The sequence below is a fragment of the Rhamphochromis sp. 'chilingali' genome, assembly GCF_963969265.1.
Source record: "Rhamphochromis sp. 'chilingali' genome assembly, chromosome: 5".
Taxonomy (NCBI): Eukaryota; Metazoa; Chordata; class Actinopteri; order Cichliformes; family Cichlidae; genus Rhamphochromis; species Rhamphochromis sp. 'chilingali'.
In genome coordinates this window covers 22,340,052-22,410,302 of record NC_137932.1, presented here as the reverse complement: position 1 = coordinate 22,410,302, position 70,251 = coordinate 22,340,052, and the positions used below count along the sequence as shown (strand labels likewise).

The 70,251-nt window shown below is 39.2% G+C and overlaps 3 protein-coding genes across 3 annotated transcripts; 1 reads left to right on the top strand and 2 right to left on the bottom strand.

The window, feature by feature from the left end:
- Positions 1 to 5,359: 5,359 nt before the first annotated feature.
- trim54 (tripartite motif containing 54) lies at positions 5,360 to 23,122 on the bottom strand. Its single transcript, XM_080882061.1, has 8 exons — positions 22,435 to 23,122; positions 21,058 to 21,236; positions 18,070 to 18,244; positions 15,240 to 15,335; positions 14,228 to 14,461; positions 8,966 to 8,988; positions 6,743 to 6,867; positions 5,360 to 6,554 (listed from the first exon to the last, which is right to left on the bottom strand). The coding sequence occupies exons 1-8, from the start codon at positions 22,624 to 22,626 to the stop codon at positions 6,487 to 6,489; spliced, it is 1,092 nt and encodes a 363-aa protein (XP_080738187.1). The 5' UTR covers positions 22,627 to 23,122; the 3' UTR covers positions 5,360 to 6,486.
- Positions 23,123 to 25,198: 2,076 nt separating this feature from the next.
- dnajc5ga (DnaJ (Hsp40) homolog, subfamily C, member 5 gamma a) lies at positions 25,199 to 50,826 on the bottom strand. The gene is made up of 7 exons (XM_080883313.1): positions 50,647 to 50,826; positions 38,884 to 39,011; positions 35,230 to 35,443; positions 33,835 to 33,991; positions 31,932 to 32,110; positions 31,028 to 31,071; positions 25,199 to 30,217 (listed from the first exon to the last, which is right to left on the bottom strand). The coding sequence occupies exons 2-5, from the start codon at positions 39,000 to 39,002 to the stop codon at positions 31,935 to 31,937; spliced, it is 666 nt and encodes a 221-aa protein (XP_080739439.1). The 5' UTR covers positions 39,003 to 39,011; positions 50,647 to 50,826; the 3' UTR covers positions 25,199 to 30,217; positions 31,028 to 31,071; positions 31,932 to 31,934.
- A 2,255-nt stretch (positions 50,827 to 53,081) lies between these two features.
- On the top strand, positions 53,082 to 59,134 carry LOC308397099 (uncharacterized protein). Its single transcript, XM_080882819.1, has 8 exons — positions 53,082 to 53,178; positions 53,373 to 53,711; positions 53,821 to 54,099; positions 56,512 to 56,598; positions 56,685 to 56,713; positions 56,867 to 56,923; positions 58,529 to 58,591; positions 58,775 to 59,134. The coding sequence occupies exons 1-8, from the start codon at positions 53,118 to 53,120 to the stop codon at positions 58,889 to 58,891; spliced, it is 1,032 nt and encodes a 343-aa protein (XP_080738945.1). The 5' UTR covers positions 53,082 to 53,117; the 3' UTR covers positions 58,892 to 59,134.
- The last annotated feature ends 11,117 nt before the right edge of the window (positions 59,135 to 70,251 follow it).

Sequence of the window (70,251 nt, the reverse complement as noted above, 5' to 3'; positions counted from 1 at the left end):
TGGTTCAGCAAATATCTATTTATTCTAAATGAATCCATATAACACAGACCTGTTAAAATGTACAGTAAATTATATTGACAATTATTAATAATAATGTGATTCGAACAAAGTGATGATCTACAGTGTGTGTTGTGGTATTTAGATACAGAAATAGAAAAAGGTCCGTGTCTACCTTAAGTTGGACTGTCTGATTGTCCTGACCACAAAAACCATCAGGTTTGACCCAGAAATGCCAATCACGGACCAGCCAATGAGAGGAAAACAGATCAATAATGTATTTTTGACCAAAGCCTTAAAAATTGAAAATATTGTTACAAAAAAAATCAATGCATTGGTTGGTGTAGGAGAAGCATGATCATTAATCTCTCAGAGCTGACTCACTGTGACCTGGCTTGAACCAGTGAAGGAGGGCTGACGGATGCTGACGTCAAAACCTGCAGTCAAGGTAAGAAAATGTAAAATCATGGAATAACTTTTGCCACCAGCTTTGAAAGTTCTCCTTCCAGTCACCACCATCCTTTTGCATCTCATGGTTCAGTCAATTCACTCTACAACAAAAGCACCAACAAAAAAAACAAAAAACTGTGGCTTTGTTCAAAATTTCTAGCATTCATCACACAACATGAAAACAAATCCACATCTACAAGTCTTTCTCCAAACATGAAAGTGTTCCCATGATAATCAGCCATGCTATTATAATCCCAAGTTGTGTTTAAGTCAGTGTGTGGCTAATTGTTATTATTTTTAATTGTGTTTGTGTGTTTTTGTAACTTGATTATACCTTTGTTTAATCATTTGACTGTCATCACTTTGACGTTTGTTGTCATTGCACAATTATACTTTGTACAATGGCACACTGACATTCTGGTCCTGTCCCACATTGGTGCTAAAAGAAAGACAAGCAAATCACAACAATACTATATACAATATAAAATGTAAAATATGTCCAATAGACATAGTATGCATAGTCGAGAGACACATTTGTGTCTTTGGTTTTCTTTTCTTTTTTTGTTTAGAAAGGTTTGAGTCTGCCCGGCACTCCCACAGGCATCCCAGCTGTCAAAGGGTGAGAGGCTGGGTACACCTTGAACAGGTTGACAGTCTATCACAGGGCTAATTAACTTCTACTTCTTCTTTTGGCTGTTTCCTTTAGAGATCGCCACAGTGGATCATCTGCCTCCATCTCAGCCTTTCCTTACCACCCCCCTCTGTCACACCAGCCTGTCCTCCTTCATTACATCCTTTAGTCTTCACTGTGCTCTTCCTCTTTTCCTCTTGCTTGGCAGCTCCATATTTGACATCCTTTGTCAAATAAAGTATATTCACACTACCCTCCTCTGTAATATATCTACTTAACCTTGCCCCTCAAACTTTGACTTCAAACTGCTAAACCTGAGCTGTTCACTCAGTTTTAATCCTGTCCATCCCGGTCACTCCCAGTGAAACTCTTATCCTTTTCAGCTTTGCCCCCTGCAGCTCAGTCGCCTGTCAGTGACACTGTCTCCAAAAAAATTACTTCAGCAGGTCTCACTACCATCTTGAAAACCTTCTCTTACGCTCTTGCTGGTATCCTTCTGTCATAAATCACCGCTGACACTCATCATCCCAAATATTCTCGGCAGATGGCCGCCCCTCCCTGAGCCTGGTTCTGCCGGATTCTTCCTGTTAAAAGGGAGTTTTTCCTTCCCACTGTCACCAAAGTGCTTGCTCATAGGGGTCATATGATTGTTGTGTTATTCTCTGTATGTATTATTGTAGGGTCACCATTTACTCTAGTTTAATTAGTTTAAATACAATATAAAGTGCCTTGAGGCCATTGTTGTTGTGATTTGGTGCTGTATAAATAAAATCGAATCTCCACCCACTCCATCCTGCACTTCATCTTTTTCTTTGGATGTGTGACTCCATGTGTTTGCATCTGCGACAGATTTATTCTGTCTCATTTCTACTGATATTCATTCCTCCACTCTTCAGAGCACACCTCCACCTCTCCAGGCTTTCTTCAACCTGCTTTTTACTCTACAGATCATAAAATCATCTGCAAACATCATCGTCCACTCCAGCCTGCCCTCAACTATCAAACTGTCCATCACCATCGTAAACAGGAAGGGGCTCTGAGTCAATCCGTAATGTAATCCTCACCTTCACCTTGAAGCCTGTCATCTGTCATTCCTACAGCACACATCACCACTGTCCTCAGACATATCCTGCACCACCCTCAAATCCTTCTCTGTAACTTCAAAAATGCTAAAAAAAAAGAAAGAAAAAAAAGTGATAATAAAACAATAACTCTACTTGGAACTATAAACATCTTTGCATGGTCCAACAGCAATCCATTTGATAAATGTTGAGATATTTTGATCTAAACCAAAGTGGTGAATCAACCAACATTCCCACCCATGGAGCGAATGTCTTTAATCATCCTGGCTCTGAGGCTTTTTATGTTAAATTTGTGCGATTGTTGGACCAGTTTCAGCCACGGATTAATACACATTTGGTGTTCTAGTGGGTATTTCCGGCAGCATTGCTCATTGATGCCTTTTTAATAGCTTTTGGAATGCCACAGAAGAATTAGATCTCTCAGAATTGGGATGCACAAAGAGTATTTGTCTTTAGGAAAATCAATTCTTTGTTGGTTTTGTTTCATATTTACCAGTGACGATATAAATGATCATTCATTCTTTAACTAAAAGCAGCAGATAAAGCATCCCTGCTTATACCCTGCCATTTACATATTTAAAAACAGTTCGTTCCAGATATTAACAAAATCATCTATTGCTGTATTTCCAGGTTTAGGACATACAGACACACATTTGATCCCACTGACTTTAATCTCTACGTTATTTTCTCTTAAAATTTACCTAACATGTTAAAAGCTGTACTGCAGCTTTTGGAAAGATTTAATCCTGAAGAAAACACATGGAAAAGACTTTTTTCCCTTTCCCACCCACAGCACAGAACACAGTGCTAAATCCACTGGATGCATTTCCTGTGAGTTACACACACACAGATATATTTACACACAATGCATTGGCTTCTTCTGCTAAACAAAATGATGTGGGAGGCAAGATATGTGGCCAAGTCAGTCCTCCCTGCATCTGCTGCTGCAGGAGGAAACACAGAGGTACATAAATGTGTGATTTCATGTGGTCTTTTATGTCCGAGGATTATGGAAAACATCTATTTGCATCTCTGTGGGTTTTTTCCCTCCCTCAGGACTGCAGGGACCTCAAGTACAGAACAAGAGACAAATATCATGAGATCAGTGTCACCATCCCACGTCTGAACAATCACCAGTGACTCTCCAACTGCTCGGCCTCATGTTCCTGTACTCCACGCATACGCAGCACGGATGGAGGAGGACGCTGTTGTTGATTGCAGCCTTTTGACTGAATCAGCATAAACACACTGATGAGGGGAATCCTTCACGCTGCTTTACGTAAGTGGTCTTGTTAGAGATGTTTTCACACATCCTCTCTGTACAGCAACAAGAACCTCCACAAACAGCCTCTGACACATTTGCACTAATTCAGTCAGAAGCGATCAGACATGTTTTTCTTTTCTTTCCTTTTGCATTTGTAGAAATTTTCAGAGTTTCTGCACTTTTAACCTCAAACCACCAAGATTTCATACAGGAATTCTTTCTCACTGACTCTGTTTGTGCTAACTGCAACTTTACTGTTTCCTTCATCTACGGCAGGTATGAAACAATGTTTTTCTGTTCAGTAGTTATAGTTTTAATGCAAAAACTAGTTAATCTAATTTGTCACATTGGGCATTAAGTGTCTGCCACATTTAATTCTTCTAGTCTTGCTCCGTTTTTCATAGTTGTCTCCTTAATCTGGCCATTGCAAATTTACAGTCTGCCGCTGAAACCAACAATAAGCTTCTTTTAAACTCTGATAAAATTAAGGTCACCGCGTCACGTAAATTATTCAGCCTACAGTTCATATTCAAACGTTTTGATGTTATAAAACTGAAACTATTAACTGTTAGAAATATGTTTAGGATTCTGGTTGGATAGCAGACTCACAAAAAAAGGAACCAATCAGGTTTCCTTTCTGCTATGACGAAGATCGTTGTGAGATGAAGAGTGGACTTGATTTAAAACAAAGACACATAATGATTTTTAGCAGAGGTTTCTATATTAGACAATAACCTATAACAATTATACACTACCAGTCACAATTCTGGACACACCTCATTTAATGGTTTTTCTTTATTTTAATGACTATTTACATTGTACATTCTCACAGAAGACACCAAAACTATAAATGAGCACATATGGAATTGTGTAGTAAACAAAAATGTGGGAAATAACTCAAAATATGTTTTATATTTTTGATTCTGTAATTACTGCTTTGCACACTTTTGGCATTCTTTCAATAAGCTTCATGAGGTAATCACCTGAAATGGTTTTCCAACAGTCTTGGAGGAGTTCCCAGAGCTGCTGAGCACGTGTTGGCCCTTTTGCCTCTGTGGTCCATCTCATCCCAAACCATCTCGACTGGGTTTAGGTCAGGTGACCGTGGAGCCTAGGACATCTGACACAGCACTCCATCACTCCCCTTCTTGGTCAAACAGCCCTTACACAGCCTGGAGGTGTGTTTGGGGTCATTGTCCTGTTGAAAAATAAATGAGGGTCCACTAAACACAAACCAGATGGAATGGCATGTCACTGCAGGATGCTGTGGTAGCACACCACCTCCTCCATGCTTCACGGTGGGAACCTGTAGAGCAAGGCCAAGGGTTTGCAGCGCTGTCAAAGCCAAGAGTGACTACTTTGAGAAATCTAAAATGTAAGAGTTGGGGGAGGTAATCAATTTTTTCTTAATTAATTCGTAATTCTTCATAATTCCAAATATCTTGCTTCATGTAATTGATATTGTAATTGATTCTACAATCTAGAAAGTAGTAAAAACAAAGAAAAACCATCAAAAGAGAAGGCGTGTCCAAACTTTTGACTGGTAGTGAATATTATAATAGTAATAATATCTTCAACAGTCAGTGCCTCTTGTCAGTTTCTGTAAAAGGTCAATACTTTTGGTCAGAATTGTGGATTCTGAATGTTATCAAAAAGCATCATGACCTGGGAATATTACCAGAACAACCCGAGTGTTGGTGTTGAGATGAGCTTTGAGATGATGTCATTTGTTTAATATGTGAACTTTGCCACCAAACATATTCACTGACAATGAAGCAACATGAGGAAAAAATGCAGTTACATTACTAATGTCCTTCTACAAGCAGGACCACCACTCGGCAGTGATCTTAACACGTCTGGAAAATTGAAGCATTTTCTAAAATAGTTTACATTTTATTGTTGAATACGATTTAAAAACTACATGTATGGGTTCAGCAGTCAAATCCAGTCAAATCAAAGATAAGAAACATGAAAACAGTTTAATGACTTTGCCACAAAATACAGATTTAAAACACTCCCTCTGATTTTAATTCAGGATTCTCTGCATAATGTCGGTCTCTTGAAATATCCATACTTCACCAATGCGCAAGTAATTTGCAAAAATCCGACAGCAAAACAAATGTGTTTCAGCACCTGAGACTAAAGCAGGGATGGGAACAATATTGAGATCCTCATCCCAATTTCAAAGCAAATTAGTCTGTGAGTGAAAAGCATGCTGGGTTAATCCTGCTTGTCCCACGACGCTGCTGCAAAAAGGAGATGCTTAATCTCAAGAGTTTCACTTCCTGATTAAAAAAGTTAAACCAAAAAGCATCAAAAATGAGCTTCCTCTGTTTTCACAGCCACCAGTAAACACGAGCATTAGTACAACTATGGTTTAAAATTCTCGTCATGGCATGTGTGAATATGGGTTTTCTTCTTTGTTTCTTTTTTATTTTATGCATATTTCTGTAAATATGGTGCAAAATGTCCAATTTTTGGCATTTTGCATCATAGGCTCACCTCTGGTAACATTTTCATGCCGTTTGTTGACTTTTTTGAGTAACTCCTGGTAACAAACAGACAAACCAATCACGTAGCCTCCTCAGCAGAAGTACAAACACCCCCTTTCTTTATCATACAATTATTACAATATATAAACATTGTTATAGCTTCTCTAGGGAACTTTTTTTTGTTTGTTTGTTTCAAACACATTCCCTATTTATTGTGGAAAGGTGTATAATGAACATTTGTCACATTTCCCAAATTTAGTATTAAATAAACTATTAAAATTGGTCCTTGGAGCTAAAACTCATAAATACATTCTGTCCTCTAATTGTGAAAATGTGATTATATTTCTGCAAACTTTGTTCTTCTACGACTGATGGGCAAGAACTAGAAGTGGAATAACTACTGTGAGGAATCTGACACTTTCGATACCAAAGTCGCACACACTCTCCAGCCTTGGCCAAACAAAACTCCAGTTTATCGATTGCAGAGGCTGTTCGGTCAGTATCTCTGACAACTTTTAAAAATCTCCACTGAAGTCAGTCAAAACTGATCAGCTTCTTTGCTCTTCGGTCTTAAAATCTGGAGCCAAAGTCCAAATCTTCCTCAACTTCTTCAAAATCTTCTTCATCAGCCGCCACACCTGAAACACACACAAACATGTTGAAGTCACCTCATATACCAGTAAGAGTGACGTCAGACTCATCTTATTTGTGCTGAAACTTCAGTGTGGTTTTTAATGTGCTCAGGTCAATGATTTTAGTCCGTGTGAGGATTTTGTTTTGTTTTCCAACTATTTAAAATGTGTATATAACCACGTTAACTACATACCGCAGCAGAAGCTGATGTTTCTCAGTGTGTCGGCGAGGTCATCGATATCGATGATGAAATGGCTCATGCTCTCATAACCGAGCTCTGGAAGCTCCAACTTCGAGGCTCTCGCCATCGCCGCCATTCTGTAAACAAACGCAGAGACTTCATGTTAAAAGCTGTACTGCTTTTAACTTCATTAAAGCTGTACTGTACCGAACATTTCAGCTGCAAAAGTTTGTTCCCCTTTAAAAAGAAATACAAAAACCTGAACTCTCATGTAAAGAGATGCATTGCATAAGACTAAACTGCTACGTCTGCAATAAAAGTGAAGCATTGTACTTTGTGTTAATTTATTTTCAAAAGCCAAACCCAATAAAACATTTAAAATGTCACTTTACTGTAAGCCTGAGTTTTAACATGGAAAATTGCAGAAAGCAAGAAAGTGAATTTATGAGTTTATTGCAGATAAAAAGTAGCTGCACATTTTTAAGAAATTGATCATAACGGTCATAAATTAAATGAATTATTCTTACTTGAAGTGTAAATTCCACACGAGTAAAACGACAACAAAACAGTAAAGAACATAAAAGGCTTCTGCATTTAGCACAAAATAAAATTTCATTTTGAAGCATTTTAAACTCAAATCAAACTCGAGCAATACATACTTCTTCATGAAAATCAGAATCAGAACACTTAACAATCCCTCAGACTTGCTGCTTGTAATAACAGAGTCTATCAGCGCTGGCAAACTATAGATATTCTCACCTTTTATATCCAGGTCAATATTAAAAATAAGACATGCTCAGTCGTGTTAAACTCATTTTTCTTTAGTTGCTTCTAATCTGCAGCCAGTGTTGGATCAATAAAACCAGCGCTAAGTATTTAATCAGGCAGACTTCCATCTCAGAGACTGATGGAGATTTCAAGTAAAAGGCCAAATGTGACTCGATCTATCAGCAAAGCAAACGCACGCTGACCTCCAGGTATCCCCGCGTGGCTGCTCGCTGACTGCAGCATTGTTTGGTGTTTTGATCTCGTGGCCCCAGCAGGGTCTTCTGCTCCACAAGTAATTAGTATGAAAGGGCCAAACATCTGACAGAGAGGGAACGACTGTTGGGGAAGGTTAAGACAGTACAAAATCTACATTGTATATATAAATCAATTAATTTTGTATCAATCACTATAAATAGATTTTTGAAGTGAGCCGTCTCTGTGTTCTGCTCATTTTTGCTCTTTTTATTGGTCGTTCTTGTTGTGCTTTGCAAAAGCAAACTTTTTTTCCAGGGGAGATGTCTTTGAGAAGCACGTGTACGCAAACATTTCAGCTACAAAAGTTTGTTTTCCTTTTTTAAAAAAAGGAGCATGTTCACCTCAAGCATGTGTGACAGACATGAAGCAGTGTGGAGAACTTTATGCCGCCTATAACATCGTTCAGCCTGGTGGTGGTTCAGTGATGTTTTGGGGAAGAATATCCATGGAGGGATGCACAGACCTCTACAGGCTAAGCAACGGCACTTAGGTATCGGGATGAAATCCTTGGACCCGTTGTCAGACCCTACACTAGTGCAGTGGCAGAAGCATACAGTTGGTTCCTGGAGGATGATGGAAGTGACACTGTGCCCCATGTTGACCTAAACCCAATAGAACACATCTGGGACATGCATCAGTCCATCCAGTGGTGCCAGGATGCACCACAGACTGTCCAGGACCTCAACGATGCCCTGGTGCAGATCTAGGAGGAGATCCTCCAGGACACCATCCGTGGTCTCAATAGGTGCATGCCTTGACGCTGCTATGGAGGTATACAGGCATATGGGGGCTTACAAACTACCACCTTGAGTTTCTGCAATGGAATTTCGGCAACACTGACTTTTTTCACTTTGATTTTCAAGATGTCTTTGGATTCAGCCCTCTGTAGATTGATGAATTTTTACTCCTATCAAACAACGCGGCATCCTTTCATTCCTAACACATTACTCGGTCCATATCAGCGTGGATTGTTGAGCGATTTAATGTTGGAGGTCATATCAGTGAAATGATTGAACACCTTAAGGTTGGAAAGCTTTCCCAAACCTATGGAAATGTATTTGTGAGACACTTTTTACAGGACTCCATCTAGACTGAAGATGGCTGGGTTAAAAATTAAGGTTAGATCAACTTCTCAGAGTAAAAAGTAAAATATTTGACATGCAGGATGGAAAGGTCACATTCACAATCAGAGCTTCATCCACGAGCACTTACTTTTCCAGTATGGCTTCAGCGCTCTGGTATTGGAGAAAAGTAGAAAAGAGGAAAGAGAAAGTTAATTACATTGTGCTTCAGTCATCTCTGCCAACAACATCTGTCACAAGTATTTGTCATAGACGTCACCGTGCTAAATGAAAACATGGATTTTTTAACACTGACAGCTGCCAGAATGGCCTGATGGTGTTTACTACCTGCTTCCACTTGCTCTATCTTCTTTAACACCTGTTCTGGCATAAAACAGCGACACCTGAGGCTCAGACTTTCTCTCTCCTACAAACGCACCGGCAGACAAACACATTTTCCTCCGTGGAGACGCAGTGACGCAGACATCAGCAGTAAAGATGCCGAATTTAGTAACAACCTAAAATCGGGTCAGGGACACGTGGGTCATCCAACTGTCGGCTCTCAGGTTTTATGAACTTATTTCAGGTTTTAATCAGTCCTCAAAGTGTGCCATAAAACCTTTTCTCTATAGAAGAGCCTGAATATCTGTAGTGATAATAATACTTGGAGCTTATGAAAACACATTTATGTCAGTCCATCTACATTTTACAACATCGTATTTAATCATGTGTGCTCTGTCCAAAGTGAAAGGCGTGAATATGATCTTTATTACTGACTTTTTTCAGGTGGTAAAAACTGATTCAGGCAGCTGACTGAGAAAGTTGTAGCTGGATTAATTCTGACACAATCTGCATAAATCTAGATTAGTGGAACTGATGTGTTGTAATGGTAAAATATTCACAAACAGGCAAAGTAGCCTGTTCTTTTAGTCCAGCTGAAAACACCATCGTTGAAATTTTAGGGCTTCTGTTTGGTTTGAAATACTCATTTGACCACTGCCCCTTGGCTGGGTTCTTGAAAAATGCCAACCTGTTGTGCTTTTACCCGTTCTGCCAGAATTATTCATCATGGATGGGATGTTTCTGTCGTCTATCTGGATCTAGATAAGGGACAGACCTCCCTCTCTCTGGCTATGTCCATCAGCTCTTCTGGGAGGGAAACCATAGTATTCCCAAGCAAGCTGAGACAATCTCTCCAGTGTGTTATGGGTCTGCCCCAGGGTCTTCCTCCAGGACTTGCTCAAAACACCTTATTTAGGAGGCATCAACGAGGCGTACTATCAGATTTTTAAACCACATCATCAGGTTATTTCTGATGTAACGAGTAGCATCTCCAGCCTGAGCTACTTACGCTATATTTAAGAGGTACGAACCTCCCACTGAGTTCTCACCTAAAGATGAGGTCAACTGACTACATGAATACACTGAATGAACCAGGATTTCCATGATTGGATTATCTCTTCCCTGATGGCATGGCTGTATTTCAAGATGATTCCAGAATTCATTTGGCTCAGATTTTAAAAGGATGATTCGGGGTGCATGAGGCATCATTCTCACATATGGACCATTAAGAATCTTTGGCACATGTTGGAGAAGACTTTACGCATCATCAGTACAAGATGTTGGTTAAAAATTAACACCACTGTGGACGGAAAATGAAAAACGCTGTAACCATGCCTTAATATATCGAAACAATACCTTGGTGACTGCGAGCTGTCATCAAAGCTAAAGTTGATCCAAAAAATGCTAAAGTGTGACTTTTTGGTTGGCCGGGCAGGGACACAGTGCATCAGGAAGCACATCCAATGTTAACATCTGCAAAACCCAAATATGGAGCTAGCTTAAAGTGTATATTATTTATTGTGTACGTATACTGTTATAATAATGAATGATCATATTGAACATACTAAAGTTTCAAATAACGAGGTAACTGTATGTAAGCGTTGGCTTCAGACTACTCTAAAAACCCACTTTCAGACAGTTTTATTTGTACTCCTGGCTCTGTATGATGTCACTGAGAGAGGATACTCGTAATGTGGTCACACAGTTACCCCACTCACCCGCTGTTCAAACCGTCAGTTTACGAGGGACAGCCAATCTGAAGAAAGTTGGCTTGAACCGAGAGAAGTGGCTGCTCTACATATAGTTAAGGGTATGTTACCCTTACAGTACCTGTTAGACGTCTAGACATATTTCTGATTATTTCATAAGCAAAGATGTGTTTAATCCTTGAGTTACTAACATAAAATCCACTAAAAGAATAGTTTGTGGTGGACCACTAGAGGGCTCCACTCACACCCAGTGTATAGGAAGTGTGTTCCTGTGTTTTTGCTTCTTCTTTTTTTGGTTATAAGAAAAACTGATTGAAAAGAATGTTCCATCACCAGTATTTTCATTTCATTTCTATTGTTGAAAACCCAAAATTGAAAAAGTTGACAAATTTCAGTTGTACCTGTTTATTCTGACCATGAAAAGAAGACTGCATTGAACACTGTGGGTAAAATGGCTCCTTCCATACAGAAGGTAATACTTATTTAACAGGTAAGACCCAGTCTGCAAAAAGTGCATCAATTGAAATATCCTCAGATCATGTTTTAGAACGAGGACGAACTGAGTGTTTGCATGCAATGCCAGTATAAATAAAAAAGTCACACTTTTTTATCTAAAGTGTGACTCATGTATAGCTCTAGGTCATTGTTGATGTTCTTCAGCTGTTGTTGTTAAATTTGGTCCACTTACACAAGGGCACGTCACGAAGGATGACAAGTTCAAAGATGCTTCGTGAGTAATTTTGAGATTCCTCAACATGAGTTAAACTCGTCTCCTGCGGTGACTCCATGGTGTTTATTTTCATTATCACCATCACACCGTGCTGCTGCTCCGTCAGCCCGGTTCTTATTAATTTGAGCTACAGCTGAAGTAGTAATTTTTAAGAACACCTACAGATACACAGTGATTAAAACAGCAGGAAAACAAATCAGTTAATTTAATTTATTCTTGCTGAGCATCCCCGTGCTCAGGCCGGGCTAGTTATTGTGTGTTTTCTACATAATTAAGTGTGTTTTAAAAGTCCATACATTGAATATGGAATACATCAAAATGTATGAGCGTGTGATTGATTGGTGGATCAATGCGGTGTACTTGAGGGGCTGACCTGCTTCTCATTATCTCTACACGAGTGTGAATTAATCACGGGAGCGTCAGACGTGATGTTTGCCTTTAAGCTATTCAGGACCGGAGGAGACTCATGTGTCCTTGGGGGTGTTGTTGAAGCAGAGCGCCCGATGGAGAGGCGTCCCGCTGGGCTCGCTCCTCCACTTTCCCTCCTCGCCCTGCGGCTGTATACATAAAGCTCTTGATCATCAGTGAGCATGGATTATCCTGTCTAATGAGAGCTGAGCCTGGGAAAATATCGATGAGTAGAGGGAAAGCGGAGGAGCACGTGAAGAGTGCGGTGAGACTGTTAAATAAATAACAAAATAAACTGTTGATTTAAACATCCGTCTGTGGTGCTGTTGTGTCATCGGTTGCTTTAACATAATTAAAAGAGGGCCAGGTGTCATCGAGCAGCGAGTTATTTAAGGAAGCCTGGAGGCTGATGTGGAAAAATGAATTAAGCTGTCAGCTAAAAACAGGAATTAGAATTTAAATATAAAAATAAAACGTTTATATTCAGTCTTTCTTGATGGTAAATAACACGCTGACCATCTTTCAGGCATACTTTAGCACATTATGCAGTGAGTTTTTGAGTTTTTTTTCCCATTTCCGGTAATTATGTGTTCTTGTATTTACTGTAATTATGTGAACAAATCCGAGAAACGTATTTAAAGAAAAGGCATTAAAAGGGCAGCCGAGTGGTTGGAAAACAAATGACCAGTAATTACCTGTTGGCTAAATTTAAAGGCTTTAATGATGGGCTAAAAGTAATAAAGGGTTTGCTGGTGCTAATCAATAAAATAGATGTTTGAAATAGATCTCTGAAGTAGCAGATAACATGTTGACTTAGCTATAAATATTGGATGAATCGTCAATATAAATAGATTAGGATGGAAAAGCTCAAAGTAATTAACGAACACTTCAGATAGTTAGACACAGACATCTGAAAGTGATAAACAGCAAAGAGTAATGATAGTGGGGTTGCTGGTAATGGAACAGCTAAAAAATAATGGTTTAAAAAGAAGCTAAATGTAGTACAGGTTTGACTCTAAATGGGACAAAAAAAATTGCAGTAATGATTTTAGTACATTAAAATTGGAGTGTATAAATTTATAGTAAAAATTTAGTAAATTGTAAAAATTTTCATCATGAACTAGATACCAGCATAGCGTGCAAACTGGACCAGCAGCCAACCTTCATGGAGAGGCATTCGACTCAATCCACTTTGCTATTCTCAAAAAAGTAATTAAATAAATGCAATACATATTTACAAGCATATATGTATAGCGCGCTAGTATAATCATAGAGAAATGTATCCAAAACCAAAGGCAATGGAGGCAAGTGAACTCACCACACACTAGAACAACACATTTCTAATTGTTTTGCAAATTTTCAAGGAGCATAAAGCTTTAAAACTAGTCTGACAAGCCGATAAATGACCTTTTATTTAATTTCAAAGAGACACTTTGCACACAAATCTGACCAGCACAAGCCCGTCCACTCAGTGTCCTCCTCCCTCATGTTGGTTACCACGATCGCTACAGAAGCACTCAACTTTTGCAAACCCAATATTGGTGTTTTAAGTTTTCCATTACCAAACTGTTTTAATGCACGTTATAATTGAAGTGAAGAAGTACAGCGACTTATAGAGTGGGCCTGGACCCCGGAGGTCTGTCCACTGCTGGTCCCTTTTCCAGCAGAAATCTTTGGCCCACCTAATAATATTCAATAAAAGAAAATACAATAACGAATCAATGAATCAATCTCTTGCTGGAAGACTTAGAAGTGTAAAAATTGGAGGCAGAAATTTCTGGACTCTCGTTTGTATTTTGCACCAGGAAGTGTGACGTTACAAGGCCCTTAGAATGGATTGCATAATGAGGCTTATTGTGTGAGCTGTTCATTTCATCTGAGCCAGAGGTTTGAATCATGGTTAGGTTTACAGTCCTCCTACTGAAAAGAGGAACAATAACCACGTCCTGTGGAAAGATACAGAAGCAATGGGAAAGACGAGGAGCCGTGCTGATGCCTTACTTTGATTTACAACAGAAATATTTCTTTGTAAAGATGCAGAAATTAGATTTTAGGATGTTCACCTTATGTTTCAAAGATGTACATATCTTTAAATGTGAATGTTTAGACACACACCTCACATTTGCAAAATTAGGAGGTGTACTGTGAGAAACACTGTAGAGTCATATTTGATCAAGTCTGGAAACACAAGGAATCTTTTTGTGAAACTGCAGTTTTTTCCCACCTGTATAAACAGAGGCATGTGTGGCTCCTCCATGGACTGTATGCCCGACTCCACCAGCGTGACGCCCACCTCCAGGTGATCGCTGTGCTGACGGATGAGCGACTGAACATGTTTGAGCTTTTCATCCTGTTCTTTGGTGATGAGACCCACCAGCTCCTGCTTCCGCTCCTCCAAGATGGCCACCAAACGTTCAAAGTGGCCGCTCAGGTGTTCTCTCTGCCGCTGGCCGTTTTCCTAAAGAATGATGGCGTGACAGTGTTAGTCATTTTCTAACTAACATGTCAGATATCTAATATTATTCATCAGTCCCACTTAAACTTCACCATCATTGTTTCCAGTACTAATTATTAAACATGGATGAAGCCACCACGACATCACCCAAACCAGTGTGTCTTTCCTTTAAGATGCAAAAACTAAATCACAGAAACCACAACACAGCTAGTCTGTGTGCTCTTACACCTAGCCTCAGTCACAGCAACTTTTTTGTAACTGAGAAATCAATTTCAGTTTATTGCTGAAATTAATGTTATCACACCACATTTTGCATTAGCTAAGTTTGATCCAGGATAGACTGATTTCATCTACTGATTACTGTTTGTCTCTTTAAGGAAATAATTATCCTTAACAAAATTAAATTATGTTTTTTAAGGCAGTACAGACTAACAATGAGGGTGATGTGGTGATGATCTCTCTTCAGTAACTGATTCAAGTTGTTTTATGTTAATTTAATTCATATAACTTTCATTGTCTTGTAACTTGTATTTTTTGCGTATTTCTAATAAATTAGTTTTTCCTCATAAATGTATAATTTCTTTCTTACATTTAACAGTTTTTCTTCTCACAAATTTATGAGTTTAATCCCAAAACGTTCAAGTTTTTATTCTCAGTATTTGACACTAACTCAGCCCTTTCATTGTGTTTTCTTCAGCGACCCTTATATACTCGTACAGCTAAAGCAGCTGGATTTAGACATGAAATTGCATCCTTTGCGCCTCATGTGTTCATGTCTAACCTCTATGGTGTGGCAGATTGCTTCCATCTGAGAGATGACTGCCTGGACGTTGTCATTACTGGCCACCAAGATCGCAATGCCGTCACTCAGCTCCGTCTGCAAACATTCAGAGCATCACTGACATCAGTTAATACGGAAACTTAAAGTTAACATGGAAAAAAAATTACAAAAACAAACCTAATGTGTTTGAAATCGTCAGCTTTGATAACATCATATCCGTCAACAACGAAATAAGCTGTCAGGAAAATGTCTGCTATTTCTTACCAGTGAATAAACAAATAAATGTCATCCAGCCCAAGTCCAAGAAGAGCTATTCAAGACATATTCAAATTTCAAGACACTAGAACAATTATAAATTATTTTATTTCCTTTCAGTTAGACTATTGCAATCATCTTTTAACACCTACCAACTAAAAATGAATCAACAAGTGTTAAATTCATCATAATGCAGAAAAAGTGAGCCCATTACCCAGATTTTAATGACCCAACATGCGTTTCAGGAGGGATTTTTAAGCTTTATCTAATGTTTGCTCTTGAGGCTCCTCAGATATGGAGCGATCTACCAGAGCAGATCTTTAAAATGAATTTTTAAATGTTTCCCTACATATTTTCTAAATATTTGACATTATATTTTAGTACATCCTACCCAAGCTGCAATGATCTTACACAGTGGTGAGGCGTTTATTGCTACTAAACTTACAAACATTGGCAATCACCTCAAAGGTCTTCACCCAAACTCTGCTTAATGTCAAGGTCACATTTTTTCCCCATTCTCAGTGAATTTTAATTCTCACGATACAGCGAGTGACGAGAAAACATCATGTTCTTTCTGTACTTCACACTTTACAGTAACCTGTGAATTATGACGAGCCATGAGCCAGATGAGCTACTGCGTCACTGTTATTCTGGTATTCTTAACTGAGAGGCACTCTGTTGTATTCATGGTGACATTATAAGCTGATAAAATACTGTCGGAGCCCCAGTTATATTTTATAAAATAAAAATTTCAGCATTTTTTCCTGCCTCTATGATTATATGTTAAAGTAAAACACTTCAGTACCGCTATTTTTCTTAAATACAATGTTGTTGTTGTTTTTTTAAATGTTATTCATATTTAACAGTCTGTGTGTGATTTGTGTTTTGGAAAAATGCACTTTTGTTCAGATATGGTTGGTTTCAATCCTTTAATTCTGATCAGAGGTCCGTGATTACTTTGAGCTTTTCACTATTTTCCTTGTTTGTTTTTTATATTTAAACTACTTCTCTTTGGACTGCAAAGACGGTTTCAACTTTTGCTTTCGGACAGACACAAACTAGAAATAAATTCCACCTTCAAGAAAATCTGACAGTCGACTGCTAAGTGTCTTATCATTCTCGCAGATGCTGACTTTAACTCAAACCTCTCTCATAGTAATCGCAGGATTGCTCCGCAGGACGAGTACTTTCTCATTAGTAACCGCCGCCACCAGCAAGCACAACAACAACATGAGTCATCAACATGCATCTGTTTAGAATATCTTATGACATCATGCATATTTTTATAGCCACTTTACAGTTAGAGTGCGATTTGATGAGCTGCTCGTGTAACAAACACTCTCGCTTCTGTGCCGGCCAAATGAGATCACCAAACTTTTTTGTTTTTCAGATTGCACAAAGATGGGGAATCAACAACTTTCAGGAGCCTCATCTAAATTTCAGATGAGTGAATCAGATGCAGAGTGAGAGATGGAGAGGCCGGCACTGAAATGTCAACAAAGCCAACTGCTCGATAACATGCCGGACGCTGCTGCTGCCATCTGCATGACAAAACTGCTGCACTTTGTCTTTGTGTGACTTTGTGTGTTGAAAAACAGAAGTTGCACTTTTAATCTGTGCACAGAGCAATGCCACTGATGTTTAGATGGACAGATGATCATGTACATGTACTGAAGCCTTGATTTTAGTGGTTATATGTATCCTGTTCGTGTGCTCTGGGTATTCGATCAGTCAGCTCTTGGTCTCGTTTTAGCTGCATCATAAACACAAAGTCATGTATAATGTAAGGTCTTAAGTTTGATCAGAATAATCAAAATTGAGGTTAAAAAATGTCTTAAATTTTCACATCCTAACAGTTGCTGTGTTTCTCTTTTTAGTCATGAATTGGTTTCCACAGTGGGAGCTGGTGTGCATTTTGCCGAGGAGGAAGAGGAAAAATGTAAAAATAGAAATAAGATAAAAAATGCTGGAAGATAAAGGTCATCGTAAGAACACACCTACCTGTATTTTTCATGGTAGAAACTATTTTACCAACTCTGTGGTGATTTGACCTTTAAACAAGCTCAAGCTCTCGGAGCAGGGCTCTCTGCAAATAAGCTGAAAATAAACTTAAATGAAGGTAAAAGAAGTTGATGTGAGGGTGGAAATGTGAATTGACTGAGCTCATTTAAAGTATGAGATGGAAATAAGGGGTGAGAATCACAAATGAACCCTGGGAAAACAAAGATGGGGCATTTATATCAGCAAGCAGTGTTTTATTTTGAAAGCTGACTGGATTATCTGTGATCTTCACATGTTTAACTTCATATTTAGATGTGCTATGAGCGAGTTTAAAGTGGATCTATTCAAACTGTTTGAACAGTATTTTTCCTACTCTTTGCGCTATAATGTAATTTTTCATGATATTTATAATATACGAGCATCATCCACCTGTTGTTTAAACCTTCTGATTGCAAGGGTCGGCTAGTTAGAATAAAGACTGGTTAAAAGGAGAGGTAGGAGAGCGAAAACAACTTGGTTTAGTCAGGCGTGAAGTGGCGCGAAGTAGAAACTGTATGCTGTAACCGTCCTTCACCTTCTGTCTCATGTAGACGGTGCCGAGCGGAGCCACGTCACAGTCTCTGTGCTGTCCGAACACTTTGCACATGGAGCAGGTCGGCGTCTGGCAGGACAAACAGTAGATGTTGATCTTCTCGTCTTCATGTTCTTCACACATGAGCTGCTGCTGCTCTGGCTTCATGCTAACAAGTCTGCAAGATACAAAAAAAATATCACGTTTAATGTAAAGATTGCTCCAGGGAAATTTGGATGTGGACATAAAAGCCTGGTAGGTTTATATAACAGGTTTCTGTCAATATCACACCCATTTGTAGTAAGTTTTAATATTTACCATAACATATTAGCAGTGAAAAAAGTATATTTTAAGTCAATCTTTAACTTAAAGCAGCCTGTAATTAAAATGTCTTAAACTCCATTACAGTAAATCTAAATAAGGTTGTAAGAAATTAAATTTAACATCCTACCCCTGCAGATAGCCTGCAGCAGCAAAGGCAGTTGCACAGTAAATCACATAGAAAGTTCAGATGAAAACCAGTGTTTCACTTACAAAATAATCCAAAAGTAGCTCTTTTTTATAAGCTGTTAGCCATCATTTTAATACCCTTAAAATGTGACTAAAAGGAAACTTGGCTCATTTTTAATCTCATTCCCATGCATAGCATGCACAAGACTTGGCATCATTGTCTGTATTGTTGAAGCAGCTTAGTTTACTTCTGTTATCACTGACGTACTTTGACGTCAGTGGATGATGGAAGAACTGCATAAAGATTTTGCCAGAGGTGGCAGCTGTCCCTTTGCCACCTGCAAATCAGGAATGTCACTGCTCACTTACAGCTCAGCTGGTTTCCTTTATTATAGCTTTAATATATACAAGAATAGTGTATGCATTTAAAGGTCATTATCATTGCTGTCTCCTTTATTTTTGCGCGTGTGATTTGACATCATTCTCCTCCCAGATTGATCACTGCCAGACATTTCACTTAAAAAAAAGAAGCTGACTCGGACATGGATAACTCTGGTGCCACGTAGCTTCCGAGAAACAACAGCTAAATTTAATGAAACAAACTGTCCTTTGTACTCTGACGCAGGCATCTCTGACAGAAACGATGATTAAGTTATGATAATATTTTTCGCATGTGAAAAAATGATGAGAAAACCACAAGTTACAAAAGATTTGTTTACATCCGTGTGAACAATCACATCTATTTTAACCCACACGGATAAAGAGGGGACTCCTGTCCTACTGTCGCTCTTCTTTTTTATCACTGACTCACTCAGCTTCTATTCTGAGAGGCATATTTACACTGAGGACGATCTGTTGTGGTAAGTGTGGAGAGCAGATGTACTAAAGAGCCTTCTGCTTGAAACGCTTTACTTTTTATACGAAGTGGATGCATGTGGAAACAACTGTCATACTGTCATTTCTACAGTGCTCGGGTATTGGTTATACTCAGGTGGAACAGTTACTGTGTCAGGTTCCACATGAGTCAAGCTGGGGAAATATTTGATAACTGATTCTGGTTGATACACTTATTAAAAACGACTCTACTTTTAGACCTTGTTCAGAATTTGTGTTTCTTCAGCCAAAATCTAAATATTAAACATCTTTCTGTTTACCTATTATTAAAAATCAAATGTGTTACCTGCAACAATCTGTAATAATCTGTAACTACAGCGAAAGCATCAGGCGTTTCTCGTTACTCTTCATATCTCCAACATCTTTCCTTGTGCACACAACACATCATTCTCCTGTGATCATCAACCTGTGCATCAAAATGTATTAATATAGCAATAAAGAAAATACAATAAAATATAAAACCAACACGTGTCTCAAGACACGTGTTGGCTAATATATTTTAGTCTGTACTTCAAAACTGAGTGACTTGTGCTTGATTTTGTCTTTAAATATGTCTCTGGAAATAAAGGAGACAAATAACCCAAAAATGAACGCTACAATGTTGTTGTTTATTTGATTATGATTATGTTGATTATGTAAGCACGCACGGCTTTGTCGTTACTGCTAAATATACTTTATATCAGCCACAATGAACAAGAACACAACATACAGTATATGCATACATCACTTCTGCTCTGCTGACAAACATGCAAACCCAGAAACCTGCTGTAATAAAATACGATGCTGCACTCTGCAGGCAGTCACTCATTACTACAGCTAAGTGCACACTCAATACACATGTTAGTGTTTTTAAATGATGAACGAAGAATTTCAAGATTTACAATCAGCATAATGTTTAATTTAATGATTCTTCTGATTACTTAGATTTGTATTAATCTCATTACATAATTATAATGTAATATAAAATAAATTAGTTGGATGAACTTGCCCTGATTAACTTTTGTGAGTTACCCGGATTGGATGTGGCAGTTAGTAGTGAATCAGGATTGGTTTGATGAGATAAATGTTTCTGAGGAAGGTGAGTCCCATAGTAACAACAAGAAATAAAAACAGGTTGTCTTGGGTGTCCAATGGTACAATTACTTGATTTTGGTTTAATACAACTAACAAATATTATTGGGAAAGTGCATTCAAAGACTGAACAAGCTGTTTCAGATTCTCTCCCTTCAAAACAACCCTCTCCTGATTGGCCAGCTTTTGCAAATAGAAGGTTGACTAGTAGGTGGGTGGGGCTTCTGTAATTCCAGCCACTGAGTCTGGGCCTGAGATGAGCGCATTATTAGTACCCTCTCATTGACGTCATACAGAAGCAAGAGTAGAAAAAACTGTCTCAAACTGAGTATTTTATCTCCACCACACCATTGTATCTGGTATTTGCAAAACAAAAGAACAATTCTGCTTAGACTTTATTAAGAGGCACAGCTTCACCAGAGCAATCCTGTGGCTGTATTGAGGCATCACTACAATGCTAGTGTGCCCCTGAAGACCCTCAAATATGTACATGTGATGACTTAAAAAGTTCACTAAAAGAAACATTTGCCTGGGTTACTACCCCTTCTTTCAACCCTCCCTCGGTGGGTCATTCACCTGGAGGACTCCTGCTGTCTATAGATGTCGATAATGTTCTCCACCAGCAGGTTCCTCTGGAGGCCATAGACTCCATGGCGGTCCAGCACCACCTCATGGCGGCACGATGGACAGCGAAAGCGACCGCCACTGGCCGTCGCACTGGAGGAACCGCGGGAATGCCACAGAGGATTAGCTGACTGGATTTAAGAGGGGAAAAGAAACAAACTGCTTCAGACTGCTTTCTGGTGCATTTCTGTTTGGTTGCACATATGAACCCAGTATCAGTGTAGAGAGAGGAAGACTCTGCTTTGGCTTATATTAAACTTATATTAAACATCTATAGCCAGATGGCAATAAATGTGACCCACATCTGCAGTTTTCCACAGGCCACATTTGGCCTTGACAGTGCTGACTCACCCTGAGTCAGCACTGTCAGTCAAGGCCTCAGCTCAGCCACAGATCCACTTTCCATGAGCCAGATGTTAGGTGTGTTGTGACATCTGGCCATTTAACTGCAATGTTTGTGCCCCTAAATTACATTAAAATATGATCAAATCAAATCAAATCAAAATTTATCTATATAGCACATATTAAAACAACAGTGTTGACCATAGTGCTTCACAGTCAGTAAAAACATGAGACAATTAAAACAAACAATAATACAGGACAACAAACAATAGGTAACAACACAATAAGCTAGAACAGCCAACTAGTTAGAATCAAAGGCTAAAGTAAAAAGATAAGTTTTAAGACGTGATTTAAAAGACTGGAGAGACACAGCAGTACGAATATGAACAGGGAGGTTATTCCAGAGTCTGGGTGCCACGGTTGCAAAGGCCCGGTCACCTCTCGACTTCAGTCGAGACCTAGGTTGTGCTAGGAGCCTGTGATTGGACGATCTAAGTGCTCTGATGGGATTGTATAAGTGGAGTAGTTCAGAGAGATAGCTGGGCGTTAAATTATTCAGAATTTTAAAAGTGAATAAAAAAAAGAATTTTAAAATCTATACGATATTTAACAGGGAGCCAATGTAGTTTGGCTAAAATTGGGGTTATGTGTTCATAGATTCTCGTACCTGATGTAAAGAAACAGCTAGAAGAAAGAAATATTTTTACATTAGAAAAAGCCTGAGTTTAGGTTGCTGTTGGTGTTGATTAATGACTAAATCTGATTTCTAAATTTCAAAAGCGTATTTAATATACAGATACTATCTGCTAACATGGAAGTGGACTAGAACAAAATAAATAGTGTCTGTTTGGGTTTTCACTCCATCACATTGTAGCGTGAATCTAAGCTCACTGCAGACTCTGAGGATGAGTGTAGATAAAGGGGAACGCCATCTAAAACCTTTAAAACTAACCCAGAAGGTCGTCTCCTGTTTTCTTTTAGTCTCACCTGGAAGATGTCATTGGCACACTTGCGGCAGAGGTTGTGCTGACAGGGCAGGATGACCACAGGTTTGGAGAACATCTCCAGGCAGACGGGGCAGATCAGCTGCTTTTCCAGATTCTCCATGGTTGCTCCGCTTCCAGCACCGGGCCCAGAGCTGCCTGCTGTCGGGTGCTTAAAGCTGAGAGCAAAGCTCATCACCTCCAGTGGTGAGGAAGATGTCAAAGACGTCAGGAAGTTCCGCCCTTCTACTCTCAAATGGCTGTAAAGTTAGTTGCTTTTAGTATTTTCCACTTAGCTGTTGCGCCATTTCTAACCCCAGTTGTCCAACACTTTATGCCACAGCCAGCTTGCCTGAAGCCCATGTAAAGACCCTCCCACACACCTCAGGCCCACAGCAGCCAGCCTGTCCCTCTGTTGGTATTTTTAGCTCCTCAGTTTGTTCTGGCTTGGGTTACTGTCTAAACTGCGTTCCTGAAAGTCTGGGAGTGGCAGGGGATCACAGCAGGGTTCGGTATCTGGGTTCAAATTATTCTATTTTTATGAAGTCTGATACTTCAGAGGGGATCCTGGTGACATAATGCAACCTGTGACAGCAAAGTTTCAGGTGATTAGCATGCTGGCATAAACAGCTTGAAGCATTACTCAACTTAGATGTCTGTTTGTTCCTGCAGAACACGCTGAGTATGCAACATCTCTGTTCATCCAACTTTCTGAGTAATCTCACCAGGAGATTAGTCAGAAAGTCGGAGTATTTGTTGTGCTGTATTTTTCCAACAAGCCTCCTTCTTATTTGGAGCAAAGCAAAGTGTGAAAATATCATTTAATCAAAGATATTTAATATCGAAACCACTAAAAACAAACAAGCAAAGCTTTGCTAAATAATGAGCTGGGTACAAGTCAACACAATAAAGCATTTTTTCCCCCCACGGCTGATTTATGTTTCTTGACGACATTCAATTCAGTAAGAACTTTTTTTTTTTTTTTTTAAATGTACCAAAATGGTTCAAATTTTAAAAGAAATTCTAATAAAGTTAAAATTTTAGTTTGGTTCTTAACTTAATGTTCATTTTCCACTCTACTAAATATATAAATGTGAGGTGTGCAACTGAGTCTTCAAGCAGGAAGGCAGAAGAAGAAAAAAAACAAAGTCCGTCAGTAACCAGATCCTAATAATAAGCTGAACAGAATCACTGGCCAAGCGTCTCTCCAAACAAACAACGGCTCACAGGACATTTAAACTCTATAAATACAGAAATATCAGTCAGAGACTAGATAACCGACTCAAGAACGCCATCTACTGTTTACCCTCAGCACCCTCAGCCTCAGGAGAAAGCATTTATTGAATATCTGTGTCAAATGTGCAAGAAAACCTCAGATTATATCACATACAGGAGCTTGGACATCAAAGCAGGGACGTGACTACAACTGAGGAATTTCTTTTTGGGGCTTAAACTTAACAGACTATGACTGATTACTACTACAACTACATCATGTTATGGACCACTCAAGTCATTTTAACTAATGTGAGGGCAAAATGTGATCAGAAAAATCAAGTAATGTGTTGTGAATATTAATATTAAACACTAAAGACGTGAAGTTTATTAATGCAGTCATGTTAAAGAGCAGAGGTAAGATGACTACTGGCCTAAAATTAAGAATAGTAAAGTCTATAAATGTATGAAGCAGTCTGAATCTGTATTTATTTCACTGTATACTATCTGCACATTGAGGCGGGACATTGTGTATGTTCTTTTTGTCACTGTCTGACACTGTAACTATGAATTAACTGTTTTACAATCACTTTTATGCTTTCATGCTCTGACCTGGTAAACTATCATTGATTACTCATGCAGAATCTAAGCCTGATCTCGTTCACAATGTGACCCAGAGACCCCTTTGTGGCCTTCAACCTGTCAGCATACAGCAGTGAGGTCTGTTCCCAGGGACAGACAAAAAATAACAAACAAAAAAAAACAAAAACCCTGAAGTACTTGCTAATCAACAGAATGGAGTCGGCAGAACTAAGCTGCTAATGGGCTAACGGGACTATTAATAGTCTGGAGTGGAGGGCTGCTGCAGTGAGCCAAACATACAAACACAGGGATTAAAGCTGAAGACCTCCGTGTGACTGTTCTGTGATTACCTTCCTGTCAACAAACTTTTTATTTATTAAAAATAAATAAATAAAAATAAAACCCACCCTGCACCCTTACGAACACCAAATGCAGCTGGGCTCTCATTCATTTACCATATAACCTTTGCTTTAGTGTTTATTAACGTGATAATGGTTGTCAACACCAGCACCACCACACATGCTATTCTCTTGGTACTGTTTGCAGCCGTTTCATTCACTATTGATGGCTCTGATGACAATGAATTGCTCTTTATTATTCACTAATGGTTCAATTACTTCTTTTTTCTGTATTTTCAATTATCTCCATTTTTTTGTATTATTATTTTTGTAGTATTATTTTAAATTTACTGCATCGGGAAGAGCCTGAAAAAAACAAAAAAAAAAAAAAAAAACACCACAACAACAACAAAAGCCTAAATAAAGAGTGAAATAGACTAAAAAATAAATAAATAATAATAATTCATTTAGTTAATATTGTTATAATTTTTTTATTTTTATTTTTTTTTGGTTGTTGTTTTTTTCCTCTTTTTTCTTTTTCTTTTTTTTCTCTTTTTTTTCTTTTCATGCTTATAAGTTCACAAATGTTAAAGACAGTAATTGTTCTCGGTTGATTTGTATAAGCATGTTATGTTTAATTTAAATGCAGAAATAAAATTTAAGAAAAAAAAAAAAAACAACAACAAAAGCCAACATAACTGAATAAACACAAATCGTGAAGCGACCTGCTGTGGCGACCCCTTGTGGCCAGGGAGCAAGCTGAAAGTAGCTTTATGCATCTTATTTTCTTAAGTGGTGCTAAAAAACTAAAAGTGTAACCCTTGACATAATTTACTAAGCAAGCACAAACATAAGACAAAGTTACACACTAGAAGTTATAAAATCCTGTTGTTTTATTTGGTTTCTATAATAAATTTTACATGTGGTCCACAGGGAACCACAACAGTCAGCTCTCCTATTTATCAATCCCCAGTTTCATCCAAAAATGTCTTTATCCAAATTCTTCTAAATTTGTTCACTTTCTTTTAAATTTCTTCTTCTTAAAAAAGATGAGTGCAACGTTTTTTTTCCAACCACTCAGCTTATCCACAAAAAGAAATTAGCTCCATGCTAATTGTTTTTAGCATACGCCAGTGGTTGTAGTAACCCCTTGTGGTGTCCTCGGGTCAAAAATGGTCCCTAGGTGAATAGCAAACAAGTACATGGGAATCCCGAGGACACCACACAAACAGTGCATGCTGACATGTTAGCGTCAAACATCAGCAATTCTGTTAAATCCTTTCATAAAACATGTCGCCTAATAGTAAGATTTAAAAAAAAAAAAAAATCATTTTGCTGTTTTATGGTGTTTAAAAAAACTAAACAGTATGACTGAGTGCTCACCATCATGCTTAAACTCTAATCATGTAGCAATAAATGAAAATGAAGTGCTCCGTTTCACTTTTGGATGTTATTATGGATTAAAAACAACTATGACATGCAGACGTCTGCAGACGGTTTCACTCAGAAACAAGCGGATATGTGAATAAAGAGAGCAGATATGAAGTGACTGATAAAAACTTATCAAAGGTGGTTTGTTTTTTCACAATATGATCGTACACGTAGCTCTGCATTCATTTATTATAACACACCGGGTAATACAGAAGAGTTTTAGAAGCCGAATTTAGATGCAACTATAGTTTTGGCCAGCACAGATACAAAAAAAGACCAACTAGCATTAGTACTCTAAACAGGACTGTAACGCTCCACATGACAACAACTGAACAGCTTCCACATGATGTCAGTAAACAATGCTTGAGGTTTGAAAACGTTAAAACAATCTAAAAATAACATGGGAGTAAAATATCGTTTTTTATTTAAATTAGAGACTAAGCAGTAAAAAAAAAAGCCAAGTATCAGTAACATCAGAAAATAAGAGGCCAAAAAAAAAAAGACCTTAAAAGAGCTTAGTGGGGTTTTATTTGCTCATCTTCTTTTTCCTTTCTTTTGTAGAGAGGGGCAAATAAATAAGAACAAAATAAACTTGCAGAGTAATAATATTGGTATATGATTTTAAATTCTGTTTCGAATCACAATTTCAAAATCGTTACATCCCCATTTTAAAATGCATGCACTACTAAAGGAAGAGTTGAACATTTTGGGAAATGTGCATTTCGTGTTTCATCAATACCATTTTAAATCACTAACAAAATTAAGCCAGTGAAGGGCCTTAACACATCATTCATTTAGTGGCCAACAGAGGGCAGCAACTCCAGTTTCACAACTGTATAAGAATAAGAACTTTATTTATCCCGAGGGAAACTCTTTTGTCATGTACATGCTCAAAGTAATTTTCAACTGTAGAGAGCATGCTAGACAGGCTGCCATCTGAGACGGCGCCGTATAGATGTCTAAAGGAAATGGCTCTACGCTCTTTTAATCTGTGAGTTTACAGATTAAACACGTGGCCTCGATCGCTAGTTCCACATATTAATTTTGGGTCCAGTTTGTAAGTGGTGACCTCATTAACAAACCAGAGGCTGCTTTACTTTGTAATTGACAAGTTGCTAACCTATGATTGTGCAATATCATTGGTTTTTTAGTCAGACCCACCCCTCATTCATCATGCACAGTTTCAAATCATAAAAATGGCAAAAACAGAAAAACCCCTCGGCTCAAGCCTTCATTAACACAAAGGTTGACGCTGAGGTGGTGATGTCCATCTTTTAGTTACAGTCTGATGGCAAGAAAGCATTGAAGCAAATACATTTTTAAAACAGATTCCCCAAAATGTTGAACTACTTCTTTAAGAAAAAAGGTTTGTCATTTCAGAAGACGCCCAAAGCCATCTATTCATCCATCCATGGAGATGTAGCAGAATAATGCTTAACACAATGTGTTCTGTGTTTTGAGCTTTTGTTGAAGTAAATTGCTTATTTATTGGGCTTCATCTGTCTTCCATTACAGCTTTTGAGTCAAGGAAGAAAATCAGTTTCAGACAAGTCAATAAATCAGTGCAAAGTGGATGATTCATGGAAAATGCTGGCAGCTCAAACTCTCACCAAAATCACATTACATCATTAGTAATCCTCACGTCTCAACCTTAGATGGCATTAAATCTATCAAATCACCCGTAGGGAAAGCAATTAAATCATTTGCCATCTAGAAGCAATTAGCTTTGTCATGAGCAGATCCACTGACATTTTGAGCTGGACAACACAGACATTAGCATGTCAACGATAGCAGTGACTCAATAAGTTTCTGGTGTCCCAGATTAAGAGCTGAAACAATTTGCCAACTGCGCTTTTCTTTGTCTTTGCCTCCAGATTTTGGATGAAATAATCTATAATGGAAACTAGTGTTGGATATTTCTTACCATTTTCTCACATTAAACGCAAGCAAAAAGCAATAAATAAATGTTAGCTGCAGCTTTAAAGGTGCAGACACACTGAATGACCAACTGTAATTAAAGAATGTGACTGAAATCTAAAAGAGGAAAAAAACAAAACATGAAACCAAAAACAATACAGAGGAAAAGTGCGTTTGACTCAAAGAAGGTGTATAAAACTGATGAAGCCAAAAATCTCTGTAGTGTCTGTATTTATTGTGCAATTCAAGGTGTGTCAACACAAACACTGATCCAGATTCACTAAAGCATGAAGGAAGAGCGATACCAAGTGTGCACAATGAGCAAAGATGAAGAGGAGAGCCGAATGCTTCAGGTTAGATTTAATCAATCGTGCTCATGCATTGAATTACTTTAGACAAAGTATTCCTGGGTGATTCTGCAAAATAACAGACAACAGTGAGTGCATTTGGGGCTTGTATTTTTAGTCACTGCTGCAATTATTCTTGAAGGTACAGCGCTGCCAGGGTCAGGTTAGTACATAAAGGAGGACTTTCCTGCCCAGAAACTAAGAACAGATCAGTAAGGATGCAGGAATGAATGGATCAGTCCTGCAGTTAAAGGGCGAGTGCCTGAAATTTGCAGTAAAGATGATTGATTGCTTGCTCATTACTCTTTTTAAAGGCTGCAAATAAATGTCCAAAGCATCCCCAAATAGAAAGCAATAGTGGTGCAATTAAATCAAGAGATTGCCCTGCAATCTAGTCTTAGTGAATCTGGAGCTGAGTTCATAGATCAAGTAACTTTCAGGGTTTCTGCAGTTCTGAATGTAAGAGGTACAATAAAAGAAGAAAAATGGCAACAGACCCGTCTGACACGGTGCATAGACTGAAATGCATAATATACACACAGCTTTGACAATCTGAACCGTGGCTTACAGAGCAAATGGCATTTCTAGAAACTATCGGCCTGGGCTACATGAAGCTGTCGGCTTTGGTCTACCGAATAATCTGACTGCAACACAAAAAAGAAAACAAAACAAAAAAAACCCCGCAATATATATATAAAAAAAATAAGTAAATCTAACAGAAAGTTATTTCTAGTTAAAAGACTATGGCATCTGTAATTGTCCATTTCAGTCGGCAGATTATTATTGGGGGGGTACTTTTTATTTTTTCCCCGCTGAGGGTGGCACATGATGTCATAAGGGCTCGTGTTCATTTACAGTTTGCATGTCTGCAAGCTCAGCAATTGTCCCATGTTTGTCGTTTGAGGTGAGTTCCAGTGCTGTACAAGAAGAGGCATGCAGCCGTACAAGTTGCATGCGCGCCGGGGTGGAAGCGTCAAGTCCACTCCTGATCGAAGCTCAAAGATTAGGCTCAGACATTTATTGTTAAAGCAATGAAATGTAACAGTGTCCTGATTGAAAACTTTTTACATGGTGAAGCATCTGTTAGACTTCCTGCCGCCTCTGAAGGTTATTTTAATTTTTTATTTATTTATTTTTTTTACACAACCATCGATGGGACTAGTTTGAGACATTAGAGGACGACAATGCAACATTTAACTAAATGCGATTGTTCACGAAGAAGAAGAAATGTGTAGTTCTTGTCTTGCCACTGATATGAACACACAAAGAGTGGCAATGAATTTACCACCAACGTGTATGGGTTTCTTCAGAGGGCAACTCCTAGGCAGGTTAACGAGGTAAAACAGAAAATAAGTGCTCCTGCTGGTGACCAATGGAGTCCAACATGATGGGAGGCGGTTAAGATTGTGACAGGAAAAAAAAAGGTAATAAGTTCCAGTCCCGGTTTGGATAGCAGGTAAACAATCAAAGCCACCTCTACGTGACTTTTTTTTTTTTTTCTCGGCCCTCATGTCCCCATTTTTGCAATTTTGCTGGCCAGTGTCAGACCTTTACTGGTTAGAATGGAATGACCAGAAGAGATGGACTTTAAGCCTAGCCCTGGATAACTGGACTGCTATCAAGGTAACATCCAGCCCAGGCTGGACATGTGTGAAGGTGGAAGAAGAGAGGAGACTTGTTAGAGGATGGCTTGTGGTCTTAATAGCTGGCCTGAAATTATCCTCCATGACGCTCGTAGCATCTAGTAGGTTAATCTGCGTGAATACTTCTCCGTATTTTAAGTTCCATGAAGGGAGCCGGGAGCATTTCAGTGCCCACCTGGCAGGGTTTGTTTGGTGGCTCGGGTAGGTCTGGGTGGATCAGGCCTGAACTGTGGGTTGGCTGGTGACAGCGGGCTGGTTTCTCTCTGGGTCGCTGGCAGCAGTCAGATGTGGCTGGGTCATAAGAGGGGCGCAGAAGGCTGAAGGGGGAAAAAGAGGAAGTCAAAATCAGATTAAAAATAGTTATATCAGGTTAATTACAACTTTAATCATACTTCAAGAAGCTTCTGTCTTTTATTCCAGTCTTGGCAACTGTATATCCAACCTTAGCACATACTGCTGCAGAGACAAGTAAGTGAAATTCCAACTATGAGGTTGCTTAGAATGAGCTTTTCATATTTTATTTTATTTTTTCCACTGTGTATGTAGGACACATACAAACACCTTATCTAACAACGTAAACCTAACCACGCTCTGGCTATGCAAATAATGCACTGCTATTATTTGCATAGCCAATAACAGCAGTGCATAGCTTCCACCTAATTCAAAAGTGTTATCCTAACTCTAGACATTCAATTTAAATTAATTTATAGTATTGGTATCCTTGTTGTTACAGACATTTGATTCAATACTTGTGTTGGTGTGTCTGCACTGCTCTGCCAACACATGTGAAACTGAGATGTTTATGTTGGAATTGGAGCCAATAAATATTTTACTGAGGGGGAAAAAAAAAAAAGACTTCAAAAGCAAGAGAAAACTAGTATCCATCTACATTAGCAGGTCTACAGCCCACACAGTAGATTTAACACTGTACTGTAGATCAAGGAATTAAAAGTTAATATTTAATGACTGAGAATAGCCACATCAAAATGACCCTGAGAAATGAACAAAATAAGCTGTTTGTCTGCCCAACCACTAATTAAGTTACACAGACCACTTTCTCAGTATGTTCAAACCAACTGTTTATATTCCAAGTTTCACTTTTAAAATCATCATCCGTTGTATCTTACCTTCCTGCTTTTGCTAGTTGAGGCTTATCCACACCATCACTTTCCTGTAGAAGACAAAGGCACACTTTCAAAATTAAGCCAAACATTGACATACGGAGCATGAAATAAATAAGGTATAACTCTTCTGCCCTATTGTAAGGCCTCGTCTTATTCTAAGATAAAGCAAACCTCTTATTTTACCTGTAGGTTTTAGGGGAACTTACCTTTAAAAACTTTCTTATCGTACAACAGACCTGGAAATTACGTCAAGAATATCCAAGTTATCTATATAACTAGTTTTATGTTTTAAACAGCAAGCTATAAATTAGCCAAAGGGAACAAAGCTACTACAAGAGGGCAAAAGGGTCATCAGTTTGTTTTCCCCCATCTTACAAATGTAATGCTGTGCAAAGTTAACGTCCACATTTCAGTGAATGTGATATAACACTCCACATCCCATCTGAATAACTTAATTTGGACCTCTCTTTTCACAGGACAAATGCTAAAAATATCCCATAATCGTATCATCTGACAACAAGCAGAAATAATGAGCACACAACAATGTTGTACAAAGTGCCACCAACACGACATCACCATGCTCACGTTATGACAGCACCTAATGTGACACGGGTAAGGAATAAGAGACATGCAGGTACAAGACGACTAGAACAACACAGTGACTGATGCAGTGAATGTGCATGACGATGGTAAGTGGACAGCAGGAGCAGTTTTTTCTTTTAAACGGATGAGTGAGTAAGCAGAAGCTGCGTGCTGCCAGCGGACATGCAACATGGAGCGTGAAGATGGGTGAGGATGGGCCAAGACGGCTTTGTTTACGTGACAACATGGATGGATGACAACGTGACACATAAAAAAAAATAAAACAAAATAAAAAATTTTAAAAAGCAGTAGACGTGGCTCTTACAAGTCATTTTAAATCTGGTACGCTCTCCCCAGGTCTATCTTCCACTACTGGGTTGACTGAAGTTGGCGACTGGGGCTCAGGTGGCGGCATTGGCATAGGCAGGGGGATGGGCATGCTCTTTCCTTCTGGGGTTTCTGGACCCAGATTAGATGTAGGCTGGCCTATGATTACTGTGTTACCTGTTGGATTGGAGCATGAAAACACGAATCCTGAAGCATAAGAGCATGTTTAATCCACTGATGATGCAACAGAGACCTTAGAGCTGACTTTGATTTTTGTATTTATTTATTAAAGTTAGTGTTTAAACTCTAGAAAGCAAGAAGTAAAATATTTTTTTTAAAGAAAAGCTCAATTTAAAAGCAATAAATAAAGAAATAAACACCTCAGCATGTTATAGTTTATGCATTCGTTATGCTTTGAAGCTTTATCACACGTTCAGATTTTAACACAGTCGACCAAAGACACAGGTCATTCTGTAAAATGTGTACACAGAAAAGTCCCCGCTTCAGCAGGCCTGCTGAAAGAAAAGGGCTACATCATGAAGAAACAGTTTAACAGTTTTAATGAAACGAGCCAGAGCCGCAGGAGAGGCGTTTGTAGTGTGCTCTACAGCCACATCCAACAGAAATATTTGTAGAATTTACAGCATTTCTTTTTAAACAGATCTACAAATGGGCATTGCCACGTCACTTAATGTGATTAAATGCCTTTTTCCCTTCTTTTATGAGGTCTTGATTATACTTTCTGCATCTGTGAGCCTGCTTGGGTCAGTGTGGATGTCTGTATGTTGGCCAATTTCTTGTGACCCCGCAGGACTTTAAATTACAATGCACCAACTGTGTACGTGCCCCAGATGGCAAATTTCAAGCAGACTTCAAAGAAATATACCAGCAATGACTACCCGAGTGTCTCCAGCTGGCTGGAGTCTAATCAAAGCTTGAGCTGTCAGCACTATTGGTCTCTGCACACTGTTTACTTCAGGTCTTACTCCATTTATTAACACTTCTGAATAGTTTCTGAAAAGCACATGTCACAGATTTCTTCAAGAGTGATCACAACTAAACTGGAGGGGGATGAAAAATAAAACAAACTAGACTCATCAGCAGATTAATCTGCAGAAAATAACTTGACAATTTTTTCATGTTTGTCATAATGATTCTGTGTAGAATAAATTTGTACAAGCACTGATTCCACTTTACACATCACACGCACACAGCCTCAGGCTCACATTTACTGGATGACTTTATCAAAGTGGTTGACATTTAATAACTGGTGGCTACAGTCTTTTGCCTCTATGACGGAAGTAAAAAAAAAATTTAAAAAATGACTTTGTTTTGTCTATTGGATGCACAAATACCAATTCAGACTTGATCACAAATGAAAAATTACAATTTAGCGCAAATCTGATGAGAAAATAAATGAAAGTCATTTATCATTTTGTTCAGCTTGAGCCGAAATGATGGAAAGAGAGATTGTAGCCAACAAATAATCACACCAGAGGAAGTAAAAGCCCACCAGCGCACACTCGTTTGTCTTGCGTGGTCTGCTTTTGGCAGCGGCTGACAGCGTCAGTTGGTTGTCACCCGTCAGCCCTCAATAACTTTGCCCATTCCCTTTGTGGCTGCCTCCTGAGGCATGCTAGTTTTCTAAATACTGCCCCCCTAACTACGCCCACAGGCCTCACACAGTGGAGGCTGTGGCCTGTGGGGGTTTGGCTGGTGAGTGGTTGTCCTTGTGAAAAAGACTTCATAGTCTAATCCACTGACCCTGCGACGTCAACCAAATCCATCATTTTTTAATGATCTTATTTGGGTTTCAACTGAACTATAATTAAACACTTGCAAGATGTTTCCAAAGGTACCAGTAACAGTGTTAAATAACCTTGGATTATGATTTTTCTTACCTCCGTCCTGATCTGCTTTGATCTGGGCCTCCAGGTCTTCGGGGTTGACGTACTGGTAGTTTTCATCGTCATCTGGAGGTTTGCACTTCCCGCAGCAGAAACAGCAGCAGCAGCAACAGCAGCAGCAAGTGAATAATGTACAGCACAGCACCAGACCCTACAGGGATTAACATGCAAACAGATTTTTAGCCATATGACACAGAGGATCTAAAAAGAACTTTAATCTTAATCTCCAACAAATTATTGACAGCAAACAGTGAGGATTTCATCCAATCCTTTATAAACAGATTACAGATGTCATTTTGCACAGTCAGTGCTTCTGTCACCATATTCAAGACTCATGAATGTGTAACAATCATAATTCATCTAAGACAATCACATAAAGAAAGAAAGGAAAAAAAAACCCTCCCCAAAAATGTTTAATTTGTAATTTCCCTAAATGGATTTTAGAGGCACAGAACATCTTTTGGGCGCAGGGACTGTAAAACCACATTACGAGCCTCACAAAGCCAGCATTCACTGCAGTTATGTTCGCACTCACTGTACTGTTATCCATCCCTAAACACTGACTATGAGGCACAGATGGAAATGGTGCATTTCTGCAGACGCAGAGGGTGACAGCTCACACCAGCAAGAAAACACCAGATCACGTTTCATATTGTACTCACGCTACAAAGATTGATCTAGCCTACTATGATCTGTAGCCATGATTAGAAAAAAAAAAAAAGAAAGAAGAAAAAAAAGTGCCACCAATCAGGAATCAGCCTGGTAAAGCACGGGCTGCTGGGAAATTAGTCAAGCGTGAAACTCCTTTATAAACCTGATCACTTTGCTCTAAAAAAATACCTATTAGCTCAGTTAACGGTTACAGATTATTATAAAAGCAAAAATAATCCTGTTTAACACAAACAGCAGATCAGTTTATTCTACCAGACTTCTAATACACAGACCTTGAACTGCATTAACAATATGTTGCTGTTACAATATGCACCACTAAGTACACATTAACTTATATTTTTGAAGTACACTGCACATTACCAAATAAAGGCATAAACCATTTTGTCCCAAAATGGTCAAATATATTTAGTAAATCCAGCTGAGCCACTTTCACACACGGCTGGGTTGTTGGGACAATGCTGGGAGAATCAGGTCTGCACATTTCACAGGAAGTAGCCAACTACAGATGTGTGCTGCCTTAGAAGAGCACGTATAAGTCAGGACATACATTTCTTTACTCTCACATAGGCTTAATTGGACATTGAGCCTATGTGCACCAGTGGGCTGTCAGGTTAAGGACCTTTGTATTCTGAGACAAAGCTCTTTAGGATAATTTCGAGAATGTTTGAAAACAGTTTAGAAGTCAGAGATGGCACACAAAAACACAAACACACCAACCTTAAACCACCATTTGGACATGAGAAAGTAGTACTTGACGCTCTCCTCTCCAAACTGTTCGGACACATAAAGGCCCATGGAGCCATATTCGTCGTAAATCTTCCTCTTGTTCTCATCATTTAAAATTGAGTTCGCATTGTTGATCTCCTTAAACTTCTCCGCTGCCTCTGGGTTGTCTGGGTTCTTGTCCGGGTGGTACTTCAGTGCTAGTTTTCTGTCAGGAGAGAAAGGAAAAGATCAACAAAATTATTGATCGTCTGCTCCAAATGTGCCAGAAAGAATCTGCTGCAAGTGTGAGTGAGGAAGAAATATCACATGGTTCCCTCACAGGCTCAAGCCCAGGATGTCATGGTTTAAAATTACATACACATAAAATTACAACCATATTATTTTCCACCACTTTCAACTCTAATGACCGGCTTAATCTTTTTCACATTATATTGCAGACTGTATACTGTACTCCTATCTAAAACTGATGAAAATAGCCTGACCATGGAACTAATCATAATATCCAATAGTTGTAGCCGTAACTATAACGTTAAATACCTTAGTGAAAATTATAAACGATTGTAAACTGTTATAAACTGCAAAGAAGGTGGAATGTCAACATGTCAGCTTGGGTTCTGGAAACTTTCAAACTGTTAAAAAAATAAATAAATAAAAACTCTATAATGTCACAAGTCTATCCCACACATGAAACTACATTAAAGTAAACAAGCAGCAGTATTATTTGTTTGTTCCATGAAAGTAAAATTAAAGCTTTAACTGTGATTTTGAGGCAGCTAATCAATTTGCACTTTCCCTATTTATTTCCTGAATTATAAGAATCTGAAGTGTCTGAAGAATCTTAAGTAAATGCATTACAGATATCATTTGAAATGCTTTCATGTCAGTCGTCTGCACTTTTACAGACAGAATTAACAGACAACTTGTAAAGAAATATTTCTGAACAGCACTTTAGTTATCTGGCAGCTTATGAGTAAACACTATCAGGGACACAAATAACACATTTGAACAGAGTAGTAGCACAGAATCCACCTGCTGTTCAAACCTTCTGTTTGCAGACAAAGAAACTTGGGAGCTGTAATTTGTGAGTCATGCAAAGTAGGGCTGCCACGATTAGTCGACTAGTCACGATTACGTCAACTATCAAAATCGTCGATGACCAATTTAATAGTCAACGCGTCGTTTGAAGCTTTGTAAGATCCCAAAAGACGCAGGACTAAGTAGTAGGATTTAAGAGTGTAATAACGGACTGAAACAGAAGATGGCAGCACTGCATGTACAAGGATGCCAACCGTTAAACCCTGAAGAAGAAGCTCTGTCCCAGAATTTATAGTGCGGCCCTGCTTAGTTTCCAACAATGGCGGCAGCTAGTTAGTTTTAATTTTACTCTTATTATTCTTTCTGGGTCACAAAATAAACGTTTAACACATTTTCAGGCAAGAATGTAGCTGTGTAAACCTCAAATATCTGCTCAGTTTATCAAGACATCTCATATTTTCAAAAGCGCTTCGACGTTTTCAGAGACATCTGTTACCCACCAGCTCGATACCTAGCCTGGGTTCAAGGCTCACTAGAGCCCGTGAGAACACCGGACTCCCGGCAAATCGTTGTCAAACCCACCGCCGTCTTTCGCTGCTCAGGTTAAACGTATATGAGTCACTTAGATAACTTAAAATGTTATTGTTTGGCTTTTTTTAGTATTTTATTTGTTCCTGAGTAAATCAGTTTGGCTGAGATTCAAGTTATAGTTTTTACACAGCTGAATAAACGTCAAGCATACAACTGGTCATCAGAAGTGTGAGATGCTCGAGAATATACACCGGTGTCCTGTTATATTTTAGATATCAAGGAATTTATTAAACTTCACAGAAACAATCTGCAAATTTCATTAAAAATTAAAAAATCATCTTGTCTTCATTTTTAGTTAGCACATACGCAAAACACTTAAAGCTGTAAGCTAATGATAGTTATATAAGAGCAGATGCATGCTGGTGCAATAAGCTGTAGGTTTTACGTCTAATGGATGCATGACCTGATTAGTCGACTAATCGCAAAAATAATCGGTGAATAGTCGATAGAGCAGGGCGATATGGCCAAAAATATTTATCACGATATATATTTGAAAATTTGCGATAACGATATAACTGACGATATAATTGATGCGAGACAAAATACAACTCCACAACATTACTAGCGCAAAATACAACCTTCCATTTATTTTCACTTAAACAAGAAGCTGGTTTTTATGTACATTAAAGCTTTATAAAAATGTAACAGTGCAAATGCAAATTCCTTGCTGAAAGTTTAACCAAAAGGCATTTCCAGTAGAAATGGGCTGACATATCCTGAGCATAACCATGTATAATATCCACTGAAGTTAAAAAGAGGTGCTTTGCAACATTAAACTGCAGTGTGCAGTACGCATTTTTCGGACCATAAGGTGCACGGGATTATAAGGCACATTAAGCGAAACAAAGCAGTCAGATAAATCAAACTTTATTAAACTCATTCTTCTTGCTTCCGCCACTTCTGTACCATTGATTCATTAATGTTGAATTCTCTGGCAGCTGCTCTATTCCCATGTTGTTGCAGTATATTAATGACTGACCTCGTATTGTGGATGGATTATCTCAGTTGTTCTCCTGACTGAAGTTTGGTCCGTTTACAGCATCCTGCCACGCGATTGCATTTGTCTCTAACTATCAGGAACCTTAACGTTAACTTTTATAAGTGGAAAAGTGTTAGTGTTCGTCCTCCAGCTTCACTGTTTATGTTATGCTAATATAGCTATGTCGCTAGCGATCACGTAGCACATCATTATATACCAACTAGCCCAACTTCAGTAACCCTACAAACGTCACTGCTGTTTAGTTTCCTGTCTTCATTTATGTTGGAAGTGATAGCAGAGCTGTAAGTTTGAATTTTTTCAGAAATCTCTCAGTCAGAACATGCTATATCATGCTTAGGTAACTAGCGAAACTAGCGAGCTAACTTCCGCTAGCTTCCTGCTAACTTCTAACTCCGTTAAATGTAATAAATTCTGTTTTCATGGATGCCTGGAAGTTAAACTTCATAATTACACCTGGTAAAGCAGCAATGCTGATTGTTTTATTAAAGATGAAAGAATTTAGACAGTTTTTAACTCTCAGTGATGCTGCAGTGTTCGTTTGACCTGAAAAAGACGAAGTTTAGGACCCAGATTACTCCCAGATTTAAGAGCATCTTAGTCCGACAAATACGACAATAACGACGGCCGCTTGCATGTTCTGCAAAAAAATGTGCTTTGTCGTGTATCAGACGGACAAACACCAAACCAGTTCCACATCACTGAAGTTGCACCATTTTTACAAACCAATTCTGGTTCATCTGTTTCACTCAACAATCGGCCATGTGCGTATGAAAACAAAGGCACTGCGCATGCGCGTTTTACTCATATTCTATCGCGATATTTCATTTTCCTATCGTTGCCTAACATTATACCGGTATTACCGTGAACGGTATAATATGGCCCAGCCCTACTAGTCGACTATCAAAATAATCGTTTGTGGCAGCCCTAATGCAAAGCCACTCTAACGGTCCAAAATTAAGAATATGGGCAAAACAACAAAAAGAACTTTAATAAAGAGAAGTAACTAAAGTCCAGCTTACCTGTACGCTTTCTTGATTTCCTCTGCAGACGCTCCTTTCTCCAGACCTAGCACCTTGTACACACTCTCCCCAGAGGTGGACATCTTCCTTTGGGGGCGGGAGGAGTTTGGTTCAGCCATGGCTCACCTCTGTAATTAAAAGAGATCAAACTTATTAGGAGGCGCTGATACATAAAAAGCTCAGAATTCAAATGATTTATTTAAAGAATCTAAATACTCAGGCCAGTGTTAATTACCAAAGTAGTGCAGAAGGTGAGGTTCACCAAGGCAGAGGTGGTGTAAATAAAGAAGAAGTAAAGAAAAAGATACTGTTTTTCACTTTTCACTACAATAGGGAGACATAAATCAGCTGTTTAATATACCAAAGAAAATAAGGACACACCAGACAAAATAAATAGTGCTACAAAAAAAACAAAAAACAAAACATAATCATAACACCCTCGGTTTGACTTACTTCCTGGTTCCTTGTCTGCCTCTCTACTGTTGTTCAGCATACCTCAAGTTTACGTCTGACCTTTATTGTTTCGGTTCACTACAGTGCTTACTTCAAATGCAATTTTCTCCAACAGTGAACAAATAACAGCTTTAAAAACCCAATGTAGACTAAAAAGACAAACTGACGTAGTTGGCCAAGCTCTGGTGAACATACTGGAACATCTACCAGCTAAAGAGCCACATATTTACTTAAAGACTAAGTAAAATAGGGAATATAGTGTATGCTTTCTAATAACAAGCAACGGTGACTGCACAAGTTGCAGATGTACAGTTGCATGTTACACAGGATCTGTGTAGCATTAGTTGCTTTCGATTGACCAGTTCTCCCATTTCTCAGCCTGTCCTCATGTCTTCTAGTTTCAATAAGCTAAGATCACAATAGTAAAAAGCTCAGTGCTGCATTTCACATGCCAACGTGGCACATCACGATGGCCGTCTCCAAAAACACCCTTCATTAACCACCAATGATGACGTTGCTGTAACACTGCTAGATTTGAAAATAACTTTCTGCAACAAGCTTCACAAATCAGCTTAAACTTGACAGTAATTAGTTCTATTGCACCTTCTGGGCAAATCCTGTCTTTTTAAGACAGCTTTTGTTGTGCACATCTTCGAGGCAAATGCAGTTATTTTTGTCCTCTCCGCCTCCTTCAGTGAAAATGCAGAGAAATGTTTAGAGAAAAGGGTATAACATGATACTAGCAACCCTGAGTATGCAAGCCACTGAGAAGAGAGTAGGAGAAGCCTCCTTTATGGAGGCAATGAATCACACAAGTATTTAGAAGCAGAGAGTTAGTGTTTCACAATTACTCCATACAAAATGGATTTCTGATGAACTACGATTACTGTACGCGTACACAAATACACTCACATTGAGTCATACTGAGCCACACGAATAATGCCACCCAGGTCATTGACTAAAGAAGATTACATTTTGCTGATCTCACAGATTACCCGTCCAAGTCCATGTCAGACAGGGCCAACGTTCTGGTCAGAGGCCAGCAAGACAACTGCACAGATATGTGCAACAAACCAATCGACTGTCATAAGCGTTTAACTGTAACCCTTGTAATTCTACATCCTGAATCCAAGGAATCCTTGACAGTAAATAATTAACACAAAAATGAAACAACTAAGAGATGTATTCACACAGGATTAATTTTTCCATCTGGCACACTTTGCCTTTGGGATTTTTATTCTACTCATTACAGACGAAGCAGATTTGCAAAAGGATTAAATTTAGATGAATATGTAACAGTTACTAATTAGAGAGATCACAGCTAACACTACAGATTTGTGAATGGGGCTTTTGTTATGTCATCTAACCATTACAAAGTTCTGTGCCATTAATATATGAACTCAGATATTAACTTTATCAATATTGTACCATTCTGAGTAATGTCTGTAAGAATTAACTAGTTCCCCTCATTTAATTGTGCAAACTGAAACATGTTTTTGAAGTGATTATAATTAAGCGGGATCTACTATGCTTATTTCTTGCTCCATATCTTATTTTTGTTTTAGTCCTGGACTAGAGTAGCTTTGCATTAGGGCTGGGCCATATTATACCGTTCACGGTAATACCGGTATAATGTTAGGCAACGATAGGAAAATGAAATATCGCGATAGAATATGAGTAAAACGCGCATGCGCGGTGCCTTTGTTTTCATACGCACATGGCCGATTGTTGAGTGAAACAGATGAACCAGAATTGGTTTGTAAAAATGGTGCAACTTCAGTGATGTGGAACTGGTTTGGTGTTTGTCCGTCTGATACACGACAAAGCACATTTTTTTGCAGAACATGCAAGCGGCCGTCGTTATTGTCGTATTTGTCGGACTAAGATGCTCTTAAATCTGGGAGTAATCTGGGTCCTAAACTTCGTCTTTTTCAGGTCAAACGAACACTGCAGCATCACTGGGAGTTAAAACTGTCTAAATTCTTTCATCTTTAATGAAATGATCAGCATTGCTGCTTTACCAGGTGTAACTATGAAGTTTAACTTCCAGGCATCCATGAAAACAAAATTTACTACATTTAACGGAGTTAGAAGTTAGCAGGAAGCTAGCGGAAGTTAGCTCGCTAGTTTCGCTAGTTACCTAAGCATGATATTGCATGTTCTGACAGAGATTTCTGGAAAAATTCAAACGTACAGCTCTGCTATCACGTCCAACATAAATGAAGACAGGAAACTAAACAGCAGTGATGTTTGTAAAGTTACTGAAGTTGGGCTAGCTGGTATATAATGATGTGCTACGTGATCGCTAGCGACACAGCTATGTTAGCATAACATAAACAGTGAAGCTGGAGGATGAACACTAACACTTTTCCACTTATAAAAGTTAACGTTAAAGTTCCTGATAGTTAGAGACAAATGCAATCGCATGGCAGGATGCTGTAAATGGACCAAACTTCAGTCAGGAGAACAACTGAGATAATCCATCCACAATACAAGGTTAGTCATTAATATACTGCAACAACATGGGAATAGAGCAGAATTCATTCATTAATGAATCAATGGTACAGAAGTGGAGGAAGCAAGAAGAAAGAGTTTAATAAAGTTTGATTTATCTGACTGCTTTGTTTCGCTTAATGTGCCTTATAATCCCATGTACCTTATGGTCCGAAAAATACGTACTGCACATTGCAGTTTAATGTTGCAAAGCACCTCTTTTTAACTTCAGTGGATATTATACATGGTTATGCTCAGGATATGTCAGGCCCATTTCTACTGGAAATGCCTTTTGGTTAAACTTTCAGCAAGGAATTTGCATTTGCACTGTTAATTTTTTATAAAGCTTTAATGTACATAAAAACCAGCTTCTTGTTTAAGTGAAAATAAATGGAAGGATGTCTTTTTGCGCTAGTAATGTTGTGGAGTTGTATTTTGTCTCGCATCAATTATATCGTCAGTTATATCGTTATCGCAAATTTTCAAATACCGTAATTGTCGGGCTATAAGCCGCTACTTTTTGCACCAGCTTTGAACCCTGCGGCTTTTAGTCAGGTGTGGCTTTTCTATGGATTGTCCATGATTTTTGTGATATCGTAAGACGATTTGTTTTGTTTGTTCCGGTGTTGTACGGCACTACGTTGCCTGGCGGAAGGGCATGTCATCAGACACACAGTATCGGGTTCAAGAGTGGTATGTTGGTCACATGTCCATCCGCCAGGCAACATAGTGCCGTACAAGTAGCGCGAAAAACAAACTTCAAAGTAGCGCTACACGTTCAGCGGGAGTCGTGGATGATGTGCGGCGATAAACGTGCGAAAAGCAAGTTATGCCCAACTCAACCGGTGGAATCTGACAGCGTGGAAAAGTGTGAAAACATCCATGATCACCAACGGATTTCGAAGGGCTGGACTGCTGCATGATGGAGAGGAGGACACCGCCACGGCCCTTCAGAGGGTGTTCGACTCTGACACTGACAACAAAGGAAAGAAGCTGAGAGTGGATAACGTAGCCATCCTGAGCCTGTTCGTATCCGACACTGGAGAAGAGGACTTTGGTGGTTTTAGTGCGCAGGAAGATGGTGGTGAATGACTGACTTTTCTTCTTGTTAAAGCCATGTCACTGCACCTGAGCCTAAAAGGTAGTCCAATCTATTTTTCTGGTGTGCCCTAGGTTATTGTTATGTACTACATTTGTTACTCATTTATGAAGCACAGTACATGTTTCCTACTTGTAATTACCGCTACTTGTACATATACCTAAAAAGTTATGCAAATATGTACCCATAACTTGTTTTTCAAAATATTAATAAAAGGGGTGTGTCTCCAAACAGCCATCTCTTTCCTGACAATTCGCTTTGTGCATATTCTCTTACATATGATAAGTCAACATTGAAACACCTGCGGCTTTTAGTCAGGTGCGGCTAATGTATGTACAAAACAGGATTTTCCCCTGATTTTAGCTTGTGCGGCTAATATTCAGGTGCGCTTTGTAGTCCGGGAAATACGGTATATATCGTGATAAATATTTTTGGCCATATCGCCCTGCTCTACTTTGCATGAATCAAAGATTAAAGTTATCCTTATTTATGTTATACTGGGCTTTGGTCCAGCCCCTTAATTCACTGGTCTGAAAAACAAAACAAAGCTAATGAAATGGTCAGACATAACAGAGCTGCATATCAGATAAGCAAACATTGACTCTCTGCCTTTAACATATACAGGAACCCTGGAATATATTCACACGTTGAACCTGAACTGCACTTAAACCTCATTTTGTGCCATTTAATGGCAAGAAAATGTTTAACTGCAAGAAAAACATCTTGTGTTTCTGTGGGTGTCCTTCAAAGAAAAGCCTTTTCTTCTTTTATCAAATCTACAGTTTAATGTTAATTTTGCATTTAACAAGAGGGAAAAAGATCAAATTCAATTCAAACTCTAGCTCAAAACCAGTGAGCGAAAACAACTTTGTTGATATTGCGTTCTCATCCAGATAGTTAAGAGCGCCCTGATGTGAGAACAAAATAATTGGCTTCAAACTGCTCATGTGGATTTGCAATTTTAACAGATGGCACTTAAAGGTAGCATATTTTATTCACTTGGTTCCCGATTCAGTCAGATCAACAGATTTAGGTCACTTTAGAGTTTATATAAACACAGAGCAGACAAAACATATTTCTGAGTATTTTTGGAAAAATTGCAGCTCATGAATGTGAAACTCAAGTTCTCTCAGCTCAGTGGATTCACAGCTGGCTGATTTAGAAAATTACCTTGCTCTGGTAGGAGTGTCTCTGCAGGATAACACTGATAACACATTCAATTAAAGAAAATAAAATAAAATAAAATAAATGGCATTTATATTTCACTGTATAAAATAAATCTGTACAGAAGGATACATCTTAGAATGAACTCCTGAGTCGATAAGCAGAAGTGTCATAATGAGCACACGTGACAACCACCGTATTGTCTGCCAGACTGTACCGCTGGAGGACTCTCACATATTGCATAACAAAGTATGTTTATCACCCTTTTATTACAAAGCATTTGTTAATTCTTCTTACAGTCTGACTTTCCATTTACAAGTAAGCGTTTGTGTTCTTTCCCACTTTCTGTATATCCACCACTTTGGACCTCCATCAGTTTGCCTACTGCACCAACAGGTCAACAGAGGACACCATCACCACAGCGATCCACGTTGCCATGACTCATCTGAACAATCCCAGCACTTATGTCAGAATGATGCTCAGTGGCTTTGTACCTGTGCTAAGCACAATGACAACAGTGCATCTAATCTAAAGAAAAATCTATTTGAATAATAATAATAATAATAATAATAATAATAATAATATCCAAAATATTATACAGATCTATTGATAGCTGCAGCAATAACATAATAACTGGGTTGTGCTAAAAATGCACACTGGAGACTGGAAAAAAAGACAAAATCCAGTAAGGCTTTTGACTGAAATAAACCCTCCAAATAAGAGTTCAAAAAGGACAATTTTTCCTCTGTGATGGAAGCTCTGCAGGCCCAGATGGCGTTACTGCTGAAGCCAAGAGAGCTGATGTAAATACATCTCGAAACATGGTGCACAAAACAAGGGGCAGGCATGCAGGCAGGAGGGGCAGCATTTACACAGACAAGCCTTCAATATTCCTAAAATAATCCTTTGTGATCACCAAACCGCTCTGAGGAAATGTACTACGCTTTGATCAAACTGCAACTCGCAGCGAAGCAATCGATCGAGACCCACTCAGCCAGGTCTATTAGGTTAATTAGCCAACTGCAGTCTTTGTGGTGCAGACTTTAGAAATCCGCCCAGCATGTATGCAAATGGAGCTCGCCAATATGAAACGACAATATGAAAATGAACCAACAGGAGTACAAAAGCTGGAAACACAGGAAAGAGAAAGGAGTCACTGCCAAGCATTAGACAATGAGCCTTTTAAAGGGAAGATATTTATCAAAGTTTAACCACCATTTGTTTGAGGCTTTTTGCTGAGACAGTGTCAGATCAGAGGGAGAGAAAGTAAGTGAATGGGTTTTACACAGGTCTAGCTGACAAAATGAGACACTTTCAGCCAAAAACACAAGGTTTGTGGTAGAGATGAGCCTGAACAGTCAACTAGACAATCAAACCTTGCTGCTTGATGTTTGTTGTTTGCCAGAAATGCTAGATGATGAATCTACTCGTGTAAAATAATATTAACCTACAACACCACCTTCCACTAATCAGGGCTGCAGAGCCTCTATCTTTTTGAGACGGGAAGATTCAAATAGATGTAAATAAGCAAGATAGGTTGACAGCCCTGTGAAGCAGCAGAATTCCAACTAGAGCTGGGCAATATGAGGAAAATCTAATATCGCAATTTTTTTTAGGCTATATCGCAATACACAATATTTATATCATGATATGTTTAAATAACCTCTATAAACAAATGTTATTTTCAACTATATAGTGCCTAGAATTGCGCTGGTATACACATTCAAATCGACCATTCAATATTTATTTTTCTACTTTGAACACAAAAAATCTGAATGAATTGAAATGTTTTATTTTAACCATCAGTTGCACACAGAGGTTTTTCACAAACGGCTATACTGTGACAGTAAGCCTCTTTCTGTGGTCAACACTAGGCCTTTAACAAATGAGTACATCCAGCAAATAAGCAATAAAACAACTGAGATTAAAAAGATGCTCTTTTGTACTTGTAACATATAAAAATTGTAAGACAAAAGCTGCGATTAATGATGCATGGGAGAAAAAAAAAAAAAAAAAAAAAAACCTCAGTGAATTACATGCAGACATACTAAATGGTTACGATAAAGCCACTTTAACCATCGTAACCACAGCCCGGCACAATATACAAAGTCAGTCACAGACTAACCACTGAATCACAGAAAAAGAGGTGTTTTAAGGTTATGATTTTGACATTTAGGGCTCTGCATGGACAAGCACCAACATACATCAGCGATCTTTTACATCCTTACATCCCCAGCAGGTCCCTGAGGTCATGTGATCAGGGCTTGCTGGTTGTCCAGCACATGAGGTTGAAAACAAAAGGTGACAGAGCTTTTGTAACTGTGGCCACAGACTTTTGAACGCTCTCCCATTGAACGCTTTGAAAAACAGCTAAAAACTGATCTTCTTAAACTTGCTTTTGGTTGATTTTTGTTTTTATGTTTTAGCTTCTGTGAAGCACTTTGTGATTTTATTCTTGAAAGGTGCTATATAAATAAAATTTTACGTTACTTTTTTCAACTGTAGATTAACCATTGAATGTTAGAGAATTTTAATTTCGTGCACTTATTCTACAGCTTAAAATTAAATTTTTTTTAAAATATCCTGCTTGTTACGGGATAATGTGTGGAAAGCTTCCAGTACTTTTTCCTGCAATTTTACATTCATTTCTTGGACTATAAGCCCAAGAAGACCTGCTACAACAGCTTTTCCTCGTATTGGGAAAAAACTGAGATGAATTATTCTTCTTAAGATGCCATAGGCAGTGTAACTAAGAGAGGATTCAGGGTCACCTGATCCAGCCCTAACAATACGCTTTATCAAAAAGGAAAGTTTTAAGCTTAGTCATAAAAGTAGAGAGGGTGTCTGTCTCCTGAATACGAACTGGGAGCTCTCGCCACACAAACTGAAGGCTCTGCCAAAAGGCAGTTAATAAAATATACATTTATAATAATACTGACAAATGTACCAGCGCCTAAAACAGCAACTTAAAGAGACAGAAGCAGGCTATGAAAAAATCCATATTTAACAGTACTTATCACCACTGATATAACTGATAATTGACATAATTCAATTTTAAGGGTACTTACAAGCACATTTCTACTGGTGATATTTTTGAGCACAGATCCATATGTAGGAGTACTTAAATGATCATTTTCTGAACGTTATTATTAGTAAAGAACAAAGGCATCTGACTTCTGCTTTGCTCCAGCTGAACTAAGCTTTTCTATTCCTTAAGAATGGAGTGTTTGTCAAAAACCACAAGTGAAGAGAATCATGTGAGAACTGCAAGCAAAAACTCCCTAAAAAGTCCTCGATCAGTGAGGACAGCAGCTCTTCAGACAGTCTGCAACACTGCTGGGTTTAAAATAGACGTCTTTGTTGTTGAAAATAACTGTGGCTTTTAAAGGTGTGTAACATGATAACTATGTAATCGAAGCAGTCGCCCTGCCACACAGTTTAACGGATCTCTGACACACTGCTGGAAATTCAGTGTAACAGAGAGTTCATTATTACACAATACTGAATATAAACAGTTACACTCCTGGTATGCAGTACTGCAGCTGCTCTTAAAAGGTGCATACTTTTATATGCAGTATGTCTACAACTGGGGCCTACTGCATCTTATTATATTGCAACTTGAACTTTGACCATCTTGTTGTGGGAAGCTGATGGAGAAGATTGTGGCCCCAAAAGCAAGCTAAATGCTTCACCCTAAAGTCTGTAACAAATTTGAAAACTTTTCTTTTTCTTTTCAAATTTGCAGAGCCTTTCATTTTGATTCAACTGACAAATCAGCTAGATTCAAAAGAGCTACTGCCCTTAAGTGTGTTTAAGGTCATTGTAAAGGACCTTAATCATGTCTGATCGCTTCTGCCCCTGTTTTTCCCAAGTCAAACTCTCTCAACCAACCAGCTGAGCAACTGACAGACAACACCACTGTTACTTTGTATACTTAAGGAAACAATCTTTGGCTTTTTCATTCTTCAACCTCAGCTAACGGGTTTAGTCAGTAGCTTCAGGTTATTCTGAAATAAAATCAAGTTAATTTTGTCAATTATGTCCATTATTAGAGTTTGAAAAGAGGAACATACAGGATATGCACACTGTGCAACAACATCTCAATCACACGTCACTACCCCTTGATGAGTGAGATTTTTAGGTTTCTGAGTGCAGGACAGGGTGGAGAAGAGAAGGGAAATATGATAATTGACCTTTTAAATGATTATAGATTTGAAAGGGGGAAAAAAAAATCTGACAGTGGCATTGAGTCTTAAAATAACTGTTGTTTGTCATTATTTTCAAGTTTTTGGGTGTTCACTACTTGACCTACAGAAACAACAACAACAACAACAACAACTAAAGCTGCCTTAAAACAACTGAGCCAGTCCTCTCCTTTAAGATCAGGGTCATATGATGGCTATTAAAGTAGATAAAATATGTCAAATTAAATTAAGTGATATATAGTAAACCTTCAAGGCCTCAGGATATTTGCTTGGTTGGTAATCCAGCCTCAAACATCAACTGCTGCTACAAACGAGCAGCTGTCTTTATGTATGGTCGAATGCATCCAAGCTTCTACTATGGGGAAAAAAGAACAGCTGTACAGCTCACAGAAACAGGACAACAGCCAGCACTACCATGAGTGTTACTGTGCACCTCAGAGTATTTAACATCAATGCATGAGATACTGTTTAAGTTAGCAGCTCAATCATTGAGATTATTGTTAATTTATGAATCCATCTAATGGTACTTCTGCTATGTATGACAAAAGAAATTTTCTTCTCATTCATATGTCAAAACTCAGTCATCTTGCTGTTGTCATCAAAATACAAACTCAAATCTTCTTAGTCTAAAGAGAATAAGTAGAGGTCTAATCCACGGCCTTGACTTACATATTTAAACAAACCTGTAGAGGTTAAGGGCAGGAAGAATACAGCCTTCTAATCAAATATAGAGAATATTTATATTACAAAGAGAAATATAATAAGAAAGATTAGGATCTTAATACTGTGGATGCTTAATCAGTATCCACACTAATAAATAAGACAAGAGCTAAGCCTCGTCCAATAGTTAGTTTACAACATTGGAGAAAACCAGATAACCCTCACATTTGAGGTGATGAAGCAAGACAGGGAATAATATCAGTATTCCCTTAGTGAGAGATTATGTAAGGTGTTCCTGTGATGTTGAATGCAGGGCACAACAATCTATATGTACACAACGTAGATCTTAAACGAGTGGGACCTATTCTAGGTCTTTAAATTACTTTAACTGCACAGACAATCAAATATCTAACGGAAACCTAAAATTATTTCCCCATTCTTGCCTGTATCTGTGTACTTCCCAATATTTATAGATGAATACAACATTATTCTTTTTTTCAATTCTGATAAAATGCCAAAAAATAAATGCATGTAGATGATCGGTTTCTTTTGTTGTTGTTCTTACTTTACACGATTACACATAACAGACACACGTGGGCAGGGATTTAACCCAGATCTTCAATTTACTCAGTCTTACCAAGCTTATTCTATTTTACAGCAACAGAGAAAACCAGAAAATCCTCACATTTCAGAAGGTCAAACCTGAAATGATCAAACCGTCTCACAGGTAGGCTGTGAAGCAGGGTCTTCTCGAGAGAGTAAGTGCAGAGGAAAATGGTATTTTATCCTAATTGGGTCATTAGATCAATTCTGAATCTAAACAACCTGAATTTTGTCGGATTCTGATTTTTCATGTATGTGTAGAGTCAAAATAACCTAAATACTATTACACCACCATAATTTAAAACCACAGCAGGCAGCCCCCTGAGAGAAATGGGTTTTGTGGCATGTTAGGATAAAGATGAGGGTGTAATGAAGGAAGGAGTGGTGCGTGGTTGTCGTCTGTTTGTCCTTGTGCAGCGCTAATCCCTTTTGCTAATCTCCCAGCACATGGGGAACTACTTTCTATTTTACACCCCGCCATTCATAAATCCGTGATACCTTGTTTTATTTGGTTTATTCTGCCATTAATTTTGTCTCCATCTTTCTTAATCAACTAAAAATAAACCTGTCGTCCTCCTCACTGTGGCGATGACAAATAGTTAGCCTTGCTTCTATGGAGATCATTCTACCACTAAATTCATTTAATTTATGGAAAATAATTTCATTAATAAATGCACCAAAAATATGCATTAATCAACCATAAAGCTGGCAATGTGCATTGGACATGGAGATAGACCAGCCTCCATCTATAGTACATTTAAATGGTAAAATCAAATTTAAAATTAGGAGAATTTTCACTAGACTTTTCATTTTGATTGCACTTTTTTTTTAGTAAAAAAAAACAAACAAACAGGGTTTATTTCGACTGCAGAGCAAATTCTCAAATTTTCAATCAGTCGGCATCGAAATATATCTCGCTGCCGACTAAACTAACTCGTTATAGATGAGCTTCATGGTGGGGTTAACAGACTAGGGCGAACCTTAAATTGACAGATTTTTGAATGGGGTTTGGTGTACGTGACCGTGACACCTACCCACGGTTAGCTAACCTCACGCTAGCTAATTTAGTGCCCCCAAACGCCTTACCTTGTGCAAACTGAACTCTGTATATCTCGCTGTACGGTTAGCTGGATCATAGAGGCATCCGAGTTAGGCTCTTAACTCCCAATTAACGGTCGGAATCACGGTGCCGTTTGCCCGCTAGCAGCCCACTGTAGCCGGCGGGTTTCTGCTGCTTCGTGTATGGCTCCTCCTTCCAGGAAATGAAGGAAGAAGTTGCTCAGTTTTGCCAGAGCCGATGTAGGAGAGACGCTCCACATCCCGTAGCACAAGAAATGGGTACACTCAGCCGCCGAAGCACCAGGGGGCGACAATCAGATACTTAGTAGTGAAGCACCAAACTGTGATTCTAAACAAGCTTCCCATTTTAGATTCGTTTCCAGAAGCAAAGCATTTATAATGTGTCCAAAGTTAAATAAAAGAACATGGCCTTTAGTTTTTTTCTTACAGGAATGCTGATTGATTTTCCCTTTCATATGTTAGAAAGTCATCATCCAGAGAACGTATTTTCATCAAACTGTGGTTACAACAGCAGCAGAGCTCACTACAATATGGACAACAGAGCAAAGGAAACAAACAAACAAACAAACAAATAAAACATAAAGACACATAAGAAACTAACCTTCAGACAAATACATGCAGTGTCAAAAAGAAAAACAAAGGAAAAAAGAAAATTAATAAAAGAAACCATCAATAAATATTTAGAACAATAACAAGTTATTTCTTAAATCTGATGAGTGATGTTACATTATGATAAAGATAAAAATGATGCTGCAATAAACTAAAAGCAATCAACTGTAAACGTTGCAAAATTTCCTGATTCTCTCAGACTCCACTGATCAACAACAGCAGCATATCAACAGTATTTCATCCTTTCTGGTTTTATACAAAAAATCTTTTAGATATAAAATGAGATCATTTTAATATTGGTTGTTTTTCTGTTTCAAGCTTTACTTTTAATGTGTGTATTTAGGTGTTATCTAATCTTATTTCATATTAAAACGCTGAAAGTGAATTTCATAAAATGTTTTCTAACCACTTTTGAATGAAGTCCATCCATCCATACATCTTCTTCCGCTTATTCAGGGCAGGGTTGTGTAACAGCCTAAGCAGAGATGCTCAGACCTCCCTCTCCTGGGCCACCTCCTCCAGCTTGTCCAGAGAGATGCAATCTCTCCAGCGTGTCTTGGGTCTGCCCCTTCGGCCTCCTCCCGGTGGGACATGCCCAGAGCTCCTCAGCCAGGAGTCATCCTTTTCAAGTGCCCAAACCACCTCTTCTGTCTCCTTTCAATGTGGAGGAGCTGCAGCTCTACTCTGAGCCCCTCCCGGACGAACTCCTCACCCTATCTCTAAGGGAGATGCCAGCCACCCTTCAGAAGAAGATACTTTCCGTCGCTTGTATCCGTGATCTTGTTCTTTTGGTCACTACCCACAGCTCGTGGTCCATAGGTGAGGGTTAGGACGTAGATTGACCCGTAAATTGACAGCTGCGCTTTTACACTCAGCTCTCTCTTCACCACGACGGACCAGTACAGTATACGTATCACTGCAGCCGCTGCATGAATCCATCTTTCACTCCCTTCTCCCGTCAAGTCTGCATCATTATTCTCTTTATTATTGACTATGATACTTTACTATGCAAATTAACTTGATTTATTTTCAGACAGAACAAAAACATCTCAGTAAACCTCTCACAAACCTCACAAAAACAAGCAATGATGTAAATTAAACTCATCAGAGCTCAGTAAAGTTCAGAAGCTAAAAAACAAACAAACAAACAAACACTCAAACACAATAAAAAAAACACAATAAAATGAGCACATATACAGCTCAACCTTAATTCTGTTAGAAATAATAATTTAATAATTTAGTCACATCTCCTCTGTATTTGAACAATTTATGTTTCTTTTGTTTATCTAGTTGTTATTATAGAGTCAAACCTGAAGAGCTCTGATAATGTTGTTGCCGCCACTTTTTGAAGAAAACACTTCCTCTTGACTTCATCAGGAAGCAATTACTTAAGATTAAGAACAAGGAACAGGAAGATTTCAGTTGACTAAATCATCTTATCTGCTCTGTTTTATAAACTAAAATAATCTCTCAGACATCAAAAGTCAAATTTTATTGGGTTTAAGGAGTTTGACCTTTTAACTGTTGAAGAAATACATTTCTCACCTTCACCAAAAAATCTTTATAACAATGATGTGCCATACACATCATTATTATAAATACACTGTGGGAATGGACACAATGAGCATCTGCTAAATATAAATATAACGTCACTTTGTATAAAAAAAATTACACCATGAATTTCATACAAAGAGTGAGATACTCATTTATGAAATGTAGACTTCAGGAAAAAAGAGAACTAAAGACATTTTGCTGAGGAAGTGAAATCTCGCTACTGACAGGAAGTACAAAAGTTTTAAGTACTCATCAGTTCAGAGGGTGTGACAGTCGAGAGTGAGAACAAAAAAGAAGTGAGACAGAGAAGCACGATGGGTGAATTCAGATGGATTCAAATGTTTTCATGTCTGATGCTCATGATTCAGATCGCAGGTAAGAATACAGGAAACATTTTAATAGCAGTTAAAATAAATGTTATCAGTATTATTGCCAACACTAACTTTACAGTAAACAAGACAGCTGAGCATGCTCTATTTAGAAATGTATCTCAAATGATCTTCAGTCTGACTGTAAAAAATTCTTTATTCTAATTTATTTTTCCTATTTCTCTTTAATCTTCTCAACAGTATCTGTAAATGAAACATCCATTTTTATGAAAGTTGGAGATGACGTCACTCTGCCTTGTCTAAACGTGATAGATAAGCAGAATAACTGTGATGGGACTACGTGGATCTTTACTTCAACAAGCAAACCAACAGTAGAGCTGATCACACTTGGACAGATTAGTGAAAAAGTCAAAACTAAATCAGACAGACTGAGTGTTACAGTGAACTGTTCTCTGCTTATAAAGAAGCTCACAGTCGAGGATGTTGGTCTTTATTCCTGTCAACAATACAAAGTAGGAAAAACACGAGCTGAGGACACTCTGGTTCATCAGTCGTTGGTTGATCTCTCTGTTATTACCTGTGAGTATTTACATCAAAATATTTTCATACTGTTCTCAAACATGACAACAATCATAGTTATTAAGATAACTTGACTAATTTGAGCTGTCTTTGTCTCCATCGTTGCCAGTGACTGAACATAAGGACACTGAGAAGGTGACGTTAAGCTGCTCTGTGGTGAGAAATGAACAGTGTCGTCACACATTGAAATGGCTGCTTAAAGGTCAAGATGTGGACAAAGAGAACAAAGAAATTGTGATTTCACAGACTCACTGCTCCACTACTGTGTCTGTTCTGAAGAATAATTATTTATACTCATCAAGGGATGAAATACTCAAGTGTGAGGTGACTGATACTAAATCAGGAAGAGTACAGGTGTTTAGCTCACAGCCCTCAGGTGAGGAAACAGGTGAGATCCTGATCAAATGTTTAAAATGACTAAAATCACCTTAAATATTTATGTGATAGAAAAATGTAACATTTTAAGCAGAAAAAATGTTGTTCTATATAAAACATATAAAGCACACTATGAAACAAATTTTGAACATGTTTTTCCCCTATTTTTTCATTTATTCAGTTGACCCAAAAACAACAACAAAAATGAACAGTAAATCTGAAAGCGACACAACACCAGAAACAACCACAATAACAAAAAGTAGTCCTTCCATAACAGGTTAGATTATGATGATTAAGCTGACTACATTCATCAAAAATATCTGTTTGTTTGGAGCTTTAAGAAGACTTTTAAACTTTTGTTTTTAAATATTTATTTTCCATTTTGTTCCATTACATTAGAGACATCCAAAATAAGCCTCTTATCTTACAGGAAGCAGAAAATGATTGATTTTTGCAGTTCAGTGATTGATTCACTTCTGAATATCTTTGTAGTCATTGGAGATGTGATGTAGTGGAGATGTATTTATTAGGGGTGCAACGATACACAAAATTCACGGTTCGGTTCGGTTCGATACTTTGGTGTCACGGTTCGATATTTTTTCGATACAAAAAAATGTTCATGCATTTTTAATTTGTCATTTATTAAAATTCTAAATATATATTTTAACTCAAAAGTACAGTTTTTAAATTTAACCCTAACCCTTGTGCGTGTTTTTTATTTTGACAGCGAATGCGCACCTGCGGACCACTTATGTGCAGCCCTGGTTATTTAGCTCATCATATTGCAGCCACAGAAATTCTTTTGTCCATGAAACCATAAAGCTGCACTTTCTTTTTGCCTTATAGTCTGATTTGTCATAACTTCTCCGTTTTGTGGTAAGCTTTTCTTTGGCTGTCACTTCTTCACCCCGACCTGTCTTATTTGGCTCAGCAGAACTGAAATGCTTTTACACACTCACTCACATAAGCTCAGCGATTCTCTGCGCGATCAACCTCTCACATGTTTAAGCTTGCTGCGTCATGTTTGCATAGTAAGCTAACGATTAATAAGACGATGTCAGAGGAATTGGTGCACAAATTATCATCACTCACAGATCAGTGCTGTCGCTCTCTATACACAGTTCGCACGATTGCAAAGTGAAAGCAAAAAAACAAGCGCAAATTCAAACGCGACTTCAATATGTCACATATTGACAGTGGCTCACCGATGCCAATGACATAATTACCCAGCGACATTTCCGAAAGAATGCAAAAGCATTGACATATATTTTTCCTTCCTACAATAGCCCGACGGGCAGGGAAGAGATAGATTTTGGCAGCCCGACTGAAAAAAATCGCTAGCTCCGGGACGTCGGGCTAGCGATATTGCAAGCCCTGTATCTGATTGAGGAATCACTCATCTTTGGAAAAGAGAGTTTATTACAGAGAAATGGCTCTTTCCAAAATAAAAGCTATACTATCCGCTTCTTCTGGGCTATATTCTCAGCAGCATAAGGAGAATCATGTGCTAACAGCTGTCTAAATGACTCGGCTAAAGTTAGTAGCATGCTTGCTTTTTTTTGTCTGCTTCCACTTGTCTTTGCACTAGGATGATGTCGGCGTAAATGTGCAGTCATATTCGTTGTGTTCCCACTAGTGCTTTCAGGTTAATCTCGTTGAAATGACCTTAACGCCACAACACGGCAAATCTCCGTTAACGAGCTACCGCCGATCGCTCCGTGCATGGGGCTAGACGGCCAACACGTTAACGAGCTAACTGCGCTAACACACTAGTTCACACCAATGTAATTGAGCATTGCATGGCACATCCAACATACTGTTTTACTTTAGTCCATGACTCGCTTACCTTCAGGGTCATACGTCACATGAAAACCAAAATAATTCCAAACGCCAGATCTGAATGAGGTTCAATTTGCCTGTTGCAAGGAGAGCTTAACTTCTGTCTCGCTAGCTTGCCCTGCGCTCTTCCTTCTGACTATGCTGTTTGCGTTGAGCGCTCAGTGGATCTGCGCTCGACAGTGCAGGCTAGGCAGAGTAGTCGAACACAGATTCACTGAGCGCTCAACACAGACAGCATCGTCAGAAGGAAAGTTGATCAAATAAATTACAAATGTTGTATTGTTCGATACATATGCATACCGAACCGAAAGCACTGTATCGAACGGTTCAATATCGATACGAATATCGTTGCACCCCTAGTATTTATGTAGTCGGACAGTTTCTGCCTATAAAGTCACGTCTGAATTTAAACCTTCATGCAGTTCATGTTTTTCTCATCAACTCTCATCAAGTTATTGTGCATATATAGCATGTCACTTTAACCGCATTTTGTATGCAATTAAGCTGCATGAAAAGTTTTTCAAACATTTGTAAGAACTTTCATCCAAATATGTTTTTATGTTTCATTATATACTTTTTATTTCAGCTCTTTCATTGTACATCACTGGAGCTGTTGGTTTGGTTATATTGGTAATAACAGCTGTGTTTGTCATCAGATGGAAGAAAAATAAGGGTGAGAACATTTACAGATAAAACTTTTATAGATCAAGAGGGTTTGACAAATGTGGAGTTTTACAGTGAATATTTTTGTCTTTTCAGGAAACAAAACACAGAAGTATGAAAATGCTGTGAGTTTTAATATACATAATTAAGTGTTTGTTCAACTTACATTAAATAAGCAATATGTCAGCTTATCATTGAGGTGCCTTAACCTCGAGCTAAACTAGCATCACAGAGACAGTTTTCCTCCAGATGTAACTGGACTATGTCTTCTTTTTCAGGGACTGAGTTTGAAGCCCACAGAGACTCAATCTGCTCCTCAAACCATTCAGGACTTGGTGAGATCACACACTACACCCAGAGCAAAGTGTAAACCACTTTGTCTTTAATGTTTTCTCTAAATATAAATGCATAAGAAACATTGGAGCTATAGAAAGGATAAGGAAGTAAGATGATGCAACTGAACAGCAGTTTCAACACTGAACAGCAGTTTTAATGCAAAAATAACATTTTGAGACAGTTTACATGGACTGATTCTTATATAGCGCTTTTTTACTCTCCCAGAGTACTCAAAGTGCTCTATACAACATACCACATTCACACCCATGCATTCTCTAAACTGAGTGCTTCCTAACTACATTCTTACACATTCATACTCCGATGGATACATCAGAGAGCAACTTGGGGTTAGTATCTTGCCCAAAGATACTTGGCATGCAGACTGGAGGAGCCAGGGATCGAACCACCAACCTTACAATCAACAGGTGACCTGCTCTACCTCCTGTAGCTCAGGAGATAGAGCAGGTCACCACAATATGCCACCTCATATGACCAGTGTTGGGGAGTAACGGAATACATGTACCGCCGTTACGTATTTAAAATACAAAATATGAGTAACTGTATTCCGTTACAGTTACCGTTTAAAAAGGTGGTATTTAGAATACAGTTACTTTGTTGAAATAAATGGATTACACTGCGGTACTTTCCTGTTTGATATTGTCGCGGGTCAGGACTGTTTGGGTTTTGTTTGACAGCTACGTTCTGTTGTTCCAGGCGGCAGCGTTACGGTTGCCATGGTTACAGGGCGACGCTCTATCTCTCGCGCGGCTGTGTGTTTCCTGGGTGAGAGAGCACCTTTTTGCTGTTGTTGTTGTTGTGCTAAGCTAACAGGCAGAATGCTACAGGCATAGCTCTAAAGAATGTAGCATCATGGGCAGTATAGTCCGTGTTGCAGGGAGAATGGACTGCCATACACGTTATACCCGTGTCTGTGAGCAAGAGGAGGGAGAAAAAGGGGAGTGGAAAGGTACGAGTTGTCATCGAGAAAAAACGGGAGCTGGAAGCATGTAAATATAATAATAACCACTGCAGCCAAGAAGAGTGCCTGAGGAGCCCAGTTGTAAGTAAGCTATTAAGACTCGACTGTACACCGTGTTCTCCTCCGAAAACAATAAGTTCCGTTGGAGCAGCCTTTCAACGCCTTTCTCTGTCTCTCGCAAGAAAAGTTGACCCACACAACAAAGTAAAGCTATTTTTCGGCTAAAAGCCCAACACGGACCCCGCCGTATTAGTCAGAGGTCCCTTTACTAAGGTTCGGAGCCGCGGACCTTCAGTAATGGTAATAAATCACACAGCAATAGTACATTCACGTTGTTGTAAAAAGCATGATAATATATTAAGTAATCCAAAGTATTCAGAATAGGTTACTGTCATTGAGTAACGTAATGGAATATGTTACAGAATACATTTTGGGGCATTTATTCTGTATTCTGTAATGGAATACATTTTAAAAGTAACCTTCCCAACACTGCATATGACATTCAAGGTAGTTAAAGAGTTTTGAAGTGTTCAGCAGATGAAGAGTTGTTATTATTACGTGACACAGCATCACACATATTAGTGAGGTGACAGCATGTTCTGCTGTTTTTTTTTTCATTGTGTAGGTGGAGCCTGAAGTTTCCTATGCCACCATCAGCTACACCAAGAATAGCAACAGTAAAACCCAGGTAAGCTGGCAAAGACTGTCTAATATGATTAATGTTGAATATGTGCAGAGGAAGAAGCTATTACATTTTTGATAGGCTTCAGATTACTTTCATCAAAATTGCAAAATAAGGCACTGAGGACTTCAACGTTATTCATTTATTCATGTTAGTTTATGTATCATACAAATTCCTTTTGTTTTTCAGGTTCATCGTGATGGTGAAGGCGATACTGTGACCTACAGCATGGTGAATGCTCCATCCTCTGCATCCACTGCTGATCCCAGCAACCTCTATTCTACTGTCAATGTTGCAATCACATAGCTCACACAGTTGGAGGAAGGACTCGTATTTAATGAAGCAGTCGAATAAAGGACTCGTATTTAATGAAAAGGACATTTTGGTTTTGACTTGAGGCAGTGTGATAGCAACATGCTAATTAAGTTATTGCTGTTTGTAGCTAGATTGCTTCACAAGGTTGTCTTAATGTTGTTTTCATGGATGTTGAGCTTAATGTTTCCAAGAGATTTAATAAAATGCTGGTTATTGGAAGAGTGCCGAGCTGAAACCCCCACAGGCAACCCGTGCCCCCCCCCCTCCCCCCCAACCAAAGAAACATCAACACCTAAATTAAAAAATTATCGTTTTTTACAATGTTTATGAAAATACAGTTGGTTTCGTTGCTACTTTTACATGACTATGAACTGCTCAGAATCTCTAAAAGACGGCTGGGTGAACAGAGAACACAATTATTACACCAGATATTCATGTTTATGTTTCCTTTTTTAGGTTAGCACACAACTGTGTAAATAAATGTCTCTTTCTCTCTTTGTCTCTCAAGACATTTTAAACATTTCATTGTATAAAGCTGAACCAGTATTTTTCCATAACTTAAAGCAAGTATCAATATTGTGGCGAGCTCAGAAAAGGAGGAGATGGAGGTGTCGTTCGGTCTTGCTTCCGTGAGCTAGCCAGGGAGCACAGCCGTTTATTAACAATTCCAGAAAACACTGCCGCTAGCTAATGCTCAGCGCGGCCACAGCACAGCGAAAAACAACAACAACACAGGGCGCCCTCTGACCCCCGGAAGGACACACCGTCGCAGCGAGAGGGCGTCACCTGTCACCATGGCAACACAAACAAAACATCACTGTACAAACAGAACCCCGAACAGCCCCGACCCGCTACATAGCCCCCACCTCAGGGGTCAGTCGTCCCTGACGACCCCATTACCCCACACAAAGTCCTACAAATGTCCAGGTGCCTTCTTTTGGCGCACCGGCCAGTCACGACCGGCAGGGGAAAAGTCACTCGGGTCAGAACATGGGGTGCCACCATCATCCTCTGCCCCGCCGTCTGCCGGAGCGAGCGGTCGGTACGGTGAGAGCCTGTCCCGGTGCAACACCACCATGCGCCCCGGGCCCGGCATGCGGATACGGTACACCACGTCAGTTAGCCGCTCCACGACCTCCGCCGGCCCTTGCCAGTGACTGCAGAGTTTGGGGGACACTCCTCTCTTGCGAACTGAGCAGTACACCCAAACCTTGTCGCCAGGCATGAAACCCCCCCCCCCCCCTCGGCACTTGGTGTCGTAGGCTCTTTTCTGTCATTGGCCTGGGCCTGGCGGGTGTAGTCATGAACCACCTGCAGCCGCTCCCTCAGCCTCCTGTAGTAGTCCATCTCAGGCCCCCACCTGAACCAGCGTCGCGTCGGCCTCCTGCTCCCGCTTCAGCTGCTGTGCTGTCAACAGGAGCCACCCCCTTCCGCCGGCTGTGGCCTGAGCAGTAGCCACCCCCAGCACCTCCTGGGCCCGCTCCTCCTGTCGCAGGCAGTAGCGGCACTTGACGGCTACGCAGGGCCGTCTGGAGAGGGCATCAGCGTTGCCATGCTGTCGACCTGGCCAATGCTGGATCTCGAAGTCATAGCCCTGAAGGACCTCCAGCCAGCGGGCCACCTGCCCTTCTGGGTGTTTGAAGTTCAGGAGCCAAGTCAGAGATGCATGGTCAGTGCGCAGGAGGAACCGGCAGCCATGCAGATATGGCTGGAAGTGCCGCACCACTAGCACCACGGCCAGCAGCTCCCGCTGGGTCACGCAGTAGTTCCTCTCGGCTCGCCCCAAGGCACGACTGAAGTACGCCACCACCCGTTCTCCAGCCTCATCCTGCTGGGAGAGGACCGCCCCGACCCCTACAATGCTAGCATCAGTGTCCACAATGAAAGGTTGCCGGGCGTCGGGGTAGGCCAGGACTGGGGCTCTGGTGAGGGCCTCCTTCAGCTGTGCAAAAGCCGCAGCACAGGCATCCCCCCAGCCAAACAGCTGTCCCTTGTCAGTCAGGCGGTGGAGGGGGCTGGCCATTGTCGCGAACCCTTTGATGAACCGACGGTAGTAGGAGGCTAGGCCCAGGAAGTTCCGCAGTTCTTGGACGTTCGAGGGAGTCGGCCAGTCCCGGACCGCTGCCACTTTTGCGGGGTCAGTGGCGACACCTCGAGCGCTGATCACATGGCCCAAGAACGTGGTCTCTCTCGCCAACAGGCGGCATTTCACGGGGTTGAGCCGCAGCCCAACTCGTCGGATGGCACTCAAGACCTCTCTCAGGTGAGACAGTGCACTGTCGAAGTCACCACCGGGCACCACCAGGTACACAATGCAGCGGCTACGAGGGATATCCACGAGCACCCTCTCCATCAGCCTCTCAAACGTCGCTGGCGCATTGCAGAGCCCAAATGGCATGACCCTGAACTGCCACAGCCCCTGTCCAATGGTGAATGCAGTCTTAGGCCTTGCGTCGGGGGCTAGCTCCACCTGCCAGTAACCGCTGCGTAGGTCGAGGGAGCTGAACCAACTGGAGCCAGTAACGTAAATAGGGCCTCGTCGATCCGCGGCAGCGGGTACGAGTCCTTCTTGGTGACTGCATTGAGACGGCGAAAGTCCACACAGAACCTCGGGCTGCCATCCTTCTTCCCCACCAGAACCACGGGTACCGCCCATGGGCTATTGGATGGCTCGATCACCCCAGCCGCAGCCATCTCACGGATCTTCTCCTCCGCTACCTGCCGTTTTGAGAGGGGCAGCCGGTGTGGGCGCAGACGGATGGGCTGAGCAGAGCCGGTGTCGATGGTGTGCTGGACCAGACTCGTCTGCCTACAGTCCTTGTCACTGGCGGCAAAGATGTCCACATTCTCGTCCAGGAGGCACCTCAACCGCTGGCGCTGGTCGACGTTGAGGCCTACGCAACTGCGCTGCCAAAGGTCATCGACAGCCTCGACGGTCTCGGTCGAAGGAGGTTTGTCGGGCTGAGAGGCTGAGGCGAGTGGAGATCTGGGGACTGGGGGTGAAGATGACCCAGAGCCACCGGCATCCGAAATCTGCTGAGCAGCAGCTGCCTGACGCCTGTCTCGTCTGGTCCCCACTCCCTACTTTTGGCCGGGCTGGAGGGCAAAAGTCTCTGAAGTGTACCTCTGGTGCAAATTACTGACCTCTGTCATCATTTTAGGTGGGGGAACTTGCACAATCGGTGGCTGACTAAATACTTTTTTGCCCCACTGTATAACAGTAACGGTAAAATGTCCTCGTAAGTGGATATCAGGCCCTTGTAGAGCAAAATTGAGTATTTTGGTCTAAATAACCCAAAATGTGGTGTCCACATATGTGGATGCCAGGTCCTAGGAGGTTAATGTGATTAAAATCACATAAACATATATTTGACTGATTTTAAGTTTCTTTTTACCACAATGTTTTTTTTCTTATATTTATAACACAAAAACGTTTAGTTGTGTCTTTTTTTAAATTATATTATACATTTATTCAGGTGACACAAAATCAACGAAGACACCATCCAGAAAAACTGAAAGCAACACAAATTCAGAAACAACCACAACAATAATAATTCACAAGGTAGTCACCCATAAATATATTCTTTTATCATCATCAGTAATCCTTCTTTTATTCATTATTTTTCTGACACTTAATAATTTAGATTAAAATGTGCCAGACTTGATAAATGAAGAACCTAAACAAGCACTACATGAGGAGAAAAACTGAAAAAAAATATTTCATGAGGTGCAAAAACTTATGCAATCACAAACTTTCGATGTTTTTAAGTGCTTGGCATTTATCAACAAAAACAATAGCATCTGAATATTTTAAAATACTTTCAAGGGGTTAGGTAAACATTTGGATCTTTAAAAAGACCGAATTTAAAAGGAACAGAAAACTTTAAACAAATTATTTAATGTTAAGAAATAGAGAGATATTTTTAATGTGTATCTGCTCATTAGATTGTTTTATGTACTTTAATAATGAAGGCTTGTAGAGCAAGGCTACTTTTGACTCACAAACTAAGTGCTCAGCCAAACTGAAAAACAGGAAGTTTTAGTGCACAGGCATATTAATAGATAAGACACAGAAAAGAGGAATTTTGCCATATAAGCAATGTTTGAAACTGTGTGATGTGCAAAGTACAGAAATAACACCATATAAGACATATGTGGAGCTAAAACTGTTAGAGATCCTGCAACTGGCGTTTGGGCTGTGCAGAGGTCTCCCTCTTTCAGAAGATGATTGAATAAAAAGAAATATAAATGTTTTAACACACTATGAGTCAGTTTTTCTCTGTTCTATCATGGGGACAAAAGAATCGGGGTTAATATTTAATAAGTTGACATTTTTATTCTTTTTTTCAGATTCTTCTGTATCTTTGAGGTCCATTATTGTCTCTGTGGGGTTAGCAGCAACTTTAATAACTGCTGTGTCAGTCAACATATGGACAAGAACTAAAGGCAAATTTAATAATGAGAACTTTGAATGATTTAGAAATTTTATTTTAGACTGAAATTGACTTCCTTTTCTCATTTTAGGGAACACGACCAAGATGGATAAAACAGTAAGTAAAAAAAACATAGTAATCCAACATAAAAGTCAAAAGTCCTAAAGGTTGTTTTATGACATTTGTTATTTACTAATAGCTGTAGTTCATGATGTTCATGAGATTATTATAAATTTCTTGAGTTAAATGTGGTACAGCAGAGGATTCACAAGTTGTGTTTCCTTATATTTAAAACTAGAGGGTTGTTGGTTAGAACGCCAGTGAATCTGCATGTGAGAGTTCATTTTGGGAAAGTTATTGATGCTCTCTTCTCCTTATAAATTTTTACTAAAGCTATATTTATCTCACAGCTGTGGTAGAATAGTTAAGCTGGACCCAGCAGCTGACAAACTTAAAGCAGACCGGCAGGTGGCAGAGCAAAAGAAGTTAAAATAGATATGACAACTAAACAAACACGGCTGCACAGCGGTAACAAAAACTCAAAAACACAGACACAAATGAGACATGACAAACTAACCTTCAAAATAAAACAAGAAGTAACCTGATGAAAAGCCAACTGAAAATAAGACATGCAGACAGACAAATAAAAAACCAGAGACAATACAGAAGCTATTAAAATGCACTTGTCTTAACTCGCATTACGAAATGTTTTATTTTGTTTGTTTGTGTCCCACAGATACATTATGATCAAGATGAAGATGATGTTACAATTAACTATGAAAACATCGGGGTTTCTGCTGCTTCAGTCAGATTCAACTGATCAACTTGGCTTTTATATTACCAGTATCATCTCATCCAGTTTTATAGATTAAATAGTATAAAATAGAGAAGTTTATTCAATGTAAGTCGTTCCCATTAAGTTGATTCAGCTCATCTGCGTGTTTTGCTTTCAGTGGGTGAAATGTGTCATCATTCATCCTTCTTTACTCTTCTTCAGTCACTCAGATATTTGACGAAACATGTTCCCCTCAAACCGCTATGATCTGATTGAGCATGTATCAAGATCATATACATAGTTGTTTTGTGTTTCAATATTCTGATTATGGATTTATATTATGGATATTCAGGTCTTGAACTTGTATGAGTTTTATTACATCCTGTTCAGACCTTAGAGAGATAATCCCATACAGTTTATGACAAAATTTAATCCGAAGTGATTGATGGCCCTAATCACGACCTTTTGACCTCCCCCCCCTCCCCCCCGGAAGTGTGTAATGAGCGTGACGAATCGCATCCGGAGAAGGGGGGGGTGAACCCCGGAAGCGCGCCATCTGTTGCTAAGCGTGTCGAATTGCATCCTGAGAAGGGAGGGGGGAAACCTCCGGAAGAGCGCCATCTGTTGTTGGGAAAAAAAAGTTTTTAGAGGGAGGGTCTGCAGCAGGGGAGGAGAATAAAAAGCAGAGAGGAGGAGTCCGTCACAATTTCTAAGTCACAGACACACAGGATGGATTTCCTTCTGCAGCCCAGCAGCGCTCCTGTGTCCGATGAGATCTGCTCTCCCAAAGAAGAAGGCTTTGAATATGACATATTCAAATACAGCATATTTACTATGGAAGGCCTCGATCCTACCGGAAATACTCCGGAAGTGTCTAGTCATTTTCAGACCTGATGCGTCATGTTCCCTAAGCACAGCGGTGATGCAGCAGATGATTCTGTGATGTATAGAGAGACAGAGCGGCAGCTAGTTTTCCGCAAACTCATAGTCTGAATTCTGTTTCAATATTATGACAATTTTCTCTGTTTTTTTTTACAATAGCGGGTGTAATTTTACTTTCTTAAGCTGCACCGGCGTTTGTAATGGAAATAAAGAGTGACTTCCTGTAGAGATTTCAATAGTATTTTATTTTCCTATAATACAGACGCTGTAAAAAACCTTTAAGATACACCATAGCTTGTGATGAAAAGAAGAACTTTCTATCCGCTTGTAACCTACAGGCTGCCTATGTGTAAAAAACGAATAAATATCCCTTAGTGAATACTACTTTTCCTTTTGAGAGACTGAAAAACAAACCATAATTGCAGCGACAGGCGATCTTGTTTCACACACACACACACACACACACACACACACACACACACACACACACACACACACACACACACACACACACACACACACACACACACACACACACACACACACACACACCGCGGGTACTTTTACAATGGGTTTTCTCAATAGATAGAAAATGATGACGTTGAGGAGTCAACAGCCGATATTATCATTGCTTGTAACCCGGTAAATAATTTCGTACATCTCCTCCCCTAAAATAAGCCTTAGCGGAAAAAAAAGCTCATATTCGAATAAGTTTATTAAAGCACCCCCCTCTGTGGGAAAGAGTCAACCATGAGGCGAGTTTTGTCAACAGCAATTGTCCATTTGGTAAAACAAATATCCGTCTCAAAGTCGTATTTTACCGTTGCAGAATGTGGAAAACAGACGGCGTTCGCAAGAAGGCACACACACACACACACACACACACACACACACACACACACACACACACACACACACACACACACACACACCGCGGGCCAAGGAGGAGTTTTTTTCTTCAATACTTTAACAATAAGTTTTCTCAATAGATAGAAAATGATGACGCTGAGGAGTCAACATCCGATATTATCATTGCTTGTAACCCGGTAAATAATTTCGTACATCTCCCCATAAAACAAGTCTTAGTGGAAAAAAGCTCATATTCGAATAAGTTTATTCCCCTCTGTGGGAAAGAGTTTTTTTCTCAGAGTCAACCATGAGGCGAGTTTTGTCAACAGCAAGAACAACTGTTGCCCATAAAGTAAAACAAATATCCGCCTCTAAGTCGTATTTTACCGTTGCAGAATGTGGAAAACAGACAGCCCTCACAGGAGGCACCCAGGGGCCCACCTCACACACCATAGTTAAAATATTTAAATTTCAACTAAATTTGTAGTAATGATCGGATTTCCTCACTTATCTACACCACACTCCTTGTCCTTGATTTCTTATCGTTTCTTATCGTTCCTCTGTCCCTTAATAGAAACCACATATATAGAAACTATCCTCCCTTTCAGTTGTCTTTTGCACTTCCATATCGCAAAGCAGTTACTGTAGGTTATTTTCTGCTTATGCATTAATGTAATTAATTAACTTATTTATCCTTAAGTAAGGTAATGACTTGAGTTCTAATGCTTTTTGTCTCTTGAGTTAGCTGTCAATGTGGGATTTTTTTCCCCTTTTGTCCAGTTAAAGCTGCCTTTCATTCTTCAACACAGCTTAAACTCTAATAGGTAAGCTTTCTTGTAATTTCTTAGTTCTGCAGTCTTCTTGAAAGACATCCGAGACTCTTCTTTGGATGCTGGCTGCCTTTTGTTTTGTTTTCTGTCAAGATGATCCCACACTGCTTCGATTATCTTGAGGTTCGAACCCTGGAGAGATCAATCCATGACTGATGCGTTGTTTCATCCAGGCATACTTTGACTACATTGGCAGTATGTTTGCGATCATTGTCGTACTGAAAAATGAAGTTGAAGCCAATCAGACACTACGTGGTATTACATGGTCGATCAAAATCTGGTGGAACTTTTCTACATTCATAATTTGATTCATTTGGATAAGAGCTCCAACAACACTGGCTGAAATCCAGCCTCAAAGCACGGTAGAGTATCCACGCTGTGTTAAAGACGGCTATAGACATTCACTGTTGTATCTCTCTTCGGACCTCTTCCATGCATATTTCAAATTTGGATTCATTACTCCATAAGACATATTACAGCTGATTTCTTTTTCCAGTCAATTTCTTGTGTAATTTGGCACACCTCAGCCTTATTTTTCTCTGTTCTCCTTCCTTAAGAATGGCTTATTAACAGCCACCCTTCCAACTCAGATAACTTTTGATGAGGTTTCATGAAATGTTTACAGCACTTGAGTTACTCGCCACGGCCATCCTAAATGCTAAAAACACTAAACTTTAATTCTAAATTACGTAATTAACGTTAACCAGAAAAAACAAGCCAAAGTCGAAATGTTGCTGAGCTGACCTGTGGTATGCTATGTCTTCTAAAGCACGTATAATGTAAACAGAACTGGTCTTTGCACAGAAGCCTGTGGAGCTTCATAATTAACCTCAGTGTGTGAAGAGGACTCTCCATTTAATAATAGCTGTAATAAAATGTTCTGGCCGACGGTGTTAAACGCTGCACTTGGGTCTAGCAGGGAAGATTTCAACTTTTCAATATGAATGAAGGCTGAAAACCGATTAGATTAATGTCTGATGATCTTTTCTGTGCTTCTTCAAGTTTGTAACACCAAACATATTAAAGGATGATGTAAGGCTCACAGGAAGAGTTTAATTAGACACACATTTACTATTTTTCTTTATACTCTTTCTTTCTTGACATGTTTAATATGATTACTATCAGAGGAAAAAATGAACCTTGTGTAGTCTAAAAACTTTTTTATTTAATCAAACTGTAATGTTGTTGAACTCTGACGGACGTGTCTTTTAATCTTGTCAACAAATCCTTAATCATCTAAATCTGCCATTTATCATCTTGTAAAATGTTCCCTCTGCTTCTGTTGCACATCTCCCCGGACACTCTCTGCTTCACCTGTCCTGTGCAGGTGGTCCAACCCCTGCCTGCCTCCTTAAACTGGGGTGTTTAAATCTCTTTACCTCTGTTGTGAACTTCACACAAAGTTTGTGGTAACAAAATCAAACTGACGAGGATCTCGTTTGAAAAACACACACACTCACGAGACAAAATAAAAACAGACTGCTCAAAGCAAAAGCAGAGCCCTCACAGCTGGTAGTACAAACACAGTGACAACATGCGTATTAGATACCCTCAGTGCCAAAAGCATAAATATGAAAAAAATGTGATCACCAAGAATATCCTAAAAATGGCATTGAGGTGGGTGTTACAGTAAAGAAAAAAAAAAGTAGCCAAATTTTCATCGGAAAATGTTGAATTTTAGTAAAAACAATGCTCTGTAGTTTGATACTGTCGTTACAGACAAAGCAGATGTTTAAAGCCTTTGGACGCACATTTGAAATGCACTCATTCTCCTTATCAGCTGGAAACATTAAAGCCGTAAAATGACTTTTTCAAACGGATAAAAACTATTGAACAGCAGCAATGTTGAGCCTGTTCCAAAATTTGAATGTACATGTGTTGAAGGTGCGGGTCTTGTTGAATTATTAAACATACTTTCTTTAATTTTTCGAGCCACAAAAACAACAACTTTTAATTTTCTTCTGCTTGAGTCTCGGCCTCGGGTAGCTCTACTTATCATTGCTCAGTCAGTTGTCTGTTTGTGCTACTTTTTTTCAAGGAGCAGCGGATTATTGGTAAGGGTGACTTTATGTGTTTAGCTACTTAAGTGGAAGTACTGTGGAAAGTTTTACCTTACATACATAGATCTACCAGTACAGCTTCTGAGGTAACTGTTTACAAAATGTTATAATCTATTCAAAGGTTCTTTGCAATTTTACATTGATAAACATTATCCTTAACACATTTGGCCCACATAAAGTGCTATGGCCATCACACTGTCATTTAGAATTGTTTAAATAACTCGTGTCTTAAGTCCTTCCATCAAACAGAAAATTAAAAAAAAAAAAAACATGGTTCACTTTTACATCACAAAATGTTAGAAATATAAGCCGTTCATAACAAACTGAAAGGCTGGGAGTTTAAAATGCAAACCGATGGAAGCAGAAGTAGAAGACTATAATGTCTCAGAGCACACGGTGTCTATTAATGTGTAGACATGTATAAATAAGAGCTTAATAAAGATGCTTAATTTCTTAAGAAATAAACAGGTGGAGTGATCTTTATCAAAAGTGGATGTTGCATCTGTGGCTAAACCCCTGTACCCAAAAAAACTTTAAAAATCTACTGTGTGTGAGGCTGTGTAAGTAAAGCTTGCCCTTCACACCTGCGTGTAATAAACCATTTGTTGGGGGTTGTGGATTTGGCACCTCAGCATTGTGAAAGTGGGGAAACATGTTTCTGGCTGTGCATAAGATTTCTGCTTACAACTTACAATCTCAGTTCAAAATGAAATTCAGATGTTTTTTTAAGTATGGCTAATGTATTAATTGACTTCTAAGGCGCACACACACACACACACACACACACACACACACACACACACACACACACACACACACACACACACACACACACACACACACACACACACACACAAGAACAACACAGAGAAGAAGAAGAGGGGGTCGTTTTACTACACATCATAAAAACGCAATCATTCATCTTCCAACTGTATATTTCTGTTCTGGCTTTAGAATCATTGGTTGTTTACTGAGCCGTACTTTGGGAGTCATACTGTTGTGATACTGAGGAGAAAAGGGTAAGGTTTGATAGACTAAACCCTTACACACATAACTTGAAAAACCTAAAGAGTGTGTGAGACTGCTAGCTGTGTTGTTCAGCATTAAACTCATTTACAAATGTGTTAGTAAAGAGCGACTTGTACTTCTGTCCCATTAAGCAACGGTTTAACAAATTTCACTGCAAACTATAAAAGGAATCTGGATTTATATAGAACATAGTAGTGATGGATTAAGTGCAGGAAACACTAGTATAAGGTGTCTATTGAACAAATCTCCTTCAGCGTTCAAAATGACCAAAGTGAGGCCTACAGGCGTTTCTCTCGGTTGGTTGTGTTCAGGGAAAAAGCAGCTAAATACACTGAGACTGCTCCGCATTGTTAGCGAGTTAACTCTGGATATCTGTAGGTTTTGTCAAACTTGGAGTGAACAAAAGCAGAAAAACAGTAAAAGATGCAGACAGTGAAAGTCTGGTTTATTTCATGAACACAATGAAACATTTTACAGTCCACAGAGCAAAGTA

Excerpts from the sequence above, each read along its gene's own strand:
- trim54 (XM_080882061.1), bottom strand. The coding sequence starts at position 22,626 with ATGAGCTTTGCTCTCAGCTTTAAGCACCCGACAGCAGGCAGCTCTGGG. Across the intron at positions 14,462-15,239 it reads CAATCTGCCACACCATAGAG|GAAAACGGCCAGCGGCAGAG; the intron begins GTTAGACATGAA and ends ATCATTCTTTAG. Across the intron at positions 6,555-6,742 it reads AAACATCAGCTTCTGCTGCG|GTGTGGCGGCTGATGAAGAA; the intron begins GTATGTAGTTAA and ends TGTGTGTTTCAG.
- dnajc5ga (XM_080883313.1), bottom strand. The coding sequence starts at position 39,002 with ATGGCTGAACCAAACTCCTCCCGCCCCCAAAGGAAGATGTCCACCTCT. Across the intron at positions 33,992-35,229 it reads TGTCCAAATGGTGGTTTAAG|GGTCTGGTGCTGTGCTGTAC; the intron begins GTTGGTGTGTTT and ends TAATCCCTGTAG. Across the intron at positions 32,111-33,834 it reads CAAAGCAGATCAGGACGGAG|GTAACACAGTAATCATAGGC; the intron begins GTAAGAAAAATC and ends CCAATCCAACAG.
- LOC308397099 (XM_080882819.1), top strand. The coding sequence starts at position 53,118 with ATGGGTGAATTCAGATGGATTCAAATGTTTTCATGTCTGATGCTCATG. Across the intron at positions 56,599-56,684 it reads CAGATGGAAGAAAAATAAGG|GAAACAAAACACAGAAGTAT; the intron begins GTGAGAACATTT and ends TTGTCTTTTCAG. Across the intron at positions 58,592-58,774 it reads ATAGCAACAGTAAAACCCAG|GTTCATCGTGATGGTGAAGG; the intron begins GTAAGCTGGCAA and ends TTTGTTTTTCAG.